General features: G+C 43.8%; 1 protein-coding gene and 1 long non-coding RNA gene across 2 annotated transcripts; both read left to right on the forward strand.

The window, feature by feature from the left end:
- The first annotated feature begins 2,899 nt into the window (after positions 1–2,899).
- Positions 2,900–46,836, forward strand: TMEM154 (transmembrane protein 154). Its single transcript, XM_058721157.1, has 7 exons — positions 2,900–3,072; positions 25,298–25,570; positions 25,662–25,700; positions 31,462–31,489; positions 32,755–32,840; positions 35,415–35,472; positions 44,427–46,836. The coding sequence occupies exons 1-7, from the start codon at positions 2,985–2,987 to the stop codon at positions 44,440–44,442; spliced, it is 588 nt and encodes a 195-aa protein (XP_058577140.1). The 5' UTR covers positions 2,900–2,984; the 3' UTR covers positions 44,443–46,836.
- On the forward strand, positions 32,847–34,836 carry LOC131506982 (uncharacterized). Its single transcript, XR_009259256.1, has 2 exons — positions 32,847–34,141; positions 34,404–34,836. It is a non-coding gene; the product is annotated as an uncharacterized LOC131506982 (long non-coding RNA).
- Positions 46,837–72,089: the final 25,253 nt, after the last annotated feature.

Below are 72,089 nucleotides of genomic sequence, written 5' to 3' on the forward strand. Positions count from 1 at the left end.
ATCGTTGAAAGCCAATGGCAGGCCCCAAGATGAGGTCGTGTGCCTGCCTATGGGCCTGCATTCCCTCTAGAGTCTCCCCCGCATCTTGTGGTTGTGACTGGGCCCCTGACTTCCTGTTACAAGCTTATCAGGATTTAATCTGAGGCCAGGCAGCCTCTTGCCCAAATTAGCAGTTAGTAAAATTAGAACAAACAGAGGTAAATAGCCCTTACCTAGCACACGGTATCCCTGTGATTTTAACTGCAGCACAGAGATTACTGAGGTGCTACAATTTTCTGATCGGTGATGGTAATTTTCCACCCTTAAGATAAGCTTAATCACGCTAAGGTTCTTAGACAGCACAAGGGTCAAAAGCAAATGACATGGTTGTGCAGGCTTTCTCCAAGGCCTCAGTTTATTTTGCACATCATTCTAACTGAGGTAGTGTTGCTCTGCTCAGGAACAAAGCAGGGCACGCTGGGAAAACTTGTGAGGAGCTACCTGGCGGTGCTGCGGGGCTCCATAGAAAACTGCAGAGAAGAGTCTGTGGTCCAGCCACAGACACCTGACTCTGCAACCCCTCCCCTCTCCCCTCCCCTCTCCTCCCCTCCCCCTGAGCCCTGGGCCTCCTCTCCTGCACGCGCTTGTCACAGATGGGGATGTGCTGCTAATACAGGAATATCTGCCAATCAGACTCAGCGCTAGTGGTGGTGGTGGTGGGGGCGGGGGGGGGGGGGGGGCGGGTGGTGCAGCCTGCGCACTTGCTCAGGGAAGAGTCTGATTACCAGGTCTTTCCCTGTTGTTTTCCAATCAATCATCCAGTTTTGAACTTGCCCATTTTCTTCAGCTGTTTGTCCTGTATTGTCACCTAAGCTGCAAAAGCATATTTTATCAGCTGACTTAAGCCAGTTTAAAACATTAAAATGAATACTGTAAATCCTTTATCAAACTGAACATTTCATGAATCACCAACGCATTTCTTGTGAATAAGAATGAAGGGCACTGAAAAGCAGCAACGCACTAACCCAATTCCATTTACCGCGAGTGTTCACACCAACGGGATCACTGGAGAGGAAGCTGACTGGAAGGGGGTGACGCATGGCACCTGCAGGCAAGGGTTAGACACAGGACGGGTGTCCAATGCCTCTCTCTCTCTGCCTGCCTTTCTTGGCATCTCCACAAACACGATTATGGAATTTCACTCTGTAGTGCTTAGGCCCTCAACCCAAACCAAGGGAAGGACTTCCATTAGAACACAAAAACCAAAAACACTCTTAATCTCCCCAGCTGGCTGGTCTAAACAGACACCCCCTTCCTGCATTGTTTCAACTGGGCAGGGTTTCCACCCCCCTTTCTACTCCTCCAACTCAGTCCTATTTTGTTGCTAACAACCTCTGAGAAATGTATTGTTATGTAAGGAGGAAGAAAAGTGGAATGCGGATTCCCGGCCCCCTTCCCCCACCACAGCAAATTCTGCTTCAGAAAGGGGCCCTTTAAAAGATCACTTCTTTCTTTTACCATAGATCCAGCCATCAAGCTCTTTGGTATTTTCCCAAAGGGGTTAAAAACTCATGTCTGTACAAGTGCTTGCACACGGATGTTGCCGGCAGCTTTATTCGTAATTGCCAAAACTTGGAAGCAGCCAAGACATCCTTCAGTAGGTGAATGAATTAAGAAGTGTGGTACGTTCAGACGATGTAGCCTTATTCAGCACCAAAAAGGAATGAGCTTATCACGCCACGAAAAGACACGGAGGAACCTTAAATGCCTATTACTAAGTGAAGGAAGCCAATCTGAAAAGGCTACATACCGTATGATTCCAACTATGTGCCATTTGGGGAAAGGCAAAACTACGGAGGCAGTAAAAAGATCAGTGGTTGCCTGGGGTTAGGGTGGAAGGAGGGATGAGTCGGTGGAGCATGGAGAATTTTTAGGGCAGGGAAATGATTCTGGAGGATACGATCATGGTAGATTTATGTCCTTACACGTTTGCCGAACCCATAGAATGTGCAACACATGAGAGAATGTAAACTATGGATTTGGGGTGATTACGATGTATCAGTGCAGGTTCATTCGTTGTGACAACTGTACCACTTTAGGAGGATGTTGATCATGGGGGAGGCTGGGCATGTGTGGGGGTTGGGGCTATATGGGAACTTTCTGTACCTTCCTCTTAATTATGCTGTGAACCTCAAACTGCTCTAAAAAATTAAGGCTTTATAAAGAAAAAAATATAAAAATAAAAACAAACAGTAAAAATCATTTCTCTCTAGGGAAGCAGAGCACATCCAGGCATGTGGATAGCATTGTCCTTTCTCTTCCTAGGAGTGAGGCGGCACTCAGGGCCCCGCAATGGTGATGTGCTTGGCTGCAGAGAGGTGGCCCAGTCATTTTCTGATGGTACAGGTACGTCCGCTCTCTGGGCCTGAGCTGTCCAACACAGCAGCTACACGAGTTATTTTAATTTAAATTAATAAAAAGAAAACTACAAATTCATTATGCACTGGTCTCATCTCAAGTGCCCAATAGCCTATGTAGCTAATGGCTACTGCACTGGACAGTGCAGATTTGGGACATTTCCAGCATCTCAGAAAGTTCTACTGAATATCGCTGCTCTAAACTCTGGGCAGCCCCAGATTCTCACCTGGGGATTGAGTAAAATCACAAATGGAGAATGCTTGTGGTCCAGGACCCTCAGTCCCAGATCCCAAAAGCCATCTGAGCAATCGACACTGTTTTCTAAGAGACAATTACAAAAGATGGGGGCCGGTGGCAGGGCTGGGACTGAAAAGGGCTTGAGAGGTGTTACTGACTGAATCAGTGCTTGCAGAGCAACTTCTCTTTTGCAATCCTTGCTGGTCTGACAGGCTCCTGCAGAATTACATCACTTCCTAAAAAACAGGCAAACACCTCTCCTTCAAGTCAGCACCAACCCAAACAAGCAGGAAACAGGAAATGTTCAGGTTTCAGGGAGGCTGAAGCCCAGCGCAGCCCAGCACAGCATCATGCCGGGGCGAGCTGACAGGAAGGCTTCCGGGGCTGCCCTCGTCTTTGCCCTGGTGATCGCGCTCCTTCCCACCAGCCAGGCTCTGGGTAAGCTACCTCCCGGCTTTCCACCCCAGGAAAGGAGGATTACGAGGCTGGTTTGGTGCCCCGGGCTACAGAACTCTGCCGGGGAGGGGGAACACCCAGAAAATCTAGTCCTTTCTGTGAAAGAAGGAGAGAAAATCAGAATTGTAGTTTGTGGGGGTGGAGTTGGGGGGGCTTGGCTGGCTTTCCCCGCAGCTGGCCAATCCTGCCCCAGTTCACTCACGTGGGGTCCCTGTAATTTACCAGCTCTAACGGGCATATTAAGAAAACCATGAACTTTTTGGCAGTTCGTGCAAAAGAACATTTCAGTCAGCTGAAACAGAGAAATAATGAATTTACTTTTAACAAGGTGGGCTGAGAAATCTGCTAGTCCTAAAACCTCTTGTGAAAAACTGGGGTATGGAAATATACGGCTAGAAATTATACCAAAGAAAAACAGTAAGTTAAAAAAAAAAAAAAAGTAAACAAAATTATCTGAGGAGTTACCAGGCATCCATTCCAACTTATCAAGAGAAGCCTTTCATCTGTTTTTCTTTGATCTTGTTACGTTGGGGGATATTTTCTTTGCATTGATTGTTACTACTGAAACTTTATTTATTTTTTTAATTTAATCTCTTTAAATCTTTAGATTAAATCTTTTTAAAATCAGAGAGTGTGTGTGTGTGTGTGTGTGTGTGAGAGAGAGAGAGAGAGAGAGGCAGAGCATGAGGGGGGGAGGGGCAGAGAGAGAGGGAGACACAGAATCTGAAGCAGGCTCCAGGCTCTGAGCTGTCAGCACAGAGCTGGACATGGGGCTCGAACTCACAAACTGCGAGATCATGACCTGAGCCGAAGTCGGACGCTTAACCGACTGAGCCATCCAGGCATACCATGAAACTTTGTTTTGAAAAGTGATGTGATTGTAGCCAATCAAAGGTACCAGAAAAGACAGAATGTTAAATCTCAGTATTTTGAGCTAAGAGCAGCAATTGATTTATACCCTTGACAGTTGCTACAACAAAAGCGCGATCGGCCTCAATTGCCTCTTACAGTTTTGTTGACTTGCCCTCGGGTAAATAAACTCATTGCCAATAGTTTATGTCAAGGGATACTACCTGCTTCTAGCGTATAGCAGTATTTCAAGCAAAAGGAAGTTCTCAAGCTACAATTCTTTAAATAGGATTGGGGGGGGGGGGGGGCATCAGGCCCTGACCTAGCAGATGTGGCAATTTCCTGGAGATTCACAGTCAACACGCCACCACACCATCCCACCAATTTCGCTTGCCCTGGGTGCTCTCCATGTGGTCTTGCCAGGCATCCGAGGTGGCAAATGAAAAGTGAATGGCAAACCATTCCAACCAGAAAGATGTTTGGCTAAAATGGGAGGTAGTGTTTAAGATGAGCCGGGTGGGGGGGGGGGTGTGGGGTGGGGGGAGACAATGTGTTATCTTAGGCACGGTTTGGGGGCTGGGAGCGAGCACCAAGGTGACACAGCTCAAGTTGCATTTGGTGGCACAGGGGAGGTCGGAAAGCCAAGCTCCATTGCCCTGCAGCTCTTCTGACTGAGGTTCCCCGGTTCTCTCCTCTGCCCGGGTGGAGAGCCCTCTGGGCCAGACTCCTGTCCCCGCGGGGCGTCCCTTCACACCCCAGGAGGCAGAGCCCAGCCATCCCACTGCCACCTGTTGTGAGTCTTAGAGGTACCACCCGTGCCTCAAAGACGCGCTGAGAGTAATATTTAAGCTTGCTTGAGTATTTTCTTGACATTTCTGAGTCCAAGCGTCTGCCATGTGGGAGACACAAAAGGGTCATCTGAAGACCCAGTAAAAGTTTTCTTTCTAAAACCCACATCTGATCAGTGGCTCTTCCACATGAAGACCTTTGGTTGCTCCTCACTGATGCCCCTTAGACTCTCACTTCAACCTCCTTTCCATGGCATCTCCTCCCACGTGCCCTCCCACTGCCCAGCCACAGTCACACACCGAATGGAGCATGTGCCCCAGGCCTGTGTGGCTCATGCTAAAAGTGAATGACAAGTTCTCTTTTTTCTACTTAATGAACTCCTAAAGACCCAGACTGAAAGTTAACGCTTCCTTGATGTCTCCTTTCACTGCCCCTTGCCTGGCGTTCTGCCTTTACCTGTATTATGCCCACATAAAACTAAACTTCTATAAACATAGCTAATCACATTAAATCCTAATTGTGTATATGTCCGTATCTGCCACCAGCCTGTGAGCTCCTCCAGGGAAAATCCTCTGTAGCTCATCTTTGCCTTCCTCGAACCCTGTTCGAGCAATATAATGGATCTGAGGCTGATCACTAAAAGCTGATGAACTCCTGAAAACAAGTATCATTAGAATGTCAGGGAAGTCAGAGGTGAAAAGCTGCATTTCAGCCAACTGCAGGGTTTATCCGGATAATCATCCAAGACACTTACTGGGCCCTGTCTGGATTTCCAAAGTCAGAAAATGCAAAAATGCCCACCTGCAAAACGCTGTATAATCAAAGTCAAGGGGAAGTCTCTTACAAAGACTGATTATATATTTTTAAATTAACGAATGTATATCATTGTGAGCCCATGGGACCTAAGACTTCAGGATGTGAGTTGGTTTATAGGCGTCACACTTGTATTTCCTTGGATTCTTCAAAAAGTATCTTGGAGATGTTTGGTAGTAGAATCCAATCTACTGAACAGCCTGACTCTCTTCCTTGCAAACATATTCCAGGATACAGCTCAAATCAAGCCAACCACAAACAGGCAACATAATCTCATACCTGCAGTTACCTGGACCAGTGTCAATACCTCTCAGTGTCTTTTCTCTCTATAGAGAGAGCCTGATGCAGACTTGATTATTATCCCAAGTGAAATAATCTGCTTAGAAATCACCAGGAGAGAAATGAGAAAACAGCTTTTCTGGGATTTTGACCAAACAGATGAGCATAGTAGAAGAAAAGCTGTGGATTTAAGTATCTTGGCCAGGGTTGGATGCTAAGAAAATGCAGACTCAATGTCAAGGCAACATTGTGTCCAATGAGTGAGGGAGTCATTTCCACCTGGTTTCTTGCCCTGTGCCCTGTCAATGTCAGCTTGACAATATCAGAAAGCTAAAAGCAACTTCCCAGACACCAAAAACATGGGATTTATTATCTGCTTTGGGCATAATGGTTTGTAGAAAGGAGGGCTAAGGGCATGACACAGAGAACAAGGAGGCTGTAACTGTTTTGGTGGCCAGGGTTAAACACTGGGTTTGACACGGACAACTGGGAGATTTTCTATGCTGTTTCAGGAGAGCATTAGCTAAACCTTGGGAAGAAAGAATTAAATAAAATACTAGTTACATAAATGGAGTTGCACTTCTTACACTGATCTCATTTCAACGAATGTGACTGGCACCTGCTATTGCCTGGGACAGTTCCAATTTCAAGTAGCAATAATGATGATAGCAAACACATATAGTATTCATTGTATGCCAGGCGCTGTTCTAAATTATTTATACTAACTCATTTGATTTTCCTAACAACCTTAAACACATGTCCCTCTTTTACGTATGAGAAAATGGAGTCACTGAGAGGTTAAGTGACTTGCCTCAGGTCACACAGTTAAATAGTAAAGTAAGATTCAGTCTCAGGAATCCATGCTCTAACATATGCTGTGATACCTCTGGATTTTTAGGCTCTGCCAGGATATGTGGCTAGTTTCAGGTTTAGAAAAATATATGTCTGGTATCCTTCTAACTGTAGATGCATTCTTAGTTGGAGTCTAATGTTACTGCATATTAATAAAGGAGCTGTATCTGGTTGGGTCAGAGACAGGTCTACAGGAAAAGGGATGGAGGGAGTTGGGTTGAACTTTGGCCTTTAGAGGGGGAAGGAAAGGCTGCAAGGTGCAGAGTGAGCAACAGAGAATCAGGGGATTAGCATAGTTAAGACCAGAAGCCGGAAAAGTTGGAATGATGAAGTCATTGGGTAAGAGGCTTCGGGGTGTGGGAACCAGGGTCAGTCGCTGTGAGAGAGCGCTACTGAGAACTGACCCCAAGGACCAAGCAGCCTTCAGGGACCAAAAAACAAAAACAAAAACCAAAAAACAAAAACAAAAAAACAAACAAACAAAAGAAACCCAAAAACAGACAGAAAGGGATTGATTGAGGCTTAAAGTCCCTCTGTGTCCAAAAGCCTGATCTAAGAAACCAGAAGAGGTGGGGCGCCTGGGTGGCACAGTCGGTTAAGCGTCCGACTTCAGCCAGGTCATGATCTCGCGGTCCATGAGTTCGAGCCCCGCGTCAGGCTCTGGGCTGACGGCTCGGAGCCTGGAGCCTGTTTCCGATTCTGTGTCTCCCTCTCTCTCTCTGCCCCTCCCCCGTTCATGCTCTGTCTCTCTCTGTCCCAAAAATAAATAAAAAACGTTGAAAAAAAAAATTAAAGAAAAAAAAAAAAGAAACCAGAAGAGGGCTGGATTTTGGCTGGGATGGGCCCAATTCTGCAAAGAAACAATATAACCTGCAATTTGCCTACCTGTGTATAGTTTGCACCATCCTCAAATGTTGGCAAAGATGTGGAGAAACAGGAACTCTGCACCACCGGTGGGAGGGTTAGTGCAATCACCCAGTCCATCCTGCTGCTTAACCCATTCATTGGGCTTTTAATTTCAGTTATATATATATATATTTTTTTTTTTAATTTTTTTTTCAACGTTTTTAATTTATTTTTGGGACAGAGAGAGACAGAGCATGAACGGGGGAGGGGCAGAGAGAGAGGGAGACACAGAATCGGAAACAGGCTCCAGGCTCCGAGCCATCAGCCCAGAGCCTGATGTGGGGCTCGAACTCGCGGACCGCGAGATCGTGACCTGGCTGAAGTCGGACGCCTAACCGACTGCGCCACCCAGGCGCCCCCAGTTATATTTTTTATTCTAGAAAAAATGTTTTCGTTTCCAGAAAAAAATATGTCTTGCTTTTATTTTTCTTTAAAAAAAAAATTTGTTAATGTTTATTTATTTTTGAGGGAGAGAGAGACAGAGCATGTGTGGGGGAGAGGCAGAGAGAGAGACACAGAATCCGAAGCAGGCTCCAGGCTCTGAGCTGTCACACAGAGCCTGACGTGGCACTGGAGCTCATAAACCATGAGATCATGACCTGAGCTGAAGTTGGACCCTTAACTGACTGAGCCACCCAGGCGCCCCTGGTTTTATTTTTTTCTTGTGTTATTTATTCCTTCTATGTCTTTGTTTTAAACATAGTATTACCTAATAGTTTTATCTGAAGTTTATACAGACCCAAGCCTGTTGTTCATCTCAGTTGATTCCCATTCATGATAGAAATCCTGGGGGCACGAGGCACCTGGGTGGCTCAGTCACTTGAGCGTCTGACTTGGGCTCAGGTCATGATCTCGCGGTCTGTGAGTTCGAGCCCCGCGTCGGGCTCTGCGCTGACAGCTCGGAGCCTGCTTCGGATTCTGTGTCTCCCTCTCTCTGTGCCCCTCCCCTGCTCATGCCCTGTCTCTCTCTCTGTGTCAAAAATAAATAAACATTAAAAAAAACTAAAAAAAAAAAGAGAAATCTTGGGGGCACTGAGGATACAGTCTGGCACACAGAGGAAGACTCACCCCACTTAACAGAAATCCAACTTTTTTTTTATTCCATCACCAACGTATTGTAAATACTTTACCAATACAACCTAGTCCTGTCACCACAGAATAGTGTTTGGGAGAAATGGAGGCAGGGATGTGCTAGGCTTGAGGAGAGTCAGAAGTTAGACCTCAGGCTTAACCCCCAGCATTGGCGTGGAGAGGGGGAGGCTGAGCAGGCCTCAGGGGTCAGACTCCAAGAGTGACAAGAGGAGGTGCCCAAACATTAAAGGCACGAGCCAACAAACCAGAGTCTGCTGTGGAGGCAAGTTGACGCCAGAAACAGATGACCAAAGATGCCAAAGCTATTGCCAACGAGAAAGAAGTAGACAAAATCAAATTGAAATCAGAAGAGGGGCCAGGTCCACAGTGTCAGGATGAGGGTGAGGTCAGCCTGGCTGTGGAACACTGGTCTTTGACTTAAAACTTTGTGCTAATCACTGCTCTTTCCCTTCTTTTCTTTTCCTTAAGTTTATTTAATTTTGAAAGAGATAAAGAGAGCATGAAAGTGGGGGAGGGACACACACAGAGAGAGAGAGAGAGAGAGAGAGAGAGAGAGAGAATCCCAAGCAGGCTCCTCACTGTCAGCGCAGAGGCTGATGTGGGGCTCAAACACATGAACCATGAGATCCTGACCTCAGCCCAATTCAAGAGTCAGTCACTTAACTAACTGAGCCACCTAGGCGCCCCTTCCTTTTTTTTTTTTTTAAAACCATGACCTGGTGTTTCAGCTTTAACTTTTTTTTTTTTTAAATTTATTTATTTCGGGAGAGAAAGAGAGAGAGAGAGAGCATGTGAGAGAGGCAGAGAAGGCCAAACAGGCTCTGTGATGTCAGCATAGAGCCTGATGCAGGGCTTGATCTCACAAACTGTAAGATTATGACCTGAGCCGAAACCAAGAGTGAGATGCTTAACCCAGGCGCCTAGGCACCCCAGCCTTAAGTTTTGAGCCAAGAGATGGACAGAAGTCCCCTGAAAGAATTATATAACCTCTCATATCCCTATGGTCCCAAACCTTTGTTCTAGGAAATCCCCTAGGTTCCCATATTCGTCTCCGAATTTAAATTTCCTCTATCATCTTTTTCTTTTTTCCTTTCCTTTTCTTTTTTCTTTTTTGTTTTTTGAAACATTTTCTGGACCCTGGGGATTTCCTTGCCTTTTTGAGATTTCTTTATACATTTAAAAAGTTGCTTCTGATATTTCATTCAGTATTTCTAGGTGTGGCATATTGGGAAAAATTTTCAGGTTACCAACCATACCAAAATACTGGAAAAGGAAATTTTTCTACACAACCAGTCTGGAGGACAATTTGGAAATATTTAGTCAGCTAAAAATGTTTGTAGCCTACAACCTCAACAATTTAATCTCAGGTATATATACCAGCTCAAAAACAAATGTGTGGCAAGACGTCATGGCCAAGACTGCTGACTGTAGCACTGTTTGTAAAGATGGAGAAAATAGAAACAACTTAAATGTTCATGAACAGAAGAATATGTGAAACTTAATATAGTCACAAAATGAGGTGTCATATAGCTGGTAAAATTAATGAACTAAAGCCAAATGTATGAAGATGAATTAATCTCAACTGTTATGTTAGCCAAAAAACCCAACTGAAGATTATTTTGCACAGAATGATTACATTTACTTAAAGTTTTAAAAACACTCCGGGGCGCCTGGGTGGCTCAGTCAGCTGAGCATTCGACTCCTGATTTCGGCTCAGGTCATGATCTCGCGGTCGTAGGATCAAGCCCTGCACGAGGCTTTGCGCTGGGCTTGGAGCCTGCTTAAGATTCTCTCTCTCCCTCTGCCCTTCCCCTGCACACACATGTGTGCTCATGCATGCTTTCTCCCACAAAAGTAAATAAATACATAAAAACACTCCAAATTATGCTTATATTACTTAGGGACATAGGCATATTTTAAAAGTTGGGACTGATACACGTTAACTTTAGGAAAGCAATTACCGTTGGAAAGGGAGGGAGGGGAATGAGATCAGGGAGGAGTACAAGGAGGGCTTCAACTGTATCTATGATGTTGTGTTTCTTTCAGAAAAACATGGTAGTCCTGGGGTCAGCAAATGAAAACCCATGGGCCAAACTCAGCAAGAGCCCCGTTTTTTTCTGACCCGTAAGCTAGGAATGGTTTTTATATATTTAAATGGTTAAACAAAAACTTACATAATAGCCTGTATTTTGCTTTGTGGGCCCCAAGATCTAAAACATTCATTCTCTGCTCTTTAAGGAAAAGTTGGCCAATCTGTCCTCTAGTCGATATAGAAAATTATAAGATAATTAGTGGTGGGTACCCAGTTATCTGTTACAGTATTCTCTATTCTTTCAGGTAGGTATACTTTTATAATGAAAAATAATGAGAGTGCCTCTGAGTTTTTCTTGAGCTTTCTGCCATCGTCCCTTTCCATAATTCCCAGTCTCTTTGAAAGAAGTCAACACACCTTCATCTGGACCCACTGCAATCTGGCTGCTGTGTCAAACACAGCATTCCAATTGCTCTACCTGGGTCATCAGTGTCTTCTAAGAGCTAACCCCAAGGGACCCATTTCTGTCCCTATTGCACGTTTTCCTCCGTATCACTTAACATAATTAACCAATGATTGAAATTCTCCTCTTCCTTGGGTTTTGCAATGCCTTTTTCTCCTTGATCTCCTAGCACATTGAATGCTCCTTTCCAGTTTTTGTTTAGGAGTCTTTCTCTTCCACCTGCTCATTTCATAGCACGTCTATCTTTTATTTCTTATTCCTTATGTCATTCCTGGGCCATGGTATCCATGTTCATGGCTTTCACCTTACTTCTTGGCTGATGATTCAAAACAAAACAAAACAAAACAAAACAACCTCCCACTAGGCCTATCTGCCCAGCTTTATACCTGCATTCTCGTCCTCAGTTTTTCTTGGACAATGTCACATGGGCCTTAGGCTCAGCATGTCCAGAACTGAACTCCTTCTCAGCTCCCTGCTAGTTTAAGCCCTTGTTAGCGCTCGCCTATTCTAGTTCATTAACTTCTTAACCTGTCTCTTGTGTTTAGTCTCCTCTTCAACCCTATTTCACATGGCCTCCAGAGCAATAGCTCTATAACAAAAAGCGATCATTTCTTCCTGTATCTACCCCCTCAGTGAGATTTCATTTCCTTTGAGTAGATTCCAAACCCCTTGCCATTATTACAAGGCCCCTTATGAGTTGTCCTGAGTTCCTTTCTTGCTTAACCCTTGACACTCCCCACCACACGCCTGATGGTGCAACTCCTTGAATGTGCCAACACTGTTGGGTCACTGAGCCTTCCCATGTGCGTCAACTGTGATGCCTTTCCCTGACACCTTTGCCTGATAAACTCCTGAGACTCAATTTAATGACCTTCTCCTCTGTGAAGATTTCCTGAGTCTTCCACCCCCAGATGAACAAATACCTTCCTCTCCCATAGTCTCATGGTATTCTGTATACAATCATGGCTTTTGTTAAACTGTATTATAGGTATTGATTTATGTGCCATTGTCCCTACTTACCAGTGTCTTCCCTGGGAAGCATAGACCTGGTCTCATTCACCTTTATATCCCAGGACCTAGAATAGTGCCTGGTACATAATAGGCACACTATTGACTGACTGACTGGGGAATGAATGACATAAAATTTATCCAAGATTTACATATATTCATGACAAAGTCATAATCATTTAAATAATAAAATGAAACTATGGTAATACCTGGATAAATATGATTTTTTACTTACCCCACTTTTTTTTTTTTATTCCAAAATGTTAATTATCCCATATCTTTTCATGTATAAGTAGTGTACTTCTGTCTTCTCAGACCAAAACAGGCAACAATTAGTGCTTCCCTTCCTGGAGAGAATACTATGTAACCACATCTATTGAGTAGTATTGAGAAAGTATTCTTATCTGTCTTCCTCTCAAAATAGGGATGGGGGGGCGCCTGGGTGGCTTAGTCGGTTGAGCATCCGACTTCAGCTCAGGTCATGATCTCATGGTCCGTGAGTTCCAGCCTCACGTGGGACTCTGTGCGAACAGTTCAGAGCCTGGAGCCTGCTTCAGGTTCCGTGTCTCCCTCTCTCTACCCCTCCCCTGCTCACGCCCTGTCTCTCTCACTCTTTCTGTCTCTCTTTCAAAAAGAAATAAAAACATTAAAAAAAATAGGGATGGAGTTCAGACCCAGAAAATAGGTATTGAGCAAGCCTGACGATTTGCAGAAAGACCAGGTAGTTACAAGCATTTGGGGGAGGCTTTTGAAAGGAAAACAAAAGGAATATAAGTTCCATGGATAATACATTTCAAGCCAGTAAAAGAGGATTTGAAAACTCAAAAAAGAAATAAAATTTCTGTAACATAAAATAAATAGAAACATCTGCCTCGGGGGACGAGGACAGCACAGAAACATTTCCTCCTTAATTAAATATGGTGAAAGGAAAGTTCCCTACCAGGGCAGAGTCCAGTTGGTGGTGTTGGGTTCCTTTGAAATAAAACCAATAAATCTAGTCTGTTTTAGAAATTTGAATTTTTTCCTATGTTTTTTTGCTGTACATGAACTAAATCCATCTTTATTATTTCCTACTTCCCCACCCCATTGTGGTTTTCAGAAATAAGAGTCTAGTAGTTACTAGGGTTTCCTGACATCTGGTTTTTTTTCTTCCACCGACAAAAACATTTATTAATTAAAAAGCCATTTATTCTTTTCTGACCATTATGCTTGTTTATTTATTCATGATTAAGACTACTACATTTAGCAAATAAAAATATAGGACACTCAGTTAAATGTAAATTTCAAATAAACACTTTTTTTTTTTTTTTTTTTTTTTAGTGTAAGTACATCTCATGCAATTCAGTGCAAGTATAGGCCACACAAATATTGCATGGGACACATTTGTACTAAACAAATTATTTGTTGTGTATCTGATATTCAAATTCAAGTGGGGGTCCTGTACTTTATCTAGCAACCCTATGACTATCTTTTGTCAAGCAAAGACCATCCCTACATTGGTCTGTCACTAAAACCACAGACCTTTGGTTACGTAGCCAGTTAATAAATATTAGAAAAAAATTAGGCTGAGTCCTAGATCAGTTATTCAAATAAAAGTACAGGAACCATGCTGAAAACAAAGCAAAACACAACACCCTAATGATTACATAGAACCAGGAATCCGAAAGTGGATCACCTTTAGAGAATCTACTCGTGCAACCCATCACATTAAAAACTAGAAGGAAAAAAAAAAATCGTGGGATTATATTAACAAATGCAGAAGGGGCGCCTCGGTGGCTGAGTCAGTTGAACGCCAATTTCGGCTCAGGTCATGAACTCACGAACCGTGAGTTTGAGCCCCGCGACAGGCTCTGTGCTGACAGCTCAGAGTCTGGAAACTGCTTCAGATTCTGTGTCTCCCTCTCTGTCTGGCCCTCCCCCACTCACGTTCTGTCTCTCTCAAAAATAAACATTAAAAAATTTAAAAACAAAACAAATGCAGGAAAGAGGCTGGCAAGAGAGTGGAACTGAATTGCATCCCGAGCTCAAGCAGTAACACTGAATTTTCAGTGCTTGAGGCCTGTTAGGTTGTCCAGGATGGAGGGCCAGGATAGAATCCCTTTCAAGGTAAAATAGGACCAGAAGCAGGCCAGCCTCAGACACCAGCCTCAGACACCAGCCTCAGACACCTGGACTCAGAAAGTCCCATCCATGATTTGTTCCGCTCAGACACCACTTCAGAGACCTGAGGAAATTGCCTCCTTCCTCGGCCTCCTGTAAGAATCTGTCAAACAATAGAACAATCTCTTGCTCTCTGCTCCCTCATACTGGTTACACCCTCTCCCCTTTCTCAGGCTGCTCCTGGTGAAGACACATCAGCCCCTGAGATACTAGCCCACATCTCCTTTCCCTTCGCTCCTGTCCTCCTTGTCTCCTATATGTCCACAACCATACATCTACCACTTGTTTTTGGGCTTGGCCCTGTCTTTCAGGTGCTCTCTCTGGCGACACTGAGCCCATGCTGATCTGAGCAAGGGGTGCATCGCCCACACAGTGGGCCTGTGTGCACTGTGCAGGAGCCCGCCTTGTCTCCCCTCCCTACTCGGAGGGGGCTCATAGCAGGCCAGAGAGAGGACAAGGGCATGGCCAGGAACATTTGACTCCCACTAACTCTCTCGAATTGTAATTTTGAAACCAGTTATTCGAAAGAGAGAGAAATATAATAAAAGTAGAAAATATTCAGATTAGTAATGATAATAGCTATCATTTTAAGAAAATCCTTTTTGTTTCCATTTTTTTTTTTTTTTTTTTTTTTCATTTGTTTCTTCATTTCAGCTCAGGTCATGATCTCACGGTTTGTGAGCTCAAGCCCTGCATCAGGTTCTGTGCTGACAGCGCAGAACCTGCTTGGGACTCTCTCTCTTTTCCTCTCTCTGTTCCTCCTCCGTGGTTTTCTCTCCCTCTCTCAAAAATAAATAAACATTAAAGAAAATACATACATTCCTTTAAACTGCCAGGTACCACAAGGCAGAATAGGTCTCCAGCGTGCAAAAAGGTAGTCAGATGGTCAGAAATGCAGCTTCCCCAGGTGAGTAACTCCCAACTGAGACAGCCTCAGGGTCTGGGCAAGTCCGGTTAAATATAAGCAAGCTTTCTTTTGAAAAGACACCAAAATAAAATATTTAAAACAAAAAAAAAGGCATCCGAGCATGGTGGGCCCCTTTTGTGGGCATGTTTTAATCTGATAGCAAATTACAAAAAAATAAAAATAAAATCTGATAATAAACTGGAGCTGCAGGTGTGCTTCTGGAGGCAATGAGGTAAAAAATACAACCAAGCTTCGCAAGTAAATTCCCAGAGCAGACTACCGCGTGAAAGCATTTTACCAGATGACCCTCCTCAAAATAAGCCAAAGAAACATTTGTTAACCTTCTTTCAGCATATGGTTGATGAGAAAGGGTGTACAAAATGCAGGCATTGCTGTATGTGAACTGCCTTTACTTTTTTTCTTTCTTTCTTTCTTTCTTTCTTTCTTTTTTTTTTTACAGTTTATTTGTTTATTTAGAGCATGCAAGCATGAGTGGGGGAGGGGCAGAGAGAGAGGGAGAGAGAAAATCCCAGGCAGGCTCTGCATTATCAGTGCAGAGCCTGATGTGGGGCTTGAACCCATGAACTGCAAGATCATCATTGAGCCAAAGACAGACAGGTAACTGAGCCACCCCGGTGCCTCTGAACTGCCCTTTGACAGTTAAAACCCGCCCTCACCCTTCAGTGCTATTGTCTTGCATCTGTTCAACCATAGTTAACCTGACCATACCTTCTTCAGGTAAATATGTCAGGAAAATACATTAGGTGAGTATTTCCACTTAATCAAAATGGTCAAATAGTACAACAGAGCTTACAATAACAACCACAATCTCTCCATTTCCCTAGTCCTGTCCCCAGAGAGAATTAGGTCACCCAGCCTTTACATGTGGGAAACCATGGGAGACACTGGAATCCCCCCACCCAAACAAAACAAAAACTAGCAGCATGAAATTTTATCATTCAGTATTTTTAACTTTGCTTTCAACAGTTCCTCTCATTTTCCAGTGCTTTCTTTGAAATTTAGATAACTTAAAAAAAATTTTTTTTTTAACGTTTATTTATTTTTGAGACAGAGAGAGATAGAGCATGAACAGGGGAGGGGCAGAGAGAGAGAGAAGGAGATACAGAATCGGAAGCAGGCTCCAGGCTCTGAGCCATCAGCCCAGAGCCTGACACGGGGCTCGAACTCACGGACCGTGAGATCGTGACCTGAGCTGAAGTCAGACGCCCAACCAACTGAGCCACCCAGGCGCCCCTAGATAACTTTTTAAGAAGACCACCTTAGATCCGTGTTTCTCTCTGTGACTAAGAATGTACAGTGTGTATTCCTGGAAGAGGGTGGATAGAGGCAGGAGGACATTATATTCTTGATAAAAAGGTAAGAGATGTCCCTGCATTTTCTCTCAGACTAACATGGCCTATTTACATTTCCTAAACAACTTTTACCCGATGGCAGACAGGGTTACATGTGCTAGGGATACAAAAGGCACCAAACTGTGGAGGCATCGGACAATAAACAAGTATGTGGGGGCGCCTGGGGGCTCAGTTGGTTAAGTGTCTGGCTTTGGCTCCGGTCATGATCTCATGGTTTGTGAGTTCGAGCCCCTCATTGGGCTCTCTCTCTGCTGTCAGTGCAGAGCTCTTTTCAGGTCCTCTGTCCCCCCAACCCCTCTGCCTCTCCCCTGCTCGCTCTCTCTCTCCCTCAAAAATAAAGAAACATTAAAAAAAAAAAGTACCTGAATGAAGTACTCTCAGATGATAAACAATAGGTTAGTACTGTTTTGAATCCAAGCAAACGGGAGAAAGGCAGAACACTTCAGAAACCCACCTGTGGTCCATGCAGGCTGATATCCCAGTGGCCCAACACCAAGGAGCATCGTCCATCCACTTGGCCCTGGTGTCTCCCTGCATCCAACACAATCACCCTCCCACAGACAGGTTGCAGTCGGATGAGCCTGGTACATCATTGGTTCCCATTTGTTCCCTGGCCCATCGCAGTCCGATTCCACAGATGCTGAACACCTGATTTGTAAACAGACACCAGCACCGAAGAGATAGACCATCTGATGGATGCCTATTCCTATTAATTTTGCTCTCAGAGGCTTCTTTCTGTATAGGGTCTCTGCTCATCTTTTTTTTTTTTTTTTAATATTTATTTTTGAGAGAGAGACACACAGATTGTGAGTGAGGGAGTGGCAGAGAGAAACGGAAACAGAATCCGAAGTAGGCTCCAGGCTCCGAACTGTCAGCACAGAGCCCGACGCAGGGCTTGAACTCATGAGCCATGAGATCATGACCTGAGCTGAAGTCGGACGCTTAACCCACTGAGCCCCCCAGGCACCCCTCCTTTAAAGCTTAGTAACAACAAATTAAAATAAAGTCAATTGAATTACAATTTAACTCAGTAACTCTCAGCCTGGCATACTTACTGAAATCACTCGGGGAGCTTTTAAAACATGCCGAGGCACAGCCGCTATAGATACCCTCACTGATTTGGACAGAGCTTAAAACCCACCAGCTGATGTGGGTGCATGGTAAATGTTGTGGACAAGAGGCATCACTAATAACTAAACACAACTTAGACCAATGGCTCTCAAAGCATGGCCTCCAGGCCAGCAGCCACCGCATTTTGTTAGAAATGAAATGTTTTAGCTCCATCCCAGACATACTAAAGCAGAAACTCTGGGAGCAGTGGTCAGCATTCTGTGTTTGAGAAACCCTCCAGGTAATTCTGAAGCTAAAGTTTGAGGACCCATGGTTTAAAGCCCCAAACTGTTCTGTCAGCAGTGACCTTCACAAGGGGTGAGGGTTTCATACCCCAGCACACTCTCTCATATTCAGACTTACTCGGGAAGGCATGGTTGTCCTCTCTCAACCTAGCCTGGCCGATGGCTCTCAAAGCATGGCCTCCAGACCAGCAGCAACCGCATTTTGTTAGAAATGAAACGTTTTAACTCCATCCCAGACCTACTAAAGCAGAAATTCTGGGAGCGGTGGTCACCATTCTGTGTTTGAGAAACCTTCCAGGTGATTCTGAAGCTAAAGTTTGAGGACCCGTGGTTTAAGGGGGCTCAAGGCTTCAGTGGTGACTGTTAAGCTATTCCGTTCTGGCGACAGAGTCGGTAGCTGCTAGACAAGACTTTGGTATCCCACTGCCTGACCTCTTTCTTCTCCCGTTCGCCAACGAGGAGCGCTGAGAACAGCAGTGGGGAGTGCTGGGTGGCCCAGGGCAAGACCAGAAATGGGGAGGGTCTTCAGCAGTGGTTCTCAATCCCGGCTGCACCCTGGAGTCACCTGGAGAACTGTAAAAAAAAAAAAAAAAAAAAAAAAAAAAAATCCTGAGGCCTGCATTCACCCCAGATATAGTGAGGTGGAAAGGTTTGGGCATCAGGAGCGTTAGAAGGTCCACAGGTGATTCTAACGTGCAGCCAAGGCTGAGAACCCCCGGTTTGGTTTTATCTCATCCAACACTGACGGGCTCTTTGCTGTGCGCAGAGGTCCAGGTGAATGAGAAGCAGGCGGACTTCTTGAGTTTGGTGTCTTAAGTATCTTGAAATTCAGATACTCCAGTTTCTCCACAGAGCAGGGCAGAATTTGCCTGACACCTGACTTGTGTTTCCGTTTGTTTCGTTACCTGAATTATGAAATCGTTGACACAATTCGTGCATGGAGTCTACATAACAAATGAAAGAATGGGGCCTCTGACTGAGGCCCAACAGACTCCGTGGTATCCTGAGTTTAATGCCATTGTCTCAACATTGTTTTCTTTTACATTGGAACATCAGTGTGGCATTCTCTCAGCTGGTATGTAATGCCTTTTTATCTTCAACTTAAAAAAAAAAAACAAAAACAAAAAAACTGGAGCGTGGTTGCATATTTGTTCCACTTTCAAGAAAAGAGAAGTCAGCTAGTTTGCTTCACGGAGAAGCAGAGTCATTTCCACTTAGTGACGGTGTTTGGAGCAGTGATAAGGGCTGACGCGCCCACTCAGCTGCTCTTGCTGCCGGGTTCACCTGGAGCCTTTTCTCTCAGTTTCCCACGCACAAAGATTCCCCCCAGGGTCCTTGCCAGGTTTGTGGAATATGCGTCCCAGATGTGTTTGCATGGCCATCGTCAGCAGTCATTTGTAAGTGACTCCGTAACTGTGCGGTTGATTATCTGGTGCTTTTAGGATCGGAGGATTAAAAGCAAAGTGAGGTGTTGCAGCGTCGCTTTTCGCTGGCTCGTGCCTCTCCCTGTTCACTGTCATGCCTGAGCCTCTCTGTTTCTGCAGCGTTTTCAGTTTTACCCTCAGGCCATACATCACTTACCCTGAAATATGTCCAGACTTAGGTGAGAAGACATAGCAATAAGATGAAGACATCAGAGCAGGCAGATTAGTCCCCAGGGGGACGGCCGAGAAACCGGTAAGTCTAGAGATGGGGGAACGAGAACGGAGCACTAAGCGCGTAGCAAATCTACCAACACCGGGCGCGGTGTGTGGTGCCCTGTGGGTTACTTGGCATTTTCATGGTTGTGATTTCCTTTGCTCTTCACAGGAACACTATGGGATAAGTAGGACAGGGCCTCCTTCCCTGGCTTTTAAGAGAGGGTCGAGGCAGCGAGGGGCCTTCCCAGGCCCGGCCGTTCTGAACCCACATCCTGCCCGCCCCGATGCCATGGAGATGTCCACAAAGTCCACACACGACATAAGACACGGCCCTGCACATTCTGCCCCACACACGTTCTGGGCTCACTTCCTGATAGAGAGTTCTGGGTTCTCCCATAGGAGCACTAGACTCCTTGGGTTGTAAAATGTTGCTTTTACCCAAGAAGCATAAGGTGGTTCCTACAGGAAGTTACCATTGACTATTGTGGGCCTTAGCAAGTGTTGCTCAGAAAAAGCTGGGGTTTAGGGCACATGGGTGTCTCAGTCTGTTAAGCATCTGACTTTGGCTCTGGTCATGATCTCATGGTCGTGGGATTGAGTTCCGCATGGGGCTCTGCACTGACAGAGCAGAGCCTGCTTGGGATTCTCTCTCTCCCTCTCTCTCTCTGCCCCTCCTGCCACCCTCTCTCAAAATAAATAAATAAACTTAAAAAAAAATCACTGTCTCTAAAAAAAAAGAAAGAAGGAAAAAGAAAAGGCCGGGGTCCATAGATACGTTGGAGGCAGAGTAGCTTTAGGGGGTGCCGTGTCCATGGGGGAAAGAGTTGCTGTCACCCCACAGGCCGCAGGAGGAACCTCCGTAATGCTCTACGGAACAGTCCCTTGAGTAGCCCTCTGTGTTGCCTGCTTTTGTGACCACTGGCTCCTCTGCGGTTCCCACCTTGGTTTTGTCCGCCTCTCGTTTCACCTCACTCTCACCTCTGTTCCCTTGGTGAGCCACTCTTGGCTCCTGAGTTGATTCTATGGCTCACCTTGGTTTTCTGGCTCCCCTTTTGACGGCATCTAATGCTGCTGGGGCTAATCCCCACCGTTTTTCAACTTCCCCCCTTTCCCATCAAAGATACCCTGCACGCCCCACACTTTTCTGACTTAGTTTCTGCTGGTCCTCATGGTGTGAGGCCCGGGCTGGAGCTATCTTGGAGAAGGCCACCAAGAGCAATTTGGTGCTGTCTTCTCTCCCCCTGCACCCAACACCCTTGTTCCTGCTCTCACCACACTTAAGACAAAATACAGACCATACGTGCACGGGTACAAACCAAAGGACACAGGGGTGTTTATTGTAACATCATTGAAAATGCAAAAGAAACAACTTAAATCTCTGTCAATAGGAACAGGTTATGATACATCCAAATAATAGGGGGAAAGGCAACTGTCTGTATATAGACATGAAATAATCTTGAAGGTCACATTTTTTAAGTTTATTTATTTAGTTTGAAAGAGGCAGAGAGAGAGAGAACCCCAAGCAGGCTCTGTGCTGTCAGTGGAGAGCCTAGTGTGGGGCTGGAACTCAAATCATGAGATCCTAACCTGAGCCGAGACCAAGAGTCAGGGGCTCAACCAACTGAGCCACCCGGATGCCCTTAAGATCAATTAAAAAAAAATTTTTTTTATTTATTCATATTTGAGAGACACAGACACAGCGCAAGTGGGGGAGAGGCAGAGAGAGGGAGAGAGAGAATCCCAAGCAGGCTCCGCACTGTCAGCAGGACGCAGGGCTTGAACTCATGAAACCATGAGATCATGACCTGAGCTGAAACCAAGAGTCAGACACTTAACTGACTGAGCCACCCAGGCGCCCCTTAAGATCAAATTTTAAGTGAGAAAAGCAACGGTCAGAGCAGTATATACATTTTGCCACCCTTTGTGTTAAAAAAAAAACAAAAAAAACAAAACAGGAAATGATACTTACACATGCATTGAGTTTTTCTGGAAGGCAGCAGAGTGGGTTACTGCTGGGGAGGCACCTTGAGTGAGTGGGGGAAGTGGTGGTAGAGAAACTTCCTTTCTGAGCTTAGTATCATGTGTCTAGTACCAGTTCAGAAAATTCTAATTAAAAAAAACAAAGTAAATACCCCAGAAGCAACATAGCAACGTGGAAATAGATGGGGCGTTGGGGGTCCCCCCCTTAGTTGTACACATTAGGACATCACGCCACAGGGGTAAATAATTTTTTCAAATTCTCACTACTATGAAGGGACAAGCTATGACTAGAAGCTTCGCTATCATTTGGCACCTACGCTGTAGGGAATGCAGCTACAAAACCCTATGTCGCAGAACTTATAAAGGACAGGGTTGTCCCCCAGGGCAAGACATTCAGGACTCAGTTTCTCCATTTGTAAAATGTGAGCAAGGAAGTTGTTGGGGGGAGGAAATTAGGTTGTGGCTGTTTATCCTAGATCCTAGCACATGCTAAGCATATGATAAATGCCAGCCAGTGTTCTTTATTATTTGTGGCTGTTGTGGTGTTGGATGGGGTGGGGAGGGCTGTAAGGAATGTTGTAATGGAAGTATCTGGAGATGAAGTCTTTTAGGGTAAAGAAAAATAAAACAGAGAGGGAAAGAGACCCCTTGATTCTCATTTATTTAAATAGCCGCTAGAGATTCTGAGAGAGTGATGTTTAACGTGCAAAACGTATGTTAGGGTGTATGTGAGAGGGATGTTGGGGAGAGAAATTTCACCCCCTTTCACTCCAAAATGTCACTAGGGGCCAGCTGTGACCAGCACTGTCCCTTGTGCTAAAAAATAAGTGTACATGACCCAGGACCATCTGGTGTGTTTCTTTCCATTCCTCTTTCATTCCTGATTATCTAAACACTCTCATTATTCCTGCCACCTTATTTCCTTTCCTATTTTCTCTTCTTCTGGGGCCACAGGTCAAATGGTGACTCAAATCCTTCCTTGGAGAGGTGTTGAACACGTCCTGCTGTGCATCTGGGCTGAATTGCTTAGAAGGAGCCCCACAAAACCCAGGTTTCTGGGACCCATCCCTCTCTCTTCCCCTTTGTGCCAGGAAACTGCTTCCTTCCAGGCGAATCGGCGAGAACAGGGGTTCCCTCTCTGGTTCACCACCTCGTGCCTTGTAATCATTGTATTCCTGTCTTATCGGAGGGAAACACTGTGTGAATTTCAAGGCTCAGTTTCAAGGATCGGCCACCTTGGGTTCACATCGTCCTCCACGATAGCTCTGTGACCATGGGCACGCTGTGTAACCTCTTTGCCCAGTTTCTATCTGAAAAAATGGTGAGGACAAAAATGAGATAATCTGGGTAAAAGGCAGAGCCCAGGATTTGGCTTAGTAAATTCTCTATAAAGGTTAGCCTGAAATAGTGGTGGCAGCCTCAGCAGGCCTAGAAGTAAGCAAAAGAAATAAAAAAGAAGTCTGGGTATTCGAGGAAGGTCTGTAAGCACTGGCCTCAGAGAATAGGGGGGTCAGTATTTCTACTGCACCTGAGTGTGTGCCCCTCCCTTGCCAACCCCCCAAATATGTCTAGTCGTTACTGGCTGGACCATCAGTGAATGATGCTATTTGGTCTCAATAGTTCTGCGAGCTGGATGACTTTAATGAGGAGATTGTCCTACTGGACAAATATCTTTTCCTGGATTAGGGTGATATATGATGCATCAAAGCTTTTAGCATATGTGTTAATATTATTAACTTATTACCTTATTTCAAAGACATAAATATTTCAAAGACTTAACCCAGACCGAGGTCAATACATAGTAAATATTTTTTAAAATCCTCCTTTTGGGGGCACCTGGGTGGCTCAGTTGGTTAAGCATCTGACCCTTGGTTGCAGCTCAGGTCATAATCTCACAGTTTCATGGGTTCAAGCCTCACATCAGGCTCTGTGCTCACAGCGCAGAGCCTGCTTGGGATTCTCTCTCTCTCTCTCTCTCTCTCTCTCTCTCTCTCTCTCTCCCTCTTCCTCTCTGTCTCCGTCTCCTTTTCTCTCTCTGCCTCCCCCTGACTTGTACTGTCTCTGTCCCTCTCAAAATAAGTAAATAAACTTAAAAAAATAATAAAAAATAAAATCCTGCTTTTGGCATAAACACGTGAGGAACATCAGCTAGTTATACTCTGTAGTTTGTAACTGGCTCTGATGTTTTTGGGGGGGGCATTTACCAATGTGATTATCAAGTGGATTCCCTGGTCTTGGGGGATACGGAAATGTTCGTGTACATAGTCCAACAAAAAATTAGACTGTGATCACACATATTTTTATTTTTATTTATTTATTTATTTTTATTAAAAAAATTTTTTTTCAACGTTTATTTATTTTTGGGACAGAGAGAGACAGAGCATGAACGGGGGAGGGGCAGAGAGAGAGGGAGACACAGAATCGGAAACAGGCTCCAGGCTCCGAGCCATCAGCCCAGAGCCTGACGCGGGGCTCGAACTCACAGACCGCGAGATCGTGACCTGGCTGAAGTCGGACGCCCAACCGACTGCGCCACCCAGTCGCCCCTCACACATATTTTCAAATAAAATAAATCAGAGGAATTCATGGTCATTCAGTCATGCGAATGGATAAGGTATGGGATTGGCTCTGTTACTCAGTGCGGTGGTGGCCTAACCTACAGTAACAGAGGATGGCTTAAAGCAGCTGACTTTTCTGTTTGCATGGCACCTTTCACTTAGAATGTTCATATAAGTCATCTTACTTGATAAGTTTTCTATAGCCTAAATTCATGCTCTTACCCTCAGTGGGCCCCATTTGAATGATAGGCAACATTATGCCATAGTAACATGGAAACCTTTGGTTGCCTTACTGTGGTCACTACATAGCCGGGTGAGGAAAGATTTCTCAGATGATCATCAGGCTAATAATAGTCCTTCCCTGTCCTGTGATGAGCCCCAGGATGGTTTTAAACACAATCTGAAATTCAAAGAGAATACACTTGTTTATAGCTTCTTAATAGGGGAAGCTCTTTCTATTCTCGGGAAAGATGCTTTCTATTAAATACATTTAAATATTGGTTCCCTAGTCTCTAAGGGAGCTTCCCCCTCGAGAATTTCCCTTTACAAATGAAATACATGTTGTGTTTTTATTTGGAATTCAGGAAGACTTGTGTCCGATAATCTCAGAGTCTCCATTCTCTGCAGCATGTGAGACTGAGGCTGATGTCTAGTCAGTCTCCCCAGTTTCCACGAATTCTTCTGCACTGATAGGCAGCCTTTTATGAAAAACTAGGACAGCATGCATTGTTTTATACCTGAGGGCTGTGTGGCAAGTAGTTAACTTCCAGGAAACATGAATTTGGATTTATCCAGAAATGTTATGGAAATAGCATGGTGTCCTCTAGAAGATGTTCTGGAATATCACCCTTGACATGACGAAGCTTCTCAATGCCCTTTGCATAAGTGTGTCCAAAGTATCTGGTTAAGGCCCAACTGCCTGTATCAGTGGGAGGTTTATCTCTGGGCTCCGTCCGATTCCATGTCCAATATACTCCCAGCTTGAACTCCATTTATGTTAAATCAGTACTCTGTCACAATGAACCGGATGACCAAATGCAGTAGATCAAGTTTACCACTGGATGCATGTAGGGTAAATGTAAAAATCATTGAAAACATAACATACTAGCTTTGTCTCCATGGCAATCTCAATTTTGTGTGTGTTCCCTCAGGGTATGTTGAGGAACCAGAACAGTCAGCAGATAGGCCCCTGGAAGTGGAAAGCCGCGATGGAGACTCTACCGATGGACCCGTGATGGAGACGACGTTGGCTGCAGTGACCACAGCAACATTAATAACAAATACAAATTTTACCTACTTTGAGGAGGATGCAGATCAGCACGAATTTATATTAATGGTGTTGATCCCGCTGATTTTATTGGCCCTCCTATTTGTAATACTGGTAATCCTTGTAACACGCTATAAAAGGAAAAGAACTAAACAAGGTAAATATTCTGTGTGTTCCCATTTCCAGACAATTGCTTCATGTGTTAATGAACAATCAATAAGGCAAAAACACTTTCTGCTTTTACACAGAGCCTTCTAGCCAAGGATCTCAGAATGCCTTACAGACATGTGAGTATGATCCTAATTAATGCCTGTTGGGAGTTGGGGCTGAGGGAGGAAAAGGAACGGAGAGGTTTTAAAGTGAAGCAACAAGGACTACATAAAATAGTAAGTGGTGAACACTCCCTTATTTTTCAAACAGAGAGCGGCTTCAGCCTCAATTGAAATTTAAATCACACAACTGCCATCTCTGTGCTTAATCCAGACAAGGGCGCAGTCTAGAACTGGCCAATAGGTCCGTGCGACATTCCCTGAGTCGGAGGAAATAATCGAGCTGGCAAAGCAGTGGGTCAGATTGGGGTTGAGGATGCGGAGGCTGAGACCTTGGGCTCAAGAAGAGGATTCTCTCATACAGATTTCCGTCCAAGATACTGTTTTCTCCTCCATGCCACATCCCAATTTGATTGTGTAAAGGCCTGAGTAAAGCATCATTCTTATTCTCATTAAAGCTATGACAACTTTTGTATGAAATTCCTAATTGGCTCCAGATTACCGTCATCAATCTGAAAGCAATCTGATGGAGAATTCCTTAGGTCAGAGATACACGCGAGGGGTATTCAGTGCCAATTCTCGGAGCAACACATATTAGGTGTCACGGTGTAGTTCTAAGTCCAAAGCAGACTCGACTACTTCTGGCTTGTGCTGGTAAAAAGGACTCCAATTAGATTTTTAAGTTGAAGCCTTTAGTTCTTCCAAAAATCACTCAAGGGATGAGACCATCCCTGATAAGCTCCATATTGATATGTGCACACAAAACTCGCTCTCTATCCCTCACACTCACTAATGGGGCACCTCTGGCTTCGAGATCAAGCTCTTGGCCTGTGGGTCTTGCTCACTGTCCTCACACCAGAAGAGGCTTTGAGATCACGGCAGGAGCTATAAATGGTCATTTTCCATTATGCCAGCAGGTATGGTAAATGTGAGCTAGGGAAGAAGCCCTGATATGCATTACCTTTCTTGGCAAGAGCCAATGTAAGAGATTCCAAAGGAGTAGGAAATACACCTGTTTTCTCCACTGCTTGAAATTTCAGGGTGACCTAGTAACAGTGGTCACATGGAGCTCCTTTGTAAGCTAAAGAAAAAGATAAAGCAAACAGAGATGTCTGGACCCCATTGTTTTGACCTCATGGAAAGTAAGAATTTCCTGCCTAAACCATAGTCCTTCAGCCAGTCTTACCTAATGGTGTCATAGGGTTTGGGGGGAGGATGCCAGGTGTCCAGTCAAATATTCGTGCTCCTAGGCTCTAAATACAGAAAGGGCTTTTTGATTAAACTTCATTGTGAGAACCTCAAAGTTCAAAAGCCATTCATGATCAAGAACGGGTCTCGATCTCAAACATGGCTCATGTACCCCACACTGGGTACATGAATTGTTGGCTGTTCCCAGAGTGTGGCTTACACTTTTATGACATTAACGTGCCTGGTTGACACTGTTCCTCTGTGTGAGATTTCCTTCTTGTCTGCTTGGCAAATCGCCACCCTATTCTTCAATGCCCAGTTCTTTTATGAAGCCTTGAGTAATCACTCCCCAGGCAAAATTAATCACACCTCTTCTGTGCTCTTACAGACTGAGTTCACACTTACTGTGCACAGTGTTTACACTGGCATGAGTTGCTGATTTGTCTTTTTTTTTTTTTTTTAATTTTTATTTTTTGGTCTCTCTTACGAGGTTATGTTCTCTTTAAGGTCCAAGAGAATCAAGAACTTGTCTTATTTATCTTGTTTAGTAGTATGACATCAAGGTTAGAGAATGGACTCTGGAACCACACTGCCCTGTTGGCTTTTTTCTTAGCCCTCTGACTTCTCTGATTCAGCTTCCTCATTTGTGACATGGGCAAATCCAACACCTAGCTGACAGAGACGGTATGAGAATGAAATGGGTTCATGTATGTAAATCACTTAGTAGGAAGAGTAGCCGGCATATTGTGTTAACCTATTAGTATGATTACCCCTTTTACCTAACCTAGTGCCTAGCCCAACACATATATTAGCTGCTCAATAAACGTTTGTTGAATGAGTGAGTTAATAAAACAATGTTAGAACTTTTTTTAAAGAACAGCTATTCTCAGAGATAAAAACAAATTTGCAACTTATTCTTAATACCAATTGGCACCTTCTTTTCGGTTTAAATATGCCTCACTTTAAGAGAACACAACAGAAGGGCATCTGGGTGGCTCAGTAGGTCACACATCTGACTCTTGGTTTCAGCTCAGGTTATGATCTCATGTTTTTGTGAATTTGAGCCCCACATCAGGCTCTGCGCTGACAGTGGGGAGGCTGCTTGGGGTTCTCTCTCTTCTTCTCCCTCTGCCCCTCCCTGATTGGTGCTGTCTCTGTCTTTCTCGAAATAAATAAATAAACTTAAAAGAGAGAGAGAGAGAGAAAGAGAGAGAGAGAGAGAGAACACAACACAGATATCTTGAAACGTCCAAACAATTGCTAATCACAAGTTTTGATAGAAATTTATTTAAATATTTTCTTTTACTAGCCACTCCTTTGGTATAGATACAGACGGTTAACTGCTTAACAGATGGATGTCTCCTCAAACAAACTAAATGCTGAAAGGTTAACAACTTCCGTCCACTGAAGTCCCCCTATTCACATAACACCACATTATAATGCAAGTCAATAAAAAGAGAATATTTAAATTAACAAAATGTTATTTAAATATTTTTTTCCAGGAAAAATAGAACTGTCATACTGGGTCAGACCAGTAGTTTGCTTGGAAAGTATCCAAAACAATGTTTTGTGGAAGGGCATGATGGATGATGTGCTCTCAGAAAGTTAGACACATTGGTATTTCCCCCACCTGAATAGAGCCTGGTATGCGCTTCTGCACCAGTTTGACCACCGGGGGGCGCCTTCCCAACACATTTAGAAAGAACACTTCTCGGGGCTCACTCAGTTAAGCCTCTGACTCTTGATTTCTGCTCAGGTCATGAACTCGCAGTTTGTGGATTCGAGCCCCATGTCCGGCTCTGTGCTGTCAGTTCGGAGCCTGCTTGGGATTCTCTCTCCCTTCTCTCCCTGCCCTTCCCCCACTCTCTTGCTTGCTCTCTCTCCCTCTCTCTCTCTCAGAATAGATAAAAATTAAACAATATTTTAAAAAAAAAAAAGAAAGAACATTTCTTCCTATTGGAAATTACTTTTTCTCTTTGGGCCTGTCCATTTCGAGTCCAGGACTGTCCATTTCGAGTCCAGGAAAAGGGAAATGCTGTGTAGTAACCTGATGCTCTATTACCATTCTTCCTAGACCTGCAGGCATTAAATTTGCAGTTGTTATTATTTAACATTTATTAAGTGTTCTGATGTGCTGTGTCTGAGAGAGCTGCAGGGAAAACAGCTGCCAGGAAGCCATCACTTTAAATAGACTGTGGCTACATGACGCCTGGGTCTGCTCAGTACATCTCCAGAAAAAGTCTGTCTCTTGCTCAGTGTTCGGCATGGAAAAAAGATAAATGAGCCACTTTCCTGTGGGGCTCCTGCCCTCATCCCCTCGCCCCAGCGATGCCACCATCTGAGGTACACAGAGGAGGGTATCTGGCAGGGGGGGCATTGTCAGGCTGAGTGGGTGTAGCTGGGAACCGCAGGCGGAGGACGAAGTGGGTAGGAGGGTGTGAAATGGAAGGACTGTAGGAGGGAAAATGGAATCAAGTGCAGGTGGGGGGCTGTGTAAGAGGTACATTTGCCCTCCGGTGGCAAAGGGAGTAGATGGCTATTAATAAAGAGATATAGGCCCGGTGGAGTGGAGTGGGCAGGACCTGATTGCTGAGGACACGTAATTGGTCTCCCTCCTGGTTTAATGCTCTGCTCTGGTGTGCTCTCCCAGATGTTTTTCTGTTGCCATGGTGGCTGGGGCAAGGGTAATGGTCTCGGAGCAGGGGAGATGAGGCCGCAGAAGGCTCTTTGCTCTGTTTGAATACTGATTACAGGAGCTTCCCATTTGGTGCATCTGGAGTACTTTTGTAATGGGTTTTTAAACTTTTCCATCGTCTGCAGGCAGGGTTAGCTTTTGCTCACCACAAAGCCTGCAGGCGCTCAAATTATAAAGATAAATCCATGCCCTCTACGGTGGGGCTGTGGGGCCACTAGCGTCTGAGAAATTAGTTGGGGGTGGTTTACTAAGCAGGGAAAGAGGGGGAAGGAAAGAGAGGGAGTGACAAAACAGGGGGATCTTTATGGGTCACCTGTAGGGAAGGCTCAGTTGTGTATGGGCTTTATTTATAGTAAAATCCTTTAAGGAAATAGCACGTCAATTTTAGATGAAAGATATACAGATATAAAATATAAATGAACATACTCCCCTTTCCCCAGTCTAAGTGCCTGAGGAGTCAGACACCTGCAGAAAGCATCAGGTTCCTAGCAGGGGGCAGAAAGATATAACCCATAGGCCCTAGAAGGTAAGCAGTGGTGGCTCAAAACTTCCATCTGTGCCCAGCTTTCCTGGATCAGTGATGCCATGAAAGCTTGCCAACCCACAGGAAATTATAGTGGCTCCCAGCTGCCAGGAGCTCAGTTCCAGGTTCTTGCTGGTTGTGTTTGCTCGATGGGGACCTACATTTCTGCAGGCCAGGCAAAAAGAGACCTCCAGTTGCCAAGGATCAGGACCACTCGACTATTTGGTGGACCTCTACAAAGTGGTTTGCTTCTCAATGGTTTTCACATCATAAAAGGTGCTGTGGGTCTATGCTCTCCACTCACTTGACATCATCGCCTCATTTCTCTGGATGCATCGGTTCCCCTGCCAAACAAAACAGAGCGTGAGCTGGGCCATTGGGCTCTGATTCTTGCCACACGTTCATCTGGAGCCTGATGGGCATTTGACAAACTGTTACCTGGTTCTCACCTCAACCACAGCAACAAAAAGCAAGTTTGCTCAAAGCTTTGTTTTTATGATATAGTTAAGTCCAAAACATTGGGTATGAATTTAACCCATGTTAGACCCTCCAGATTAAGGCCTACTCATTTATTCAATACATACTTACTGGGTGTTTGCCAGGTACCGGGCTAGCTGGATGGGAGGTGGGGGGATAGCAGGACAACAAGACAGGCACGATCTCTGTCCTTCTGAAGCTGTGGGAGCGACCAACAAAATTAAGCAGATGGATTGACCGATGACAAACATGGCAAATTCTATGAAGAAGCAAGCAAGGTCCTGAGCTGGGGGGCAACTGGAAAGGTGGGCCCTACTTCAGAGATAGGAGGGAGGGAGGGTGCTCCCTGAGGAGAGAGTATAAGCTAAGACCAGAAGGGTGTGAGGGGTCCAGCCATGCAAGCAGCAGGGGTGAGAGCAGAGTTCCAAGGGGAGCCCTGATGAGTACCCCACAACCTGCTCTGGGACAAAGGGACATTCACAGTGCTGGGCTTCGTGTGTCACACAAAGATACAACACCAATATGTTGAACTGGGACGTGTTGGAGTAAGGAAGGGGCCAATGAACAGTCCCTCTTGTCTGACTCTCCCTTGCTTCCCATTGCCACTGTTTTCTTCTTCAGATGGATTTAAAAAAAAATGAAAAGGGAGAAACATCTGATTTGAGGTCAACACTCTTAGAGAACCATCATATCTTTAAAAAAAAAAAGATTTCATGTGGTAAATTAGGACCTCATTTCAATATGGTGCGTGTTTGACTTAAGAGTTATTGCTCCCTAAAATGCAATTTACTTAAAGTTGTCTCCTGTCTTTGGAAAGGAGATTTCAGCTGTTGTTGAACTAAAAAGTTGTTCTAGACAATGAAAGCTAACATGACCTTTATATCTATTCTCTTTAGATGAACTGGGAAGTGAGAACATCAAAGTGTAAGTTCCTGCTGCCTCCCACCCAGCTCAGTGTAGACGAAGATATCTGGGAGAGGAGTAGATTAGAGAGCCATCTGCCTTTTTAGGAGTTTTTATTCTCACACCCTTGAGGGTTACCCTTTTCATCCTGGGCCCTAGGAAAGGGCCCTTAGCAGCCCAAGGGGGAAGGGGATGCACCTGTCTCCCAACCCCAGTTCAGTGGGGGATCTGGGTGAAGATCCAGAAAAAATCTTCTGGGTCCTCTCCAGAAAAAAAAAAAAAAAAGTCTTTTGAATGCTACCAGTTCCAAATGCATTGTAGTTTAAATATTCTGACCCTGGGTGTATTTCAAGGACGTTGGTTCATTTATTCTGATTAAAAATTTTATCACCAAGAAAGATAACATTCCCTGGTAGGAAAGGGGAGTCCTGGTAGAGGCATAAAGTTCATGCTGCAGAATCACAGTGAGGACGGGAGGGAGAAGGGGAATGGAAGGGGAGAGGAAGGAAGGATGGAGGGAGGAGTGGGCAGAAAGAGAACAAGATGCCACCAGAAGAGTGTTCTGGGGCGATGTCACCACCTCCTCCAGCCTTCCCCCTAGCAACCTTGCTTGTTTAGACACTTTGCTGGCTTCCTCCATACGCCCTCCTCTTACACCCAGGCTCCTCTACGTGCCTTCCTTTCGCGCCCCAGCCGTGGTTCTGAGCTGGTGGTCTCCTCCCCAACCCCATTTACGTTAACCAGGGGCTTCTTTTCCATAACCGTGTGCTCTGAATCCTGGTAAGTGAGGGCAGTGGGTTTCTGAAAGCAACGACTCCATTTCTCTATGTCAGAAAAGCCTGGGAATTGAAAGGAGGGGTGATAAAAGCAGCCTGTCCACAGTGGCCTCTTGACCTGGGGCACAGTTCAGAAACCTCAAGGAAAGGGAAGTGAAATTAAGCAAGGCTAACATGCTAAATAGGGCAACTCCCCAGAGGAGCCTCATGGTAGAAGCCTGGCAGCTCAACTTGGTACCTAATTTAGGGAAGCAGTCAGAGTCTCCTGGGCTCCCTTGCAGCCCAAGAGCTGGGCCGTGCGCCTTCCATCATTGGATCAGTGATAGATGAAGGCTTATTGTAGTTCGAGCCTTTCCGCCTCTTAGAATTTGGTGAGTAGGGCAAAGCCCCAATTTGCCGTGGAGTGTCACACACCAGATCAAGTTCACCTTTCCCGCAGTCAACATTCTGGGCTTTCCCAAAATGAGACTCGGCACACCACACTCCTTTTTGTTTCTGTTCTCTCTCCAGCCCCATTTTTGAGGAAGACACACCCTCTGTTATGGAAATTGAAATGGAAGAGCTTGACAAGTGGATGAACAACATGAATAGAAATGGTATGTGGTAACCTAAAGTTGCTTTTCCTGTCCTCTCTGGCATGTGAAGGTTGCAATGGTTTTATAAATGTCCCGTAATTGTTGGAATGTGACGGTGTGAGCCCAATCCGCATTAGATCTGGAGCATGCGGGTAATCAACTTAGGTCTGACTATCCTTAAAGACTCAGTTTAAGGGGTGCCTGGTGGATCAGTGGGTTAAGCGTCCAACTCTTGATTTCAGCTCAGCTCATGATCTCACAGTTTATGGGATCAAGCCCTACAGCAGGCTCTGTGCTCGTAGCAGTGAGCCTGCTTGGGATTCTCTCTCTTCCTCTCTCTTTCTCTGCCCTCCCCTGCTTGTGTTCTCTCTCTCTCACAAAATAAGTAAATAAACATTAAAAAAAGAAAAGACTCAGGTTAATTACTGCATCACATGGTGCCATTTGTTTTTATTTTTGTACAATCTTTTCAAACAGACTTTTTCAAGAAGAAGATGATTTTTCTTCAAACAAGGAGCTCTCTGGGTCCAAATTATCTGGGAAAAGCTAGCGTCTGGCATTACCTTATCTACTGTAGAATTTAGAGATCTATGATTTTAATCTGTATATGGATGTAAAATTTTGCCACATATAATTTACATAGATCAGTGCTGTTCACTGCCATATGCAAGAGACACCAGCCATATGTGGCTATTTAAATTAAAATTTAAAAAATTAAATAAAGTTAAAAATTTTCAGTCACACTAGCCACATTGTGAATGCTCAGTAGCCACTTGGGATGCATAACTACTGTATTATACACACAAATCTAGAACATTTCCATCACCAAAGAAAGTTCTATTGAACAACACTAATAAAGATAGTAATATAAACATCCTCCTGTAACTTACTTCCTAATTGATATCTGGTAGTAATTGCTGTATGTGTTCCTTACTTTTCATTAAATCAATATGTGGGCTTAAAAAAGGTGGTAGTAGGGCACCTGGGTAGCTCAGTTGGTTGAGCGTCTGACTTCACTCGGATCATGATCTCACAGTTTGTGAGTTCAAGCCCCGAGCTGGGCTCTGTGCTGACAGCTCAGAGCCCGGAACCTGTTTCAGATTCTGTGCCTCCTTCCCCTTGCCCCTCCCCCTGCTCGCACTCTGTCTCTCTCAAAAATAAATAAACATTAAAGAAAATTGCGTGTCAATAAATGAATAAATAAAAAGTAAAAAAGATGATAGTTGTTTTTTCCCTTTTAAAATTCCTATAAAAATCAATAACTGATTTTTAATGCTCAGATTATCTTCATAAAATCCACTATTTATATTATCATATCATTTGTATTGTTAACATTCAACTTTATTTTTTTTTTATTTATTTTTTTTTTTAAATTTTTTTTTTTAATGTTTTTAATTTTTATTTTTGGGACAGAGAGAGACAGAGCATGAACGGGGGAGGGGCAGAGAGAGAGGGAGACACAGAATCGGAAACAGGCTCCAGGCTCCGAGCCATCGGCCCAGAGCCTGACGCGGGGCTCGAACTCACGGACCGCGAGATCGTGACCTGGCTGAAGTCGGACGCCTAACCGACTGCGCCACCCAGGCGCCCCTAACATTCAACTTTAAAAAATACCCTGGGGTCTGTCAGATTCAACAATAGTGAAGCCCCAAATCCAGAGACCTGTTATTAGAAATATTATACCAGAGGCTTATCAACATAAGCTTTCCCAAAGATTAGAACCATTCGATGAACTTGTACAATTTTGAACGGAACAGTTTTTCATAGCCCAAGATTGAGGCAAGAAAGGCTCTGTAAAGCATTTGGGGACAGGGGCAGGTCACTATAATAATCGTTAAGGCAGTTTCATTTTGTTGTTTTTAGTTTATAAAATACACATACATAATAATTTGGCAAATGCAAAAATAAAAGTGGAAAGAAGAAAAAAATTATACCACCCAAAGACAACGTCTCTTAATAATTTGACATCTTTCCTTTTGTGCCTGAGATAGCAGTAATACATCAGGATCCCATTACACTCACAAAACCAGAAACCCAGAAAAAGGCATATCTACTTCGTAACTACAGCAGAGAGTTATTTTGACACATAGGTGATGGAGTCACTGGATTTTGTTTTTCCTTACAAATAACTGTGACATGATAGGAGAGAACTCTGACGACTTTAAGAAGGTTAGTCGTTCCTCAATTCACTTGCTGCCTTTTGATCGTGCATCCTGACTGAAATCATTCTACAGGCTCATCAGGACCTCCGGTAAAGCTATTTTATTCCAGTGTCTAACCTGAAACATGCAGATTCTAACTTTTGGAGCAACAGTGAGGTTCTTTGGGGACTGAGTAACCAAGCAGTGATGAATTGTGCCCTTTCCAACAGGGCCAGAGGCATGTTGAAGCCTTGTATCTGTGCTACTAATGCTTTTTTCCATTTCAAGAGCCTTGCCATCATTAATCTTTTAACCTCTGGAACTCCCTAGTGAGGCCATTTCTGTACAAGCAACCACACAGAGCTGGGAAATGTGGCGCTCAAATGCATGAGTTTTGTGGGTAGAAAATAGAATTTTGGTGATTAACAACGAGTTTGCTTTTATTCTGTCCTAGCTGATTGTGAATGTTTACCTACTTTAAAGGAAGAAAAGGAATCAAACCACAACTCAAGGTACTTCTAATTTCTACCATTGATTATATGTGTGTGGGGGAGGGTATTGGAGACCAGGGTAGGGCATTTTCATTTACCATCTCTGTGCTTGTAAATTTTATGTGACAATTTACATGGGTATATAGGTGTGTAGTGTGGAGAAAAGAAAGGTACAAAGGTACAAAGTAAAAAGAAAGGTACAAATAGAAAGGTACAAAGTAAATATCCTAGTGACTCTGTCTTTTGAAGTAAATTAATACTGGCATTTTCTTTGCCCTTCTGAAGACATACTGTTGAGTCGACTTCTGTTTTAGCCACAAAACTTTCCAACTGTAACAGACTATAGGTTTGTTTACCTTGGATAAATAGATGTTTGGTAAGGAAAACAGATGGAAGTGACAGCCTTACTGGATAACTGTATATATGAGTGAGCAAAATGAACATATAAAAAACAAAACAGAACAAAACAAAACCCCACCTGGATTGGATTGTCATAGGAGAGAAATTAAATGAGAATTTTAGAAACATATTCCATTCTACCACTAGGTGGCTCTGCTTGATAGAAAATTTTAGTGGTCAGCACACCAGAATCTTGTTTAAATTTTGCTACCTATTGTGAGGCTAGAAATGACCACGCCTGGGGTGTTTTTGATCAGAGGACTGTTTGGTCAGGACGTGGGAAGCGTCGCAGGAGAAAGGATTGATGATTCAGCAACGTGAGGACTTGTTCCACACAGCAGCGCTGTGATTTGGGGGGCACCAAATTGTTGGTAGGGGTGACGCAGAGGTGATCAGCGAGTAGAGACCTTGACTGAGCCTGTGACTGCGACTTTACGCTTCTGTTGGAGTAGATAGAATAATCTTTCAGAGCAGGGTAAATACCACCCGTCTTCTCTCCCTCCGTGTTAACCAGAGGTCTTGTGCCTGTCATCTTAAATGCTTCCAGAGTGCAGACATTTGTCGCGGGCAGTCCCTGAGGCTGGAGCCTTGCAGGAAAAGACTGATAGTAGATGGTGATCGGGGCAGTCAGATGTTTGTCTTCTAGCCCCTTTTTCTGCTCCTTCCCTTAAACCTTATCTGAAAGGTCGTCACCCTACATCTCACACATCACACCTCTACAGTCTTAGTGAGGTAAACCTCGGCTCTGATTCGGAAGTCCGTTTCTTATTGAAGATTTCAGTCAGCGTTACCAGTCCAGGTTTTTGCATGTTAAAAATTCATCACTGGTTCAGAAAAAATTCTATCCCATGTAAATGAGGTACCAGATATTAACAAGTAGATGAAAGGGAAAAAAATGCTAGCGGGAGCATCACAAAGGCAATTACAAAAGAGTATTTTCTCTGCATTTTAATCTTACCTAAAAATGAGTCATGTGTATGTTCAGCACATGGCTCAGATCACCACCAAAACCCTATAAATATCTTATGACTGTATTTCTGATGGGCACCCACAAGTGGCATGGAACACCGGTGGTTTTTATACATCTGCCTCTTGGTTTTTGGAATTATTGGCAACATAGAAGAAACTTAATGTTGAGAACTATATGGTTGGGAAAGCATCTTAGAAATCACATTTTTGAAATATTGAAAGGTTGGTCTTTGAAATAAGCTCTAGGTCATTTCTGCCTGTAAGACAAAAAGCCTTAACCCATTTGGAGAGCTGCTTTATGCTAAACTATTGTTTTTAAGGGGAATGTCTACATTCCTCTGTTGGTCCAGAACTGTTCGGCTTTAATTCACAGGACAGCCGTCAGGCCTTACGTCATTCCCTCTCAGTGAAGCCAGCACCAGCATTAAGAACCAGCAATGGCAAGTCCCAAGGCTTTGGTGCCACAGATACTTTCTGACTGCTGCACAGAGTAGTAAAATATTGTAAAGCAAATCTAATTTTTAGTCACTGAAAAGTCAGAAAGGTACAAAGCACTCAGAACAAAGTCTGTCACAAAATAAGCTCTCAATAAGTATTGGTATTCTTATTATTAACTTAACATTGATATACATAAATTGCCTTTTGGGCTAGTGAGCTTGTGTCCAAAGGCCCAGGCCCACCCACAGTACTGGTTGGGGCATTTTTTTTTTAAGACTGTATATTTTAGAGCAGTTTTAGGTTTACAGCAAAACTGAGCAGAAAGTACAGAGAGTTCTAATACCCCCACACATGCACAGCCTCCCCGGCTGTTGGCATCCCACACCACAATGGTACATTTGTCACAATCAGTTAACCTACTTTGATACATCATTACCCCCAAAGTTCCCCATTGGCTTTTAGCTCTGTGACTCATCCTTCCTCTACCATTTAAGCAGTGTACAAGTGACTGCAATGCTTCAGAAAGTATATAACAGTCACTGAAGATTGAACTTAGTAGAAAACACACTTCTCCATCCTCTTGCTAAACTAAGACTTCTGGACTCTATTTAAAGGGCTCAATCCCTGTTGATGCTAGAAAGACACCCTGACGCAAAACCTCTTAGGCATAAAGTCCATGTACTTCTGGAAAAAGGAGTCGATCTGGTCACCATCCTACACTTAATGCACCACATTGGATACAAAGACTTTTCTTGTTAGGGCCCATAATCTCCGGCCTTTCAGAACTTTCCCCATGTATCCCATTGGCAAGCCATTGTTCATTACTTTGCCCTGTCCTCGTTGAATGGACATTTTCTTTTATGCTGTGGAACCTAAAATCTAGCACAGATTTTAATAAATGCCAGAGACATACCGAGCACTATGGGAAGTTTATACTATGGTTTCTGTATCCTTAAAAAATCCATAAGAAAAGACAACAAAGGAATTGTGGAGGAGGGAGAGTTTTATATTCTTATTTCCTTATTGTTATTTCCTTAGCATTTTCCTCCTAATTCGTATTGGTTCTGTGCTAGGCAGTGTAAGAGGTAGTGGGAAGAATGTTAGTGGAAGTCGTGTCCAAGGGAGGTGGCAAGGCTGTGGGAGAGGTCTGCCCTAGAGTTGAAGAGAAGTTCATCACTGACATGGTTCATCTTTGCCAGCACATGGTGACAACAAAAAGCAGATCTATTGAGTTGGTTTTATTATTGTTTAAATTCTCTGTAAAGAACGCACTCCCTTATTGTCTACCCTCACCCTCACAGAACCTTCCTGAATGGAGCTAGACAGTGGTAACAAGAAGGGGAGAATCCCTTTCATCATAGTGCTTAAGGTGTAGCCAGCCTGCCCCTTCTTCCTGAGGCCTTTATACTTAGACAATTTCCTGCAACCATGGTGTTCTGTCTCTGTAAGCTTAGGTGAATAACCACAGAAAAGGAACTGCAAATAACAGCCAAGTGTCCATCTTCTTTCCTTTATGCCAGTTAGCCACAGTGATGAGTTTATATTGAGTGGGGAACGACTAGGGAAAAAATCGATTTGGTTTCATTCAAGTAGATTTATAATTTTGAAAGCTCATGAATAACAAAAACAATAAGACATTTGTATAGCATTTTATATATGCCAGATGCCTGGGTACTATCACCTAGGAAATTAACTAGTTAGAGGGTGAATAACAGCATCCCTGTTCTGGTTTTGTAATAATTCTATTGTTTATCTTATGATTCATGTCTGAGCTCAATGACATAAAAATGGATCACTTCAATATTTCTCAGGAAAATCCAGTTTAGTTTAATAAAGAATTTTGTGAATTTTTTCCTGTTTCCTCTCTTCTCTTCACCTTTCTCTCTTTTTTTTTTCTTAGAAAAGTATGATGGTTGATATAATTTTACAAAATATATTTACTGAACACTTAATATGAACACCTAATGCCAGACAGGGCCTGGCATTGTCTATATCATGCCAGTTCGACCAGTTAAAAATGAAATAATCTGTATGAGTAAGCCTGGAACTCAGAGATGTTAAGTGACTTGTCCAATTTACACGGCAAGTTTATGAAATGCAATATTTCTTTTAAAACTACATTTTAATTCTCTTTTATTAATTAGTTAAAATAAGAGATATTCCACAAACTAAAAGATAAATTAGAGATTAAAAAAAAAAAGAAGGAACACACAGCAGCAAGAAAGGCAGCCACCATGAGGCTGATACGTGAAAGTATTTGGTAGATGATGCATCCATCGTCCCACATATTCATTGAAAAGATCATTAACTGCAAGAAAACAGTGGTTTTAGTGAACTCTTTTGACCTCTTTGCTCGAGTAAATCTCTGGCTACCTCCAGTTATTTTCTTTGTGAGTTTCTTTCCTCTTTTCCTTTTTTAGTCTCTCAAAAGTCTTTTAAAACTCAACAAGTATTTAGGAAGTATATTAAGTGCCAACTGGATTCCCTCAAATCTGAGCTCTGTATTATGAGGGATACAAAGTAACATATGAGGAGTACAAAGTAACCATTTATAATCCTGCAGGATGATAATCTCAAATAACATTGTTAAAATGCAGGTGTGTGTGTGTGTGTGTACGTGCATACTCATGTGGTGGGTGAGAGATGTACTAAATTTAATAAAACACAGCCTGCTTGAATAGTGGCCCAGATTATGTCTGCTGTGGGCATGATCTATGTGTCTTGGATGAATTTTAGGCCTGCCTGTGATGTTAGCCAGATGTGTGACCTCTATAATTCCCCCCAGGGCCAGGCCTCTTTCGAGAAGGAGAAGGGACGTTATACTGATGAAAAGGAAGGGAGCACGATCTTATTGTTATGTGAGTTTGTGCTATCCTGAGCACTGTACTTCCCCAAAACCAAGTTAGGGAGCATCATTATGTGAGAAAGGTTTAATGTAGGTTTATTACCATCTTCAGAGCTAAGAAACATTAGCTCTGGTCATAAAGAGGGATTGTTAGAAGATAAACCGGTCAGGAGAACAAGATGGCTTATCTGATCCTACCTGCAACCAAGGGGGCAGTTAGGAAACAAGGTGTTAAGAGCTGTATCTGTCCTCATTTAACTGCTAGCATTCCAATTAAATGCTTTCTTAAAAATAACAAATCGATGCTTTTTCATCAATTCAATTTGTTTTTATGGTTTGTAGGCCTGTTACTATAAAGGCCTTTAGGAAAGCTGTCCCACATTCTGAAAATATCTGTATAACACTCTGAGAAAAATTCCTCACTAATGCCACTGTCATAGACAAGACACTAAAACTGTAGGAATTAACACTGAGGCAGGCAACAGAGGTTGGAAGCAGGATTACTTACTTTATTTGTTGCAGTTGTGTGGCAGTTTGCCAAGGTATTTTTAACAGAACTCTAGGATTTGCCAGAGTTAACAACGTCTGGGCTCATTTGATCATTTCACAGAGATGATAAATAGCCCCAAAGACAGCAGGGAACGCATCTAACTAAATAGAGGGAAGAACGTGAGCCAGAGAATGGCTCTGGGCTCAGGTAGCGGGCCAGATCCCAGGCTGCTGACTTGCCCACAGACCTGATGGCCACCGCACCACAGCCAGTAAAAACTCGCACGTGGGATTTGCAACACTAGGAATGACCTGAGGTCCCATAGCTGAGGCAACTTGTATCCACGTTGGGACCGTCTTGTGTGGCAGACCCTGTCACGCTGCTCACTGTCTACAGAGCTGAGCGCCGAGTGCCACGTGTGAGCTTCTGTGCTCTTCGGTGCTTGAAGTTGAAGCAGGAGGTGGACAGCATCACACGTGAAGCCTTCAGAATGCTTGTAGAGTGTTCTAAACAAACCTCATTTAAGGGCGTTCTCAGAAATGGAAAGTTTGTTTTGGAAAATGGTTTCTGAAAGCTTTTGGATATTTGAAGCAATGTTCCAGCTTGTAGTTCACTGACGGACATTTGCTGCTTAGAATCTGCAAAATAAGGATAACACACGTTCATGGGTTTGCATGTCAGGCCCGCAGCCTAGGGCCTTGTATTTGCTCACCTATCCTTTACAACAACCCTAGAAGGTACATGGTATTATTATGCATGTTTTGCGGATGAGAATAGGAAACTCCGGCTAAGAAAGGTCAACTTATCCAAGGTCACATAGCAAGGGAGTGGCTGAGCCCCGGTTCAAGCTCTGGCCATCTGACCCTGTGCTCTTAGCTACTGTGCTAAAAGAGCCACTGTTAGCGCACATGAGCATTAGTACTACCATAGAAGAGCAACACGAGGTGTGAAATACCAAGGCATAAACGTAACCAAAAAATGAATGGCGTAATATAAAAAGAAATTGTTCAAAAATGTTTTGAGGGACATAAAAGATTTTTAAAAATAGAGATGTACTGTGTTCCTGAATGAAAGACTCAACAATGTAAAAATTTAAATTTACGGGTGCCTGGGTGGCTCAATTGGTTAAGCATCTGACTTTGGCTCAGGTCATGATCTCCCAGTTTGTGGGTTCGAGCCCCGTGTTGGGTTCTGTGCTGACAGCTTAGAGCCTGGAGCCTGCTTGGGATTCTGTGTCTCCCTCTCTCTCTGCCCCTCTCCCACTCATGCTCTCTCTCTCTCTCTCTTTCTCTCAAAAATAAACATTAAAAACGTTTTTTTAAATTAAAATTTAGAACTCTGCCTTACACTTTAGATTAAAATAGACTCCAAATAAGTTTAAATGTTAAAAAAAGAAAAAAGTCCAGGGAAAATATAGAGGAATTTTATTATAACTCTGAGTTGGGAACTAGTTTGAAAGCATGACACACAAGTCAGAAACCATATCAGAAAAGCATAGTTTTAACTAAAACTCTATTAAAAACTCTAAATTTCTGTACTTCTAAAAACACAATAAATAGAATGAGAAGGAAAATAAAAACTGGGGTAAAGTATTTCCAATACACGTATAATAAATAAAAATTATGATTCTTAAAACACAAACCAATAAAAAGATAATAGTCCCATTTTAAATATGAGTAAAAATTATCAATAAGCAATTTTGCAAAAGAAGGAATGGAAATTACCAAGAGAGCTTTAAAAAATGTTTGTTTTTCTCAGAAATTATAAAAAAGTAAATATACTATTTTCACCTATTGGATCAATAAAAAATGAAAATAATAATATCCAGTATGGGGAAGGATGTGGGGAAAAAGATATTTCCCTAAAGAAAGTGTGGGGAGAAGGTAAATTGTACAAAATATCTAGGGAAGGGGGTAATTTGAAAATGGGCTCTTCAAGCTTTAAAAGAGCACACATTTTAACCTGGTAATTCCCCTTCTAGCCATTCACCCGAAGGTAACAAATGGACATGTGCAAAGATGTAGCATTTTTTAGGCTAAATAAAGACTATTGGAAAGGGTCTACATGTTTAACAATAAGGGTGTGTAGTTTAAAAATGCTTTTTCATCTCATGAGGCAATGAGATCCTCTATAGCCACTAAAAAGATATTGTGTATTTATTAGCAAGAACTGAGGTCTCCAGGTGAATGAGAGTGAGCAAAGCAGTCGATAGCACAATATATGTAATAGGATCCTACTTTTGTACAAAAAGAATGCATGTCATTATCAAGGGAAGAAAGTTTGGAAGAATGAACACCAAAATGTTGACTGTAGTAAGATTGTTGGTATTTTTGCTTTGCTTATTTGTATTTAGTTTTCCAACAGAGGCCACAGATTGGTTTTATAAAAATTTTTAAAAAATCACATCTGTTGTAACAGCTGGACGCAGATCAGCGTTGTGGACAAAAGAGGGCTCGTGCCCACTACTAGTGAGGCTTTGTGTTATACTGTGCTTAGGGGAGCTGAAGTCTCCAGATAAGGCCACAGAAGGAAAACCCGCAATTCAGAGACTTATGTTCTATAGAGATGAACTTCTGGATCTTAGAAATAATATTCTGCTACCACCCAGTTTCCAAGAAATGGAACCTCCTTGCCCAGTTTAAGAGTGGTGGTACAGGGTAACTTAAATGAAGGAGTTGTTAAATCTGCTCTTCAGCTAAAAACTTTCTTAATTTTCCATCAGCTTCCCATTGTAAATAAATTTTGCTACAGAAGTTGTCCTTTTGTTCACAATTGCCCTCCTCCTCCTTTCGTACTGGCTGTCCGCCCTTATCACAGCATCTTCCCCCGGTCTTCACAACACAAATACAAACACATAACCATACACACTACATTTCCCCTCCCCTTTCGTGGATAGATCTATTTATCTGGCTACCCATCCGTCTACCAAACTGCTTCAAAGTCTTTTTGGAAACACATGCTGTTTCCCTGAGCAGGAGAGCCCTGAAGTAGGAGTAAGAAGAATACAGTCTGTTGCAGACTACCCATGTCTGTGAGCTAAGGAGATACGATGTTCTGTTGATTATTATCATTCGGGCACTTCCTTGGACACAAAGGTCACTTCAAGTAGGGATGTTCTGGAATTTGAGTGATGGGACACAAAACTGAAAAAAGAAGCAGGAGGAGAGGGAGAGTGGCCTGCTCTCCAGGAGACATGGGTGGAGGTATGGTCTCACTGGGGAAAAGCTGCAGAGCCAGCTATGTGGCCAAGATAGCCAAGTTAGAAACAAAAGCACAAATTAGCCAGCCAGCACAGTCATGTCCGAATACCATGTCAGTAATTTATGTCTATTCACACTCCAAGATGCCTAATGGTTGAATTCTGAATGACACGGAGAAAGCACCTCCGTATCCTTTGTGGATACGAAGAAAATGGGCTTTTGAAAACACGCCAGGACCACCAACTCTTGAAAAAAACAATGCATGGAAATTTTTTTAAAAAAGGAAAAAAAAAAGGCAATTTGGCATCTATTCATAGAGAATGGGATTCGTTTTAATTAAAGGTGGGGGGGGGGACCCCCAACTCCATCTGGTTCTCTCCACATCAGCACGAGGGAGGGATATTGGAGCAAGAGCTAGGGATTATTTCTTGGCTTTCATGGATTTCCTCCTCAGGGATCAAGTATAAAATCCAAACCAACCTTTGTTTCAGAAACTGTAAGCTGGACACTGTTGGCTTCCTGACTGTTTATGTTCTCTTGAGTCACCTCCACAGTGGAGTGACCAGCTCTTGGTAGCTTCTTGGAAATACACTATTGTTCTCTCTCTCTCTCTCTTTTTTTTTTTTTTTTACAGTGACAGTGAATCCTGAAACTGAATGGTGCTAATGTTTTCCAAGGAGCAGCCCTGGAGGGAGCCTGCTGAGCCTGCCAATGGAGGATGAAGAGGATGCAAATTTAATTAATTTCAAATCAACACAGACACAAGAACCTTTTGCCGTGCCTCCCAACGCCCACTCTCCCTAACGATGGCATCACCTGTACTTGGAAGAATGCACGATTGAGAAGCGCCGGGCAGAGGCTTGGCTGCCATCCACCGTGGCTTCTGAGGGTGGGGTAGCCACGGGACGCGTTCACCTCTCCTCAGCGCCTGTTCCCTCCTCTCCACCAACCTCTAGCTGCCTGTACTCACTGCGGCCACACTCTCCAGGTCCTTGTTCCCTTTCTGCTTCATTCCTTGGAGTTTAAATCAGGAAGCTGTTTTACATACGGCCTCCTTCTGGGTCACCTTGTTACCTAATTAGCTTTGGATAATTTCCTCTGATTAGTCAAGTCCTCTGATAGGTCCTCTGCCTTCAGCAGGAACTTTCCTCAAGGCCAGTGGCGTCATGGAAAAGACAGCGAACAAAGCGCGTGCTTCACTCTATACATCATCCCCGGGGGTTGGGAAGCGCGTCTACCTGCCAAGAAGACAGAGTGAGAGTCCACCGTCCTGAGGAGATGTTGTCTGGTGACCTGCGGACTCTGAGTTGGCCAGACAGGCCCCTTGGGCACTTCTCGGAGGAACAGGAATCTGCAGTGAAGGAGCGAGATGATCTCCCTCTCGGCTAAGATCACCAGCGCGGTCACATTTCTCCAAAGCTCATTCTTGCTCTCACCACACCTCTTTGCCTTTGTGTGAAGAGAACATGGGCACAGGGGGTCATCTGCCAATGCTTTACATTTTTGAGATCTTTAAGGAAATTTGCAACAAACAGAACAGGAACAGGCAGATACCTGTGCCCGTGGCAGGCATCACCCACTGTACCTTCCTGTCAGGCTGGCACAAGCCTCGTGTCTCCCTGGACACAGCTTTCCAGGAGGCCGCTATCAGTCCAGCAGAGGTGACATTCTACACGGGGTTTGTTGACATTCTTGTACAAGAAGCAACGGCGCCAGATGCAGAAGGGCCTGCTTATCATTCCCATTCACGGAAAATCAATCCTCACTGAATCCTTGATTGTCTAATTCTGACCTTTAAAGCAATCTGGCAAACTGGGAGTCCTCGGGTCTTCCGCAATACCTGATATTGTATTCCAGGAAAGAAATAAAGAGTGAACACTTTATTTATTTTACTTTCCACATGTAAACTGAGGGGAGATGAGGGTCACCACACATTTGCTGCTGAATTTGGGGTCTTGGGTTCGAAAGGCTGCCTTAATACATAACAAAACTACCCCTCTCCCCCTTCTCGGAATCCCTTTGACTGGTACTCACCTTCTGAACTATGCCCATCATTTTAAAGGCAGAGCTCCAAGCCAGGGAAATCTTTCCGTACAATGAAAGAGAACTATCTGGTTATGTTTAACCACTGCTATTGTGTTATCCTGGGACTTCACGGAACTGTGGCAAAAGACAGTCTTTGTGGTATATAATGTCAGCAGATTCATCTGTCATATCCTCGTTAGCGCATCCTAATAAGGCATTTTTGTTTTCACGTCTGTTTTGCATATTCATATTCAATTTGTGGTCGACAGTGACTCTCGGATATTTATGCCAAAATTGCCATTTTCTGAATTATTATTTCTGCCTGTTTTGTTACTTTGTTTCTTCTCCACGTTTTGACTCTTTGAAGAGTCTTAGATTGCTTCCTTCTCTCTCTAGGTATCTAAGATTTTTGCTGAATACTTACGCCTATAAACTTTATCCAAGTCTCTCAACCAATGCACCTAAAAGTTCAGAGAATGATAAGGGGTCTTGAAATCTCATTTTGATTAAGCAATACTTTATGAATATTTTAATACAGTTAAAATATTCTCATTCAGTATTTAAAATAACTTTAAATTTCAGAAGAAGCAAGCTTCAGTAACATGTCATTGAATTTATGTCTGCAAAATGTCCTAACCTCTATAATTGCACAGTCTACAAGGAATTTTTTTTAGAAGGTAGTTTATTCTAGCAAGGTCTATGAACCAAAGCAGTGAAGGGTCAATCCTAGCATCCTGTATCTTTTTATTACTGTTCAATCAATAGATATCATATATTTATGATAATTTCAATAACTGCTTTTAAACCCAAACTTAATTTTTATGTTTCAGACTATTGTTGGTAAAAATCACATTAATTTGCCCTAATTGGGTAGCCAATCAGAACAAAATCTGACTTTAGAATATTTTAAAGATATATAACTTTCACTGCATATTTTTGTACACATTAAGCAAACTAGGTTAACAATATTGCCTAGTTAAACTCCTCAGGGAACTTGTTTTAATAAACATACAAGATTATCGATGTGTTACTCTTCTTTTTTAAGCCTATTTATTTATTTTGAGAGAGAGAGAAAGAGAGAGAGCGTGTGCATGCGAATGGGGGAGGAGCAAAGAGACGGAGAGAGAGGATCTCCAGGCCGATTCTGGGTGGAAAACCTGATGCAGGGTTCCATCTCAGGAACCATGAGATCATGACCTAAGCTGAGATCAAGAGTCAGGCACTTAATAGACACTTAACTGACTGAGCCACTCAGGTGCCTCTATCAATCTGTTACACTCTCTCTCTCTTTTTTTTTTTTTTAAGTTTATTTTATTTTGAGAGAGAAAGAGACAGTGTGAGTGAGTGAATGGTAGAGAGAAGAGAGAGACAATCTCAAGCAGGCTCCGCACAGTCAGCACAGAGCCCAATGCAGGGCTCGAACCCACAAACCCGTGAGATCATGACTTGAGCCGAAGAGTCGGACACTCAACCAACTGAGCCACCCAGGCGCCCCTCAGTCTGTTACTCTTAATTCAGTGATATGACTCCTCTTTCTGGGAAGCTCACTGTTATCTAAAAACAGGCATACAGCATGGATCAAAAGTCATATCCAGGGAGTGACAAATGCCTCTAGCAATGTAAAATGTTTTAAAAAATGCTTTTGTCTATTTTAAAATTTTGACTGTTTAAACTATCAATTTGCATCATCTCTGGAAGAAGGCCCCTATGATAAGTAAACATAAAATATAGGCTTTAGTTTCAGTTTCTGTCAGAATTAATACAAATTCTGAAGGTAGTAGAGTGCCAAGACACAGTTTCATACTGGGAAGACACTGCTGAAATTCTCATTGCGGGGAAAACATTGAGTTTTATGCTGGATTAAATTTACACATGCTACTTTTTCACCGTCAGAAGATACTCAGGATGAATCCTGGGGTTCCACTCAGTATACACAGCAGGCAGGCCAGAGTAGCTCTACCCATAGGTTACATTTCTTCAGTCTTAAAATAATAAGAAAAGTCACTGTATAATAGTGTGGAATGGAATTAGTCAAATGTTTTATTAATAATTGCATAATCCAAACAATGAATTGCCTAAATTACTTTGCTCGCTTGAGCAGCTCTTTGACATTGCCTTGGTATTGTCCTGTCTGGCACCAAAATTTTGTTTTCCTCTTAGTCCTTTTGGGAGTAGCTATTTGTAGATACTCGGTGGGGTTTCTTGGTTTGTTTCATTTTTTTTGTCCCATTACCTCTTCTAAATAGCATGTCATATTCGTGAGATAGCAATCCATACAATTATATAAAATAAAACCTTTAAAAATCAATTCAGTAGATGCTCTATGCTCTTTTTGAAATGATATCTTAAGAAGTTAAATTTCTAAGCCAAAGTACATCCAATAACATTGAGACTTTCATTTCAGTGCCTTACAAGTTTAGAAATACAACACTGAACCATTGAAAACAACCAAAGGTGAATGGATGTTTTCCAGTTGGACTTCAGGTGCAGAGGCTCGGGCAGTCATATTCCTCACATCCCATCACATTATCATCACTGGCTTTTGGTACTTTATACATAAGTAATTGGGCCTTTTACATGAAAGATATTCTTCACATTTTCACTTCTTTGGGCTGCATGGAAAGAACAAAATGAATGATACATAGAAACTACAAATTGTAAGCAACACTTTCTCTGGTATAAAGATCAGGGGAGAGTAATCACTATATTACTCTGACTTTGGTGAAACCCTGACATTATAATTAACATCAAGAACATGGGAAAACTCTGCATGTTTAATAAATGCTAGCCTTCAGAAAGAGCAGAGGTTATAGTTTTCCAATGAGTGAAAAAATAATCTGGTAGATCATTAATAATTTCACTTGTATGCATCTTGTTTTTAAAGTTAAGTGAAAATGATGTAAAAAATGCTGTATTAGACTCTCATTTTTCAAGTAATATAAAGTCTTTCCTCAGAAGGTCAGTAAGATCATCAGATGTTTATTTATCACTTGGCTTCAATGTATAATTTCTATCTTATAAGTCTCATGTAAGAAATGGTCCCATCACTATTGATTAGAACTGATTTGCAAAACTACTAAAGTTTTAAGACTGATTACAGGTTTTAGGTTCTTTTCTCCTGCCTTGTATGCTGAGAATAATATATGTAATGATATTTTTCCTTTATAGCTTATGGCTTTAGAAATGTCAGATATCCATTACATATGTATAAATTATGCTCAGCTGTATGATTTTTATAAAAAATAAATAAGTACATACACGCTGGTAAGCTAAAGTGCTCATTCAGCAGTGTTAGATGGAAAAGCATTTTTGAATTTAACTGAAAAATAAAGCACTATAAGAGAGGAGTAAAGAGTATCTTTGACATTAGTTTCTATGTGATTAATGTATATAAACACTTAAGATAAATGCTTATTTGAAAGTAAGGTGTTTGTTTACTAAAATGTTGTTGACTAAGAGTAAAGGAGTGAATTATACATCCGTTTAAAGGAAAATTCTTTTAATTTTACTTGTGACTATGAAAAAGAAGGATTGTTACCTTTTATAATTATCTCTTTTGATCCGTATACCTTTTTTTTTTTAGTTTTTTTAATGTTTCTTTATTTTTGAGAGAGAGAAAGAGAGAGAGACAGAGTGTTAGCAGGGGAGGGGCAGAGAGAGAGAGGGAGACGCAGAATCTGAAGCAGGTTCTAGGCTCTGAGCTATCAGCACAGAGCCTGACACGGGGCTTGAACTCAGGAACTGTGAGACCATGACCTGAGCCAAAGTCGGAGGCTTAACCAACTGAGTTGCCCAGGTGCTCCGATCCACACACCTCTTTAAATAAATGATGCAATACCAATTTTAAAGTTCTTATAGAATTCAACCTGCTTTATACAAAATTGTCTACCCTAAAAATTAACTGGGTTTTCTGCATACCTAAAAGATGTTGTAACACATTCTTGTCTTTTTTCTTTACAAAATATTTTTAAATTGAGAAACGAAATTTCAATTGTCTATGGAATGTAATTTTTAAAAGCATTTCTAGTAAAAATAGAAAAATCATAGGGGCGCTTGAGTGTCTCAGTTGGTTAAGCATCCAGCTCTTGGTTTCAGTTTAGGTTATGATGTCACTGTTCATAAGTTCGAGCCCCAGGTCAGGCTCTAAACTGACAGTGCAGGGCTTGCTTGGTATTCTCTCTCTCTCTCTCTCTCTCCCTCTGCCCCTCTCCCTTACTCTTTCTCTCTCTAAAATAAAATAATAATTAAGAAATTAAGAAAAATCTTAGAGCTAAAGCCTTATCTTTTTCCTAATTACTAGCTTTTGTTCATGTCTTTAATTCTAATTTCATTTTCTACACCTTGACATTATAATAGTTGGAACAAGGCTGACAGACAAGTTCATAACACATAGATAATATGAAGACATCTGTGAAAAAGGATGCATTCCTGCACACAAACCAGTCAGTACATTGACAAACAACGAGCAGAAAGATTCCCCTTCAAGGCCCCAACTAACGTAAAACCTGGTCAATTATGGCATCGATACACCCCTAGAGTCTGCTGCAGGGTATACGTCCTGCCTATGTTAACCAGAGTGACTACGTGACTGACGTGATTGGGCAGACCGGCCTCGAGATGGCTTGGACCCAAAGAGCAGACAGCCCCACGGCCTCAGGGAAGGGATATGAAGAGACAACAATAATACTAACTGGAACTTATTGTGTGTATCAGTTGGGAATTAAGTTCAGCTTCTAATACTAGACACGCAAAATGAAATTATTTCAAGCAAGATCTTTTTTGGTCACGCATGAAACAATACAGAGGTAAGCTGGTATGGTAACTCCATGGGCATCTGGACCCTGGATTCCTTCTAACCCTCCCCCCTATCATGAGTGCAAAGCTCCCATCCTCAGGGGTGCCGTTCGGTACACATGCCCCAGCATTTTGTCCACAATAAGGACAGAAAGGGAACCAGCACAGGGCGAGCCCCTCTAAAGAGCTTTCCTGCCAGCCCATTGAAACAACTCGGCCTACATCTCATTAGCCAACCTATCTGCAAGGCCAACCCTACCTACCTGTAGGGTTGGTACAGGTAGGGTCTCAGGGTTGGTACATCATCATTCCCAACAATGAGGGTCTGCTTCTCAAAGCAGTGAAAGAATATTGGGTATCTGATGAGGTAGCAACACTGGCCATAAGGTGCTAAGTACTTACCATATATCGTCTTGTTTTAATCCTCGCCATATACTTAAAAAAAACGTTTACTGATTTTGAGAGGGAGAGAGAGAGAGCGCACATGTGCACGCGCACACACACACGTGCACGCGAGTTGAGGAGGGGCAGAGAGAGAGGACGAGAGAATCCCAAGCAGGCTCCACACTGCCAGCACAGAGCCCAATGTGGGGTTCCATCTCACGAACTGTAAGATCATGATCTGGCCGAAATCAACAGTTGGATGCTTAACCTACTGAGCCACCCAGGCGCCCCTCACAATATACTTTTACGATAAGATTAGGGAACTTATGAATTTGTCTCATGTCTTCCTAACTCCAAAGCACATGATCTAAACGGCTACACTAAACTGCCTTCCCAGTAATAAGCAATAGGAGGGTGTTTAAGAAGGTGTCAGTCATTGTCAAGAAGGCCTGAAGGTGGGCAGATTCAGACCAGAAGTAACAGAAGCTTCAGGAGGGCAGTGAAGGAAGGACCCCAGGACCAATAGAAATGGTATATCATGCTGAGAAAAAAAGTCAGCATGGAATAGGGGTGATAAGGTAAAAAACTTAGTTTCTGGACCTAGGTTCTGGTAAGGATTTGGCCACCAAATAAAGAAATAACGAATGAAACTTAGTGGCTTAAAACCAGCAACAATCATTTATTTTGCTCGTGAGTCTGCAATTTGGGTGGGGTTCATTGGCAACAGCCTATCTCTGCCCAGCATCATCTGGGCAACTGAATTGGGGCTGGGGGATCTGCTTTCAAACAGCTCACTCACATGGCTGGCAAGTTGGTACCCAGCTGTTTGATTCGGAACCCAGCCAGGCATGTGGGCCAGGGGCCTTGGTTCCTACTACATGGGCTTCTCCATGGCTGCCACACAGCATGGTAGCTGGATATCAAGAGCAATATCCCAAGAGAACAAAGTGGAAGTACGTGGCATTTTTAGAAGCTAGACTTAGAAGTCACATATCATCACTTCTGCCATACTCTGTCACTTGAAGCAGTCACAAAGTTCAAGGGGGAGAGAACATAAACTCCCCCATTCAATGGGAGAAGTGTCAAGAGCAAGTGGGATAGGAGATATGTTACAGGCAGTTTGGAAAACACGATCTGCCAAAATTTGCATGGCCTCATGTAATACAGAAGAAGTATAACAGTCAATCTCACACCAGGTGTCCCTAGGAATATTTGATTTCCCTTGAGTCCAGTGCCTGATGGCCATCTTTGGCTTGGACATACATCCCTGGTCCAATAATTTTGGGCAGGTTTCATCAACTACATGAGGCATGACACATAACATAGAAGAGCCTGTGGGTGGATCAGACACAGAGAAACTTATGAGTATTTTCAGTACATACGGTTATAACGGGACCAGATTAGATTGTGAGCACCTTGAGGATGGGGATTAAAAAATGCCCTAATTAAAAAATTAGGCATCTCTGTATCCTGAACAGTGCGTGGCACTAGTAAATGCTCAATAATCATGGAAAAACCAATCAGCCACTGAGCTAAGAGTCACTGCACTACCCTTACTCGTACCAAATCAGTATTTATCACCAGTGAAAACAGAACCCAAATAGAGGTTTGCTTATTGCCCGTTACCATTTTCTACCCAAGTTTCCAGTCTCTACCCAAGTTCACCTTCCAACTGATAGATTCTGTTACCATTTTTTATCTTTATTTGAAATTGTCCTATTATATGTGCTTTTTATTTCCAGCTATCTTGAATCCAATCTGGAAGGTGGCAGAGAACAATCATAATTGAACCAACAAGGAAGTGGAGGTGGAGGAGAAAAGGCGGACCCCATTTGGAGGGGAAGGAACACAAGGAGGGGCCAGCAGGTCACTGAAACCCTCTCAAGATGCTCTTTTGGCTCAGCTCTGGGCTCTTCTTTGCTCTCTAGAATGTCCATGGGGAAAAGAAACACAAGTTGTATTAATAAAAAGGTTAAATGATCTATTTTAGGTAATGACACAAGAAAGATGTGGATTGTTTCTTCCCTGGATAGGGAGACAGATGAACAAAATAAGAGGTGCCGTAAATCCTCCTTGAAACGTTTCCCAGCCAGCACTCAATGTAGATAAAGCCGACCAAGTCACCTAATGGGGCAAGAGAGTAAACTATGGGACCCATTTATTTCTCAGCTCCATGAATCTGTAAAGAAACTCCTCCATCTTGTTACATGTGGTGACTAATGCCTTTTTACCTCATGTGAATGTGCCTTCCTGTTTGTAACCCAGAAGGACCTTTCTGTTCCGTTCCAGACGGACCTCCATCCTTCCTCTTTGCTTATACTCCCCAACCCTCTGCCTTCAGGGACCTGGGAGGGAGAGATATATCTGGGGAGGCAGCCAAATGAATTAATGTTAAGATTTGTGTTCTGAATGGGGCTGGAGCCCCATTTGTTCCCCATTTGTTCAAGGGGAACAAAGTGGGCTGAGGGAGGGGGTAGGGAAAATGGGAGGAAAAGTTCTTGGGGAGTTCTCTGGCTCAACAGGTGAAACCAAGACTAGTTGTGAAAAACAAAGGGGCAGGATGGGAGTCAAAATCTGGGACACAAATCTGAAGCAGGAGTTAGAAGCAGATTAGAAAGGGTTGGGAGTGAGGTGAGGTGGGGTCTGGGTGATTTTGACAATAGAGCTGAGCTATCCAGAGTCTTTCTTCAGTGACCACTGGATGCACAGGGAATGGTGGCCCGCCTGGCTTAATGGTAGAAGGGCAGAAAGGACACTAGACAATAATATCTTGTCTACGGTAGAGTCGGCTCACCTCCCTGTTAAGAACTGAGAAACCCAGTTCCAGAGAAACAGCGTGAATAAGAAGGCTAGGCTAGGATTCATGCTCCCACAGTATTGGGACACATCCCCTAACCCCTATGAGAGCTGTGAGAGTGGTGACAGCTAGCTGGATTGTCTGAGAAGGGGTATGCCACCTTCACCTCTGGTCAGATCCAGAGCAGGCCACACGAGGCGCGGCAGGGCAAGGCCCGACACTTTCTTTTGCATAAATTTTTAAAATTTATCCTAAATGAATGCACCTCCCTAATTTTTTCTCCTTACGTGTAACGTAGGTGTGTTTGTTTAAACAAGACTCCTGATTCCGTGAGGAATTTTCCAACTCAAAATACCTCAGACCAAAAGAAACGTACAGGCTCCGGTAATCAAATTGGGCAAAGCAGGAAGTCGCTGCTCTCAGAGAGAACCTGACGCAGGTTCAGCTACGGCGAGGAACAGCCACACCAGGGACTCAAACGCGATGAAAGATTCTTCAGTATTCTTGTCTTCCGTTCATTGTCTGAAACAACCTTCTCCACGGGACTACAGCCATTGTAGCTAGTGGCTCCAGGGAGCTCATCTTTCCGTCTTTACCACCAGAGCAGAAGGGAATCTCTTTCTCTCACCCAGTTAGGAAACGTCCCCCCGAAGGAATTAGATTAGACTGGCTGGGTTTTATGCCTAACCCTGTGAAAATGGTATTGGGACTGACTGGTGTTGACATGTCCTTGTACTACCACAGTATTCATATGTGTATGTGTGTGTGTGTGTGTGTGTGTGTGTGTGTGGTACACATTGATTGGTTGGTTGGTTGGTTGTGGGGAAGAGAGTTTATGAGGAAGCAGTTTCTAAAGGGGATCGGAGGGGCGCCTGGGTGGCGCAGTCGGTTAAGCGTCCGACTTCAGCCAGGTCACGATCTCACGGTCTGTGAGTTCGAGCCCCGCGTCAGGCTCTGGGCTGATGGCTCAGAGCCTGGAGCCTGTTTCCGATTCTGTGTCTCCCTCTCTCTCTCTGCCCCTCCCCCGTTCATGCTCTGTCTCTCTCTGTCCCAAAAAATAAAATAAACGTTGAAAAAAAAAAATTTAAAAAAAAAAAATAAAGGGGATCGGAATGCCACGACCACATATAGGGCATTTGGGACCAGCCAAGGACACAGATATCCCCCTACACGTGTTCTTCTCTCCCGTTCCACTTACCTATCCACGTTCAGAGCCACAGCTCCAGAGTGGGCCAGGTTCTCAGGAAGGTGGATCTACTGATGCTTTTCGTTTCCTTTGCACATTTTTAGTATTTTCTAAATGTTCTACATTTAGATACATAAATTTGTATCACCTTTGTAATTTATGTTACAAAAATGAGAGTGGGTAAGTTCTCATTAGTGGAGGCAGAAATATTAAGAACTCATAGAAAAATCCAATATTCTTCCAGCAAAGGAATGTCTTTTGAAACTCAGTTGCAAAGCTGCATGAATATATTTAGGTGTATATGACCAGGACCAGTTTTTGTAGAAAAGAAGAAAGGGTTCTGCGGGAGGGTTGGTAAGAAGCCCTCAAAGCCTTGCCAGGGTGGAATGTATAGTTTTTCTTCTGCGTGCCTTCCTGTATCCCGGGCTGAACGTGGACACACTTTGCCATTTCTCTTCAGGGACTATGGGAGAATCAGGGCAGTTTTTGAAAGTCTGCCTTTACCTTATGGATCATGTCACCATTTTAGGACAGGAGCAGAAGGTATTAAAGCAGTTGTCAAGGTCTTGAGACGCTGAATGAGAACAAGTCAGAATTAGAAAGGTTTTCTCTCTCCCTAACGCATAATGTCTAATCACTTGGGTTCTTTTCATTTTTATTTTTTTACTGTAAGGATCTTTAAATATTAAAGAATATTTTGAATAAAGAGCAAAAATATCCTCCATTTAAAATTCTCTCCCTTGTTTACTTCTGTAAGTTTCTCCAGTTAACACATATACTTTTTATAGAGTTAAAAAAAGTAGTGAGAATAAAGTCCAGTTAAAATCCACCCCCCGCCCCGAGAAAATCATTCTTAATTCCCCCAGCCTAGCATGAAAATTGCCATTCTTAGGAGTGATGTGGAGTCTCCAGCAACTCTTTCTAAGAAAGGGAATGAGAGCAGAAGGCTGAGAGGGAACCCTGGTGGGGGTCACGCAAGGCCACTGCCTCAAGCCCAAGAGGGCATGCTTTCCCTGAGGAGAGCAGGACTCCTTAGCAGCTGCTGTGGGTGGGTTTAGAGGGGTCCATGGGAGAGGGACCCAGCCAGAAATCCTGGAGAGAGAAAAAACACTAGAAGGCTTCCCTGAAGATGCCACTGGGATCCATTCGTTCAGCAAAAATTTCTTGAGAGCCTCCTATGCGCCAGGCAATAAAGATGCAGAGAAGAGGTGAGATAGCGTGGGGAAGCCCAGAGCCTCTGGAGCCAGACTGGCTGGGTTTAAATGCTGGCTCCACGCTTCTGGACAGGTTACCGAACCTCTCTGCGCCCTACTTACCTCGTAAGACTTTTTTGAAAAAACGCATGGGAGGATCCATGTGAACACTCTGAACAGAGAGCGCCCAGTACGTGGTACGGATGGTGGAGTGCTGGCTCTTACTATTGTCGTCTCTGCCCTTAAGGAGATCACAGTCCAGAGGCCGAAACGGCATAAACTGAAAGTCTGTGGAACAAGATGAAGGGCCTGCCAGGCTCATTTTGTTAAGATGCAGAGCTGTGGGGAGGCTCTCCTGTGGAACAGCTTGTGGGAAATCATGCTGCCCAGGAGTCTGGCCCCAGGCACCATTTTGTAGGTCATTGGATCACAGAAGGCACGGTCACCTAGTGAGAGTCATTCCAACTGGGAATGACAGCATGATGACGAAGGCTTTTAGCGAGTACTCACTCTGCGACAGTTACTTTTAGACATGCGCCATGTGAATGAACCCACTTAATGCCCCCAAGTAAGTACACTATTACCCCCATTTTACAGAGATGAGGTAACTTGCTCATGGTGCACAGGTAGTATGTGGTAGAACTGGGATTTGAACCCAGCTGGTCTGTTTTTATTTCATTTAAAAAATTTTTTTTCACGTTTATTTTTTTGGGACAGAGAGAGACAGAGCATGAACGGGGGAGGGTCAGAGAGAGAGAGGGAGACACAGAATCTGACACAGGCTCCAGGCTCTGAGCTGTCAGCCCAGAGCCCGACACGGGGCTCGAACTCACGGACCGCGAGATCGTGATCTGAGCTGAAGTCCGACGCCTAACCGACTGAGCCACCCAGGTGCCCCCAGCTGGTCTGTTTTTTTGTTTTTTTTTCCAACATTTTTTATTTATTTTTGGGACAGAGAGAGACAGAGCATGAACGGGGGAGGGGCAGAGAGAGAGAGGGAGACACAGAATCTGACACAGGCTCCAGGCTCTGAGCTGTCAGCCCAGAGCCCGACACGGGGCTCGAACTCACGGACCGCGAGATCGCGATCTGAGCTGAAGTCCGACGCCTAACCGACTGAGCCACCCAGGTGCCCCCAGCTGGTCTGTTTTTAAAAGCGGTCTGCATGTTCCCAGGCTCACCGTGCAGACGCGCCATTTTCATTGACTACAAAGGGATTGTGTGAGGGGTGACACTGAATGACATTTTGCCCACATATTTGAGTATCATTCATTCGTTCCTTCAGTTGACATTTGCTGAGCCCCTTGCTCTAAGTGGGGCACGGTGGGACCTACTGGGTACAGAAAAGAAGCAGCCAGTGTCCTCCCATCAAGCTGTTTTGGGAGATAAGGCTTGTGCCCAGATGCAGAGTGACAAGTTCCCGGGGAGGAGCAGATACAGGGCTCAGAGACACAGAGGAGGAAAGATGACTGGATTGGGGACAGCGGGCAAAATCCTGAGGGAGAAAGTTGAGCTGGAGCAAGGTCTTAAAGGGCAGAGGGTTGGGGCGCCTGGGTGGCGCAGTCGGTTAAGCGTCCGACTTCAGCCAGGTCACGATCTCGCGGTCCGTGAGTTCGAGCCCCGCGTCAGGCTCTGGGCTGATGGCTCGGAGCCTGGAGCCTGTTTCCGATTCTGTGTCTCCCTCTCTCTCTGCCCCTCCCCCGTTCATGCTCTGTCTCTCTCTGTCCCAAAAATAAATAAAAAACGTTGAAAAAAAAAATTAAAAAAAAAAAAAAAAAAAAGGGCAGAGGGTTGTGACAAATGGTCATCGGAGAAAATGGCATTTCAGTTCCTAGGGAAGAGCACGAGGAAAGGCGCAGAGTCGGGGAGTGCCTGACAATACAGTGTGGCTGCAGCACGCAGGGCGCGTGAGGGAGAGCGAGCTGCATGCGAGGAAGCAGGCACCGGGAAGCTGGGGCCTTGAACTCTGCCTTGGGAAGATGGATTTCATTTAGCAGGAATGAGGAGCTCTTGAAGACTTTTGGGAATGAGAGCAAAATGCTCAGCACTGGGATTTGGAAGAATGATCCTCACATGTGGAGGGTGAGTTTCAGGCAGAGAAACAAGTAACGGGAAATGAGCGGAGCAGCAGAGAAAATCCAGGAAAGAGGAGAAAAGAAACGGGAAGGACACAGGGAGGCCAGGTCACTGCCCACCCTCCCTCAGCCACTTAACAGCCTTCAAATGCCTCCCCTTTGTTTTTCAAATGAAGCTCAAAGTCCTTAATATTTGTCTGCAAGCCACCTTTGCCTCCTGGATCCCTCATGGCTCCTAGTGCTTTAGCTAACAGCCTCCTTTCAACCCCTGGAGAGTACCCTGCCCCTTCCTTCCTCAGACTTTCTCACGCGCTCTTTCCTCTGTCACCTCATGCCCCTCCCTGCTCAAATCAGGCCCACCCATCCTTCAGTCTTCAGCCAAGCCAAAGCCTTCCCTGGCCCCCCATTGTGTGTTCTCAGTACCTTTTCTTCGTAGCCCGTGCTGCCATTGCAGTTTCACAGTTGTTTGGTACAACTAATCCCTGTCTTGGCTATAAGCTTCAGGAGAACAGATAATCCCCTGCCCTCGAGAGCAAGCATCGTGAGAACCGATAAACGTCTGTTTGCCTTATTCTTGTACCCCCAGCGCCAATCGTCTCTTGCGCTAGTGTGCCCTTAGAACGTTAAATCAACGAATGGAGCAGACACAGGATTCGGCAACTGACTGAGTAAGAGAAATGAAAATGAACACCGGGCCTTGAGCCCTATAGTGGCAGGAAGCGTGGTGTTGCCATTTGCTGCAGCAGGGAACACAAGAGAAACCGGTTTTTTTTTAGGTTACGGTTTTCAGATTAGGAATCTAGCGTCGTGCAAATTGATTTGGAGGTGCCAGCAGGTCATTAATTTGTCCAGCAGGCCGCAGCGACTTTAACACTACAATTTACGGGAAATATTACAGCTAGAGAAAGGAAGAGTGACGAGTTTGAGGGTATATTAGTGAGAATTAGTTGCCTGCATGTAGCAGAAAATCCAAGAGGATTTATCGTTGTCTCACCTAAAAGAAATTTGGAGGTAGGACACCCAGGGCTGGTATGGTGGCTCCATGGTCATCCGAGACCATGATCTCTATCTTTCTGTGCCACTGTTCTTAGCATGTGGGTTCTATCCTCAAAGCTGCCTTTGGCCCCAGATGACTGCTGGAGCTCTGGTCATCAAGCCCATCCTTCTGCCAGGAAGGAAAAAGACGGAAGGTGAGAGGCACTCCCCTGAAAGCCCGATCCACTTACATCTCATTGGCCAAAAACACTAGAAATGCAGTGCGTCCAGCTTTAAGCAAAGCTGGAAAATGTAGTCCTTTAGATGGGTGCCTTGCTACCTTGAAGAAAGTCAAGGGTTCTATTAAGAATAATGTCTATCGGATGGGCAACGGCTGATTCCACCACAAGAAGCGACAGCCTAGATGAGATACTCGAGGTCATGAGAGAAATGGGCAGTTTCACAAATGCTCCCCCACCTGAGAGGAATGAGCGTCCAGTCACAGGTACACGGAATTTTAGAGGTGCAAGGAATTTCAGTGATCACTTAACACAATCCCTGCATTTTGCTGATGAAGAGACGTGACCCGTAGAAACAAAGAGGTTTGGCCGATGTCACATGGCAAGTGGGGGGCGGAGCTGAGGCGAGAACCAGATTCCCTGGATGCAGTGGTGGAACAGAATGTGGGGAGGGTTTGGAGCAGCTCCAGAGGAACACACATGCCTGCAGAAAGGCTCGCTTCGTGCAACACTGCGGTGATTCAAAGGCGAGGCTGGCATGGAACAGTCTTGGGTTTGAATCCTAGCTGTGTGACCTTGGGCAAGTTACCCAGCTTCTCTGAGCCTCACCTCCTCATCTATGTAATGGGGTGATGGCCCAGAGCAGGCACTTTATTACCGCTAGTCGTCATTTTCGTTATTATTAGAAAGAAATGTTTTTAGAATAACAATCAGTGAACAAACAAAACAGGAAGGAATGAAAGTACAACAGACAGCTAGCCACCTAAGATGCTTTTACTCTTTGTTTGCTGAGAGATTTAAAGCTGGATAGTTGGTATCTTACACGCCCAAGCATTAAATTCTATCACGCGAGCTTTCCGCACGTGCCCTACTGAGAATCTGTGCTTCCTTGGACTCCTTGTGGCCTGCCTGCCGACCACGCCATTCTCCTCTGTGACCCCTGTGCCCCTGATAAACACACCAATTCTGTAACAGGGTAACCAGACACAGACTTCCTCCACGTCTTGATTTCAGTTTCCCTTTCCCACCCTCACATAACCCTCTCACTCTTTCACCTTCTCCCCACCTTCCTCTCCCATTCATCAGGCAGCATATTTTGAGTGTTTACGTAAGACTGAGCTTAGTGTTGTGGGACACTCCAAAGAAGACAATAGTCATAGACTCTGGCCTTGAATTATTTTCAATATGATGACAAATGCGTGAGCCGTAATGACATTTTCTTAGGCACTGTGACTTGGAGGTAAGGTACATATATCTGTTCTATAGCTATATTGTTCCCCCTTTGCTGTCATTTCCCCAACTCTGTAATCACCTACTCTTTGCAACTTTACATAGTTTTGTGTCATTAATTCTTGTGGAATTTTAAAGGCTGGGAAATAGTTATATTTATGGCTTCTTCTTTCCTATCTTTAAAAAAAAAAAAAACTTCATCAATTCCATATCAATGCTCAAGGTAAAATAGCATTAAATTACCAAATGAAACATGCAAAATCTGTAAACACTACGTGAGATCCTCATTAAAATTAATTTATTTTCTTTGGGCATATACCAGGTTCCAGTTTTATTTGGAAATGCGGAATTTATGTCTGTTGTAAAATATAGTAATAAGTCCCATATTGCTGTGGCCAGAACTCTATGCCAGCTGGAGAGGAAATAGAACTCAGTATTTGCCTGTCTGGGAAGGTTTCACATCCAGAGAGCCTGAAGACCTCTCTGTAGTCAGAATGCTCTTGAATTTCCCCTCCTACAGGGTTCTGCTTCTGCCACTAGCTAGCTGAGTGACTTTGGGAAAGATGCTTCACTTCCCTGGGCCTCAGTTTCCCCATCTGCAAAACAAGGCAGCTAGATTAAATCATCTCCAAGTCAACAGCTGTCACACCAAGTATGCACAAAAAGCATCTCTCTGGGCAGCTTCTTAAAAATTCGAAGTCTCGAGTCACCAGGCCAAAGGGGGTTTGGCCCAAGAACCAGTTGTCCTAATGAGCATGTCTGATCATTCCGAAGCAGGGGATCTGTAGACCACACAGAAATCTGCCAAGAGCTCTTATTCAGCCTCAGTGGGCTGCATCTTCCTCTGAAACATATTGCAAATATAAACTCTCAAAGAAGAAGGAGATGGAGAAGGAGGAAGAGAAAGAAAAAGAGTAAGCAAGAACCCTATTCCCCCTAAGAGCAGAAGTTGAAGGACAGGCACCGTGGTTCCCAGGGCTGACTGTTGGCACTGACCTCTCTCTGCCCTGAGTTGCTGAGCACTTGCATCTCGACACACACTGGGGAAGCTTGATCGGAGGCTGCCTTTTCCATTAGCTTACTGTTCCCTGTGAATGAATGTCTTATCTGTTTCAAAGTATAAGACCTCTGGCAGTGAGGTCTGCTTTGACTTCCTGGGCATTTTTAGCAGCCTCTGCACAGTGCCACATGAGACCCGCAAGACTCGTTCAGATACCGACACAAGTGAGGCATGAGTAACTCTGAGTCCTGTAAGAGGAGGTCTTCTCAGTTTTCCACCCGTGGGAAACCTCACGTGTGGCTCTGTCAGCACCCACGTACAATACTTTCACAGGCCAGCTCCCTTCATTATAGATCTGAGAGGGAGAGGTTTAATTTCCCCTGATGAGCTCTTCCTTTTGCTAGTTTAGGGTGATGGGTACAACTGGGCACCCTTTGGCATTTAAATTAGGGACTGCTTAGTACAGGAAGTTGAAATACCTACAACAGTGGCTAAAACTTCCTTTGTGCTGGGCAACATTCTAAGTACTTTACTCGTACTATCTCATGTAAACCTCTCGACAAACCTACGAGAGAGGTATTATGATTGCATTCAGTTTCCAGAAATGGAAGCCCAGAGAGGTTAAGTAACTTGCTGAGGGTCACCATCTCGTAAGCAGGAGACCCAGGATCCCAGACCAGGGCAGTCTGACTCTGCAGCGGAAGTTCTAGACCACTTGGCTCTACTGCCTCTCTTATGTTTTGGGGAGTCTCAGCTCTCCCTAAGCTGTGGCCTGTGACCCCAAAGGTCTCCTTAGCCATTCCTTTCCCAAGTTTCCCGTTTGGAAGGGCTGTGTGGAGAGAGGGCCAAGCAAAGAGGGATACTGCTCTTGGGGATAATGGAGGACAGCCTGGAGGACTTCCTTCCCAGTAAACATTCAGAAATCTGGGGAAAGCAGATAGCTTCGTAGGCAGAGAAAATACTGCAGCTGCTCGGCAGTGCTGATCAGACCCTTTGGGGCCCTGCTGTAAACATACCTGCAATTGCAAGAGAGAAGCTGGAGTAGCTTATAAGCCCCTCTCTGCCATGCTCCAATGACTTGCAAGGCAAAGGTCTAGTGCATTTTCCTTTGAGGGCTGTACTCCACCCCCGCCCCCCCCCCCCCAAATAAGTATGCTCCTCTTATTCTTCAGGTGATTAGATAAAAAGATAAAATGCCTTGCACATCTACAGTCTCCTCCTGCAGGAAGTGAGTGGATGGGAGAGATTCACCGTAATGATGAGTCACTACCTGGATTTGAAACAAACACACCTACAAAGAGAGCAGGGTGTAGACTCGGTAAATAATCAGCCGACTGGCACTTCTGAAACCAATTGCTGCCACGGATTTGCTTTCTGATTTTTTTCCTCTTCATTTTTTACTGCTTTGGAGCCATCCTAAGCAGCAGCCTGTTCCTTCTCTCCATTAAGATTCAGAGCGATCCCTCCCCCTCTACCTTCAGAGTCCTGGGAGCCAGGCTCAGCAACAGAGGGGAGAAATGAGGGCAGGGCTAAAGAGGAACATATAAAAAATAAATGAGCCATTCATAAAAATGAATATTATTACCAAAAGGAGCCGTCTGCCAACATTTCCATGTATATATTAACTCAGCTGCTGGGCTTTGCAACAACGCAGAATTAAGCCAATGCATCATCTTTTTAGCAGTTGCTCAGTTGATCTACTATTAACTTTAAACAACCAATTGTGAACTGAGCACTTCACCGTGCCGTAATGATGATGAGCCTTCGCCGGGTACTATTTTTTTTATAACGTAAGCTAGAAAATTGGTAAAATAAATTCAGCCGTGCTTAGCACGCTCCCGTAGCTCTTCAAAACCAGACGTTCCGGTGTAGGAGGGAAACTGCTCAACTCAACCAGCTTTGTGAAGTCATTTGCACAAATTCTAAAAACCGCCTTTATTTTTCTCCAGCTTAGCATTTCCTTCCCTGAAAACCCGAAATGCCAAGATGTTGGACTTTTTGCCGTCTACATGAGAGATTGCAGATGGCTTCTTTTTCTTCACACTGAAAGACATGCATATTGGATGCCTGTCTTTTCCTCCGAGGCCTGCATGTCGGTCTAGGTGACAGTATGAAAGGAGCCAGCAAAGAGCCTGTGTTGACAGCAGGGTCCTGGAGACACCGAGCACCTGTTTCTGGAGTCTTGCTCGGCATTTTACTGGGTCGCCCCAGGCTTTTTGTTCTTTGCTTCTCAAGGCTGGTGTTGTGATCTGGCCCCTGGTCGTAGGTTGTGACTCTGAAGAAGAGTGACTGATTTCCACACGTGGCTTGTGGAATCCATGCTGTTCCTTTGCAGCCACACCTTGTAAATCTCTCCAGGCTACAAGCTGGTGTCTGTCCCCTGTGGTTCCGAGAACAATTCGCAGCAAACACTGACTGGAAGGGCCATTATGGTCGTTGATGTTCTCACCATCTGGAATGGTTACAGTTGTCAGGATCCGAGATGACTCAGTGTGCTGAGGAATCATTTCTCTAATGGCAGCACTAATCAGGAGGGACGAAGCCGTTGCTAAGTGCCGCTGCATGGAGAAAATACCACGCCAGATGAAAAGGAAGGCCCGTTGATTTGCTTTCGCTCATTTGAAAATAAAGTGGCTTGGAATGTCATTCTTGTTTCTGTCTAGTGACAGGCCATCTTCCGTGTCAGGCGCTGGCACCTCGGGCCAGCCTTCAGGAGCATTGGCTGTTTCCACGGGCAAAAGACCTGTGCTGTGCTCTCTGTCCTTTCTGTGTGCCCTGAGATGGGGCAACTCTCTGATGGAGGCTTAGCAGTTTGGTGTAGAAAGGGTAGCACAAACAGATGTGGATGGTCTTTTAATGCAACGCTTGCCCTCGTACTATTCCTTGCAAACCCTAACCCTGCCATGGACACCCTACTGCTGCCCCAGTGGGACCCTGTGGAAATTCCCATCCACACTGGAGACGGTGGGGGGGGGGGGGGGGTCATCATGCTCATTCTGGACCTTAACTGTTGCCTTCAGAAGGAATCAACCCTGACGACTCCTTGATTTTGGACTTCCAGACTCCAGAACTGTGAGATAATACATTTTTTTTGTTTTATGCCACTCGATTTGTGGTAATTTGTCATGGCAGCCTTAGGAAACTAATTCAGTAGGGGACCAGCAGACCTTAGATGTCACGAGAAGACATCAGACGAGAGCCACACAGTCTCCCCGTATGACTAAGGGTTTTCATCAGCTCCTTTCTGAGTTGCTGCACCAAATATCCTTAGAGTTTGTGCTTGAGGTCACTGTATTGTAAAACATAGGAAGTTTTCGTTTCATGGTGGGGGCGGGAGTTGATTTATTTGAATCCACTCCTTTTGTTACCATCAAAGGAGTCCTAAATCCAGGCTGAAAAGTTCACCCCCTAACCTTTTCCCCATAGGGCGGAAACAAGCATACCATGACAATTTCCCCTGGAGGTGACAGTTCAGGGTATCCTTTGTAACTATGTCACGGTCTTTGCCATGTGGGGGCCACATCATCCTTTTCTCTAATCTTCTTCCCATCCCTCCTGTTACCTCGGCCTTCTTTGCCTCGTGCAGGTACATATCCATTTCACCCATGATCCTAAGAATCCTGATATAAGGAAATGTAACAGCATCCTTAATCTTAAAATGAAAGCGAACACTTATGTAGCATTTGCGTATTACTAAAAGAACTCCATTTAATTCTCCAACCAACTTGTGACTATCCCTCTTTTGCAGACAATAAAATTGAGGCCCGGAGAGGCTAACTCGCCTAAAGTCAACAACCGGTAAGTGATAGGACTAAGATATTAACCCACAAAGTCTGGCTTGAGAGTCCGATGTGGATTCGCTGTGCAAACTGCCCTAAGGTTAGCAAGTGAGGAAAAGGCACGGGGGGCGGGGGGGGGGGGGGGGGGCTGGCCGCCACATGCTACCTTCTGCTTCCCAATGTTCACCTGCCATTTGGGACTATCCCACTTGAGACTGAAGTCCCCCCGTGTAACACGCTGATCCAGGCAAAGACTCACAGCTCCGCCTGTAATGTGGACGGCAGCGTGCTGTATCAATGGTACTCAGGATGTGCCCTGCCGCCTTGCTCCCGGGCTTCCTCTACCATGGAGCCCATCTTATTCCCTTCCCCAGAGATGAGTTTGGAAAATTATGTCTAAATCCAGCCCGAGGGCAGGAGGAGGCTATGAGGAGAAGAGGTGGCCCTTCTGGTCTGCCTGCCTTGCTCCCTCCCACTTCTGGCTCCCTGCTGAGATCCAGCCTCCTTCTCTGGGAATGACCACACCCACATCCCATGGGGAAAATCCCACCCACCTCTTTACCCATGTGGCTGTGGTCTTATCCTCTAATCTCAACAGGACCTCCACATCCTGATATCACACACCCTGAGGTCTGCAGGTTGAGGAGCAAAAGGAGGGACCGTCCATTATATCCTCTCTGTAACGGAGGAGGGCAGTTTCTGCTCATGACAATAGTCATTTCATCCTCCTGTAACTTGTCAAGGGAGATGCATTCTTAGCTCTGTTGGCTATTTCCTCGTTGCTACAATCAGAAAGACATTCCATTAAAGCAGTGAATAAGAAAAAAGGAACTGAATTTACTGAGGAGCATGAGAAACATTTGTTTTTTGTTTCACACATTCATTGCAAATGAAGGTGATGTGACCACAGCTGACTCACAGGGTTAATCAATTAGCCCGCAACACTTAGAAAATGAACTTGACAGTGACACAGCAGTAGAAGCTAACACCTGGCTTCCAGGAAGCTCTCCCGAGCCTACATGCTTTATACTCTCTGGTTCCTACTGACCAAAACATTACGGTTTTGCAGGCACCAGCTTCTGATTCTGCCTGTGCCAATGACTCTGACAGTTAGCTCAAAGCTAGGGCGTGGTGTGTTAGAACATGATTTCAAATTTAGTGACATTTCAGTGCTGGTCAGAGGCCGCATACACTGCAGAAATGGAAGGATGGTTTTTGCTTTGGGGACAATCTGCAGGATGCCTTCTTAAACCACTGCCTGATGAAAAAGAGAATCCCCCTTCCCCTAACCACCCCCCACACCCAAGTAAATGCAAGTTGTATGTTATGTGCTGAAAATGAAGTTATCTATTTTTTTTTAAAGCCATTTCTGATTCAAAGCAGCAACTTGCTATAGTGATTATGATAGTGGTTTAGGATCAAGTTCTTCAAAAGAGAAATAAGATCATCCCAAATGTAATTATGTTGAAATATGAAACATTAAAAGCTCAGCTTACCAACAGTTCATAGTCTGGGCTGTTATGAAAGCAGTTGAGTCAACTACAGAAGAGCTTCCAGCAGAATCCACCAAGACACTTAGAAAATAAAGATTATTGGGGCTCCTGGGTGGCTCAGTCAGTTGAGCATCCGACTTGGGCTCAGGTCATGATCTCGCGGTTTTTGAGTTCGGGCTCGCGTTGGGCTCTGTGCTGACAGCTTGGAGCCTGCAGCCTGCTTCGAATTCTGTGTCTCCCTCTCTCTCTGCCCCTCCCCTGCTCATACTCTGCCTCTCTGTGTCTCGCAAAAGTAAACAAATGTTAAAAAAAAGAAAAAGAAAGAAAAAGAAAATAAAGATTATTGATTTTTGTTGTTGTTGTTGTTGTTGTTAAGGAGCAAGAAGAAAACTTAGTGATTCAACTTCTAATCTTAAAGACGAGAGGGGAAAAAGAAGTTTGTAGATAAGTTTGAACAAATTTCTCAGTCCCAGAAGGGATGTTTTTTAGTCCTGTGAAGTGTCCCCATCTGGCCTCTGAGCGGCCCGTGTTAAAACACACAGCCGCAGGTTGTTCCTAGTGGCTGACCTGAACTGAATGCCAGAGTGAACTGGACAAGGGCCTCTTCGTCATTTTTAACACCTCCCTTGTGCTTAGCTCCTGTCCAGCTCACTAAAGGTTAGAGATATTTCACATTTTTTGCAATTTTTTTTTTAAGCACCAAGGCTGACTGGTTGCATTGACTGTGGTTACCACACTCTTGCTCAGTGTTGCTAGTGATGGGGAAGTCTAGTGTTCGTAGCATCATCTCTTGTCCGCGTGCTTTCTCTCTCTCTCTCTTTCTTGTTTTTGTTTGTTTCATTGCAGTGAGATTTCTCCTAACCTTCTGACTGGCTTTGTTTTGGCCTATCTACTGAGCTAGGAACCAGGAGGCCTGGATTTTGAAGCTTAATCTCACTATCATGTAGTAGGTTGGACTTCGAGTTGTTCCCTAATGTCCTCTGTAACTCATTTCCTTATCTGTAATGTGGAATTTATGAACCAAAGGAGCTTTAATTTGATGTGACTTTCGATGCTTTTTAGAATGGTGAAAATATTTTTTCTCTCTTTTTTTTTAGATGAAGAAATTGAAGATTAGGGAAGTTAAATGAATTGCTTCAAACTACCACCTTCCAGGATTGAGAATAAAAAGGAGGTAATAAGGAAAAGCTATTAGAGTAACTTATTTAATACTCCAAATTCATAGTAGTCTTTGGCAAAATATTGAGGTAGATAAAGACTGTTTTCTTGCCTTTCAGCTCCCCACTTATCTCTGAGCACCAATATCTGGAACCATTGTTTGCCAAGAGGGACTGGTGATGCAATCATAGCCAGTCCAATGCAGCTTTTGATATTACACTGAAGGACAGCTGTATATAGCTTGTATACCTCAGAAAAGACACTACTACACAAAGTATTGGTAATTAAGCAACTTTTAGAAACATGAATGTAGCATTCTAGTAGCTTCTCAGTGTTAGCCTTTTGCTACTACTATAGAATCTTGAACATAAGAAGGTGAGTGCACAATGAGACAGCACCTGGAGGAAAATGGACAAGATGTTGGCAGCTTAGAAGACAATCTCTGGGGTGAACATCATTCTCTGTTCTTCCTTCCTAAAAACTTGACAATTTAGAAGGCAACACAATATGAAACAAAGTTACCTCAGAGAGTGAATAAAACATGATTAATTTTCTGATACCTTCATTTCAGTATATTTTGCCTATTTTAATTAGCTAAAAAATGTTGACCTAAATTCTTTTTTTCTTTTTCTTTTTTCTTTTCTTTTCTTTTCTTTTCTTTTCTTTTCTTTTCTTTTCTTTTCTTTCTTTCTTTCTTTCTTTTTTTTTTTTTTTTGACATAGGGAATACCTTTATTTATTTTTTTTAAAGTAATCCCTATGGGGATGCCTGGATAGCTCAGTTGGTTAAGCAGCCAACTCTTGATTTCAGCTCAGGTCATGATCTCAGGGTTGTGAGATCGAGCCTGGCATCAGGCTCCACACAGGTGTCCTCTATAAACAAACAAACAAACAAACAAATAAATAAATAAATAAATGGGGCACCTGCATGGCTCAGTCAGTTAAGTATCTGACTTCGACTCAGGTCATGATCTCACCGTTCCTGAGTTTGAACCCCACGTTGGGCTCTGTGCTGACAGCTCAGAGCCTGGAGCATGTTTCAGATTCTGTGTCTCTCTTTCTGTCTCTGCCCCTCCCCTGCTTGTGCTCTGTCTCTCTCTCAAGAATAAACACTAAAAAAATTTTTTTTAAATAAATAAATTTGAAGTAATCTCTATGTCCAATGTCAGGCCTCAAATTCATGACCTGAAGATTGAGAGTCATGTGCTCCACTGACTGAGCCAGCAAGGTGCCCCCCAAAATATCAATCTAAATTCTTTTTTTTTTTAATTTAATTGTTTTTATTTTTACATTTATTTATTTTTGAGAGACAGAGAGAGACAGAGCGTGAGCAGGGGAGGGGCAGAGAGAGAGAGAGACACACACACAGAATCTGAAGCAGGTTCCGGGCTCCAAGCTGTCAGCAGCACACAGCCCAACTCGGGGCTCGAACCCACGAACCGTGAGATCATGACCTGAGCCGAAGTCGGACGCTCAACCAACTGAGCCACCCAGGTGCCCCTCAAGCTAAATTCTTAAAGCAAATCTAGAACAATACCTTGGTTCAGGACTACAAACAAGAGCCCAGTGCCAGGGGTTCATGTTAGGCTTGGACCAACAGCCTTAGAGTCATGGGGAAACTTTTTTAAGATGAAGATTTTCCAGGTCCTAGCACTAGATGTTTTGAATCAGTTGAAGTGGCATGGGGCCTGGGCATGTGTATTATTTTACATTTCCAGATGTTTGTCAATATCTACTGATGTGATGCATCGGCCATATGCCCAGGTCCTCTTTGAGAGGTACTCCATTGTTTCAGACCAATAGTGAAGACAGTATATAGCAGAATTTCAGAGCAAGTCAGAATCAAGTCACAATCTAGGGAATAGATGGCATGCTCATACTGGGTACTTGAAGAAAGATTAATAAAGAAGAGAATTACAAAAACATGGGTAGGGTGTAGGGAAATCCACAAGGAGACTAGCAACAGTATGGAGTCACTACAACCCGAAGCCTAAAGAGTCAAGGAAAGGGAGTGGTTATTGGAACAAACAGAGGCCATATGGACAGGACCACCTGACAGGATTTGTGGTCTTGAAAAAGGATGCAGCCATTGTATGTCAATGTTCAGGGCAGCATTATTTACAATAGCTAAAAAGTGGAAACAATCCAAAGGTCCATCAACAGATGAATGGATAAACAAAACACAATAGGTTTATGCAATGAAATATTATTCAGTCTTAAAAAAATAAAATTCTGACACATGCTACAATGTGAATGAATCTTGGACACATTTTGCTAAGTGATACAAGCCAGACACAAGAGGACAAATATTGTACGATTCCCCTTCTAAGGGGTGCCTAGAATAGGCAAATTCATAGACACAGAAAGTAGGATAGAGGTTGCTAAGGGCTAAGGGGAAAGAGTAATAGTTACTGTTGAATGGGTATGGAATTTCTGTTTAGGATGATGAGAAAGTTCTTGAAATGGATTAGTAGGGATGGTTGTACAACATTTTAAGTGTGCTGGTTTGTATACCTAAAAATGGTTAAAATGGTAAATGTTATGTGTATTTTACCACAATTTTTAAAATGCAGATAGAAAAAAAGAAGAAAAAACCAGGGTGCGGCCAACTCACAGCAATTCCTCCAGGAGAAGGTCAGCTTCTTTTTTCTTCTCCTGCCCAGTCTTCAGCCAGAGTCTCTTACCAGTTGAACCCAACTGGAATGCACAGAGCAAGAGAGCCCATTGATGTAGTTCATGAAGATCAGCCATGCAGGGGACAGAACAGGGTGGAGATGAGATCTGAAGAGACAAAAGGCAGCTGGATAGCATGGGGCTCCCGTCATTCAATCATCTACTCTGTAGAGGAAGCATCGATCCTACCACCAGAACAACATCGAAAAAGCATTGGAATGAGAAAAGCTGGTGGCAGGTGTTTTCCCCTTACCCAGAAACAACCTTACACAACCAGTGAACACAGTGATGTGTTTTCAGATTAACCCAGAAAAATCTTTGTTTAAATGCCACAATAGACATTCACATCTTTTGATCTAGAAATCCCATTTCTAGGAAACTACCTTAAGGAAATAATCAGAGTAGACTCAAAATTACACACAAAGAGATTCACTGAAACGTTATTTATAATCACAAAAAAAGAAACATGAAATGTCTGGCATGCACCATATCTTAAGTGGGAAGGCAGGCAACAGGCTGAATATACCTGTAATGTCAATTGCGCAAGAGACTACAAACTATACTAATACATTAGAGAGGTCATCTTCAAATGATTGGATTAAGAATGATTTCTTTTCTTTTTCAAGCTTTCTTATTTTTCCACATTTCTGTGTTGAACATGATTTACTTTGATAAGAAAAAGCAACACATGTTATTTTTTAGAAGCTCGTGTCTGCCTCGCAGATAAACACTCTCAATACAGTGACCTATGGAGTTTTCCCTGCCATCCTCTGTAAAAGGCATTGATTACCTGCTGGCTGCCTATTAATTTGAAGGGAAGCGGGGAGGGCGGGGGGAGGAGGGAGGGCAGCCACCTCCTCCCAAACAGACAGCGTGTGGGGCTGAGGGTGCAGCTTCCTTTGATGAAATATTGCTAAACGATGAAATTCTATCTCCTGCAAGAAATTATTTCTGCTGGCTGTGCAAACGTCAGGCTGGAGCCTGCCCTTGGAGAGGCGGCTGCATTACTATGTATTTGTAAAATCAGCAGAGCCTATGCATGAATGGTCACAGCGGTTGATTTTACAAGCTACTCACGACGGGCATCTGCACATAGAAAACCATAGCTCAGAGAAGATTTAACCTATTGTGATTCCTTCTGATTTCATGCTTTGCCATCTTGAAAGGGTGTCATTTTACCCAAGAGAAAATGCTCTTGGGTAAAATGACTATAGAGACATAGGAAACTACAATATATTAGCCTATATATAAAGGGACACTTACACAGGCCAGAGGTCCTGCTGGGTCTGCCAGGTGC

The sequence above is a fragment of the Neofelis nebulosa genome, chromosome 3 (genome assembly GCF_028018385.1).
Source record: "Neofelis nebulosa isolate mNeoNeb1 chromosome 3, mNeoNeb1.pri, whole genome shotgun sequence".
Classification (NCBI taxonomy): Eukaryota; Metazoa; Chordata; class Mammalia; order Carnivora; family Felidae; genus Neofelis; species Neofelis nebulosa.

Bases quoted from the DNA above. Each gene is read 5' to 3' on its own strand.
- TMEM154 (XM_058721157.1), top strand. From the start codon at position 2,985: ATGCCGGGGCGAGCTGACAGGAAGGCTTCCGGGGCTGCCCTCGTCTTT. The intron at 3,073-25,297 runs GTAAGCTACCTC...GTGTTCCCTCAG, and splicing joins TCCCACCAGCCAGGCTCTGG to GGTATGTTGAGGAACCAGAA. The intron at 31,490-32,754 runs GTAAGTTCCTGC...TTCTCTCTCCAG, and splicing joins GGAAGTGAGAACATCAAAGT to CCCCATTTTTGAGGAAGACA.